Here is a 72,089-nt window from a genome sequence, read left to right as displayed (position 1 = left end):
GGGGATCTTCCTGACCCAAGGATCGAACTTGAGCTTTACCACCTGAGCCACCAGGGAAGCCCATATCCAGAGAAAACTATAATTCAAAAAGACACATAGTTCATCATAGTTCATAGTAGTTCATAATAGAACTATTCACAATAGCCAAGACATGGAAACAATCTAAATGCCCATCAACTGATGAATGGATAAAGAAGATGTGGTACATGTATACAGTGGAATATTATGCAGCCATAAAAAAGAATGAGACAAGGCCATTTGAAACAACATGTAACGGGTCTAGAGATTTATCATACTAAATGAAGTAAGTCAGAAAGACAAATACCATATAATACCACTTATATGTGGAATCCATAATAAAATGTGACACAAATGAACTTATCTAAAAAACAGAAACAGATTCACAGACATAGAGAATTTATGGTTGCCAAGGGTGGGAGTATGGGAGGGGAGGATTGGAAGTGTGGGATTAGCAAACTATTATATGTGTGTGCGCAGGCCAAGTCACTTCAGTCATGTCTGACTCTTTGTGACCCTATGGATTGTAGCCCACCAAGTGCCTCTCTCCATGGGATTCTCCAGGCAAGACTACAGAAGTGAGTTGCCGTGCCCTCCTCCAGGAGATCTTCCTGACCCAGGGATTGAACCTGTGTCTCCTGAGTCTCTTGCATTGGCAGGTGGGTTCTTTACCACTAGTGCCACCTGGAAACCCCAAGCTATTATATATAGGATGGATAAACAACAAGGTCCTACTGTATAGCACAGGGAACTATGTGCTATAGCCATAGCTATAGCTATGATAGCCATAATGGAAAAGAATACAATGAGGAACATATACATATGTATAACTGAATCACTTTGCTGTACAACAGAAACTAACACACTGTAAATCCACTACACTTCAATAAAATAAATTTAAAATTTTTTGAGCCTTTTCCCCATTGTTCCTTTCCCTCAATCCCTTCAGAGCACCTTCCCAACTCTCTGCTCCCACAGCATTAGCATGAGTATTGTGGCCATCACTGGGCTCAGAGGGTGAAGACTTGCTACAATCTCATGGGAGAAAAAGACAGTAAATACTCTGAGTTCAGAGTAAAGCAAAATTATATCTGGTTGAGAGATGGGAAGACTTTGTAAAAGCAGCACCTTAAATTTCATCAGTAAGAATTTGTTGACACCATGTTTGCATGCCCACTCTGCTGGGTGACATACCTCCCCTGAAATGAAAACAGGAGGGATGCAGACTTGGACCATTAGCCTCCAGATCAGAGGAGGTGACAGACTAGCAAACCTACAATCACAGAGTAGTATGAGAGGCTCTGGGAACCCAGAGGAGGGCCATTAAAGCTCCAGCCAGGCATTCCAGAAAGGCTTCCTGGAGGAGCTGGTGCTTGAGCTGATTTTTGAAGGACAGGTTTGAATTACTCATGTTGGAAAGAATGTGTGGATGTGTGACGGGAGGTATTGATGCCATTACAGCGTTTTCTAAGGTCCAAAGCCCTTATCCATCCATTATTTCATTTGGGGTTGACATGATGCTTTTTGAGAAATTCACAGATGAGAGTTTCTTTTGGACCTCCTAACCATTGAGGAGCTAGGATGGGAGGCTACCCTCATCATTAAAGTAGGAGAATCAGAGATCCTCAGTCGACAAATACAGTGGTTATGGAAGGAATCTTCTCTGGTGCTTGGACTTTGCCCACAGTTCCTCTCAGTCTCTCTAGTAACAAGTGAAATGGGTGGGATTTTCTCTATTGAGAAAGAAAACAAGGCATAGGGAGACTGACTTTTCCAACCATACTTGTGTACTTAACGGCTAAGCAAGGGTTCAACATCTTTAAAGACTTTCTGGATTAAGGTGAAGACTCCATTAATGAGTAGTCCTCCTAGAGCAGGGCTTTCTTTTACTGCATCCTCCTGCTGTGCACAGGAGGGATTATTATGATGCTGTTGATGGACCTCACCTACTCCCTGTTTAATCCTGTTGTTTGGCTATCATAACCCAGCAATATTAAAGACAATGAGATTATTTTAGTTTGGCTAGGGATGATTATAACCATGTCATCTTAGGAAGCTTCTCCTATGACTACTTAACTCGTGTCACCAGAGCTGATGCTGTCCAGGGCTTAAGCACACTGTGAACCTGATCTTTCTAGTTGTATTTCAAGCAATGACCCAGAGAGGGGAGTTCAGAACTTTGCCAGAGTCCCCTAAGCTTTCCAAGAAGTGCTAACTGATTCCAACGCACATAGTAGATCCCAGGTATAGGGGTCTATGTGTTAAAGATAATTTTTTACCAGTGAATCACAGTAAGTAAATTGTGAAGATTGCGAAGGACATGTTCTAGTTCAGAATATTGTTTTGATAATTAGTTTTTCAAAAATTAGGTAGTTTTAGAAATTTCCTTGTAACTAAAATAGATGTTGCTGTACTATGAAGAGAAAAAACAAAGACAAATTTTAGATGAAAGGGGAAACTAGTGTTTGATTCTGGTGAGGCAAAGGAGACTTTTTTTAAAAAAAAATTAAGATGTAATTTACGTACAGTGCAACACACCATTCTTATTAAACATTTCTCCAACTGTTGACAAATGTATGTATGTGTGTGTGTGTGTGTGTGCGTACACTCAATCATGTCCTACTCTTCACAGACCCATGGACTGTAGCCTGTCAATGGAATTTTCCAGGCAAGACTACTGAAGTGGGTTGCCACTTCCTACTGCAGGGCATGTTTCCAACCCAGGAACTGAACCTGGGTCTCTTGCATCTCCTGCACTGGCAGGCGGATTCTTTACCACTGAGCCTCCTGGGAAGCCCTGAAAAATGTATACAGCATGCAATCACCACCATAGTGCAGGCATAGAGCAGTTCCATCACCTCTCAGCTTTTCTACTGTCTCTTTAGAGCCAAGCTCCCACCATCTTTAGCCCCTGACCTGCTTTCTCTCCCTATAGTTTTGCCTTTTCTGTTATGCATAATAATGGAACCACACATATGTAGCTTTTGAGAGACTTTTCTCTTTTAAAATTAATTAATTTATTTTTAATTGGAGGATAAGTGCTTTACAATGTTGTGTTGTTTCTGCCATACAACACAAATCAGTCATAACTATAACTCTCTCTCTCTCTCTCTCTCTATATATATATATATATATACATATCTCCTCTCCCTCTTGAGAGTCCCTCCCACTCACTCCCATCCCATTCTTCCAGGTCATCACAGAGCACTAAGCTGAGTTCCCTGTTCTTTACAGCAAGTTCCCACTAGCTATCTATTTTACATGGTAGTGTATATATGTCAATGCTACTTTCTTAATTCGTCCTACCCTCTCCTTCCCCTATAGTGGCCATAAATCTGTTCTCTACATCTGCATCTCTATTCATGCCCTGCAAACAAGTTCATCAGTACAATTTTTATAGATTCTATATATGTGTGTGTTAATCAGCAAAATTTGTTTTTCTCTTTCTGGCTTACTTCACTCGGTATAACAGGCTCTAGGTTCATATACCTCAGTTCTACTGATTCACATTTGCTTCTTTTTATGGCTGAGTATAATATTCTATTGTATATATGTACCACACTTCTTTATCTAGTCATCTGTCCATGGTCATCTATGTTGCTTCCATGTACTGGCTATTGTAAATAGTGCTGCAATTAACATTGGGGTACATGTGTCTTTTTGAACTATTGTTTTCTTAGGATGTGTGCCCAGTAATGGAATTGCTAGGTTATATGATAGTTTTATTACTAGCTTTTTAAAAGGAATCTCCATACTGCTCTTTTCACTGCATGCTTTTTCATATCTCTTTAACTTTGTACCATGTATTCAAAAAACAGATATTATTTTTGGAAAATAAAAATCATACTTCCATGTTACATCCATATTAAAGAGGAAAGCCAGTGAAAATTATAAAATACTTAGAACTGAATAATATGAAAGTATTAATGAAGTAGCATTAAGGAAATGAGTTTTGATATTATTACATGCAGTGGAAGTAATGGAAACACATGGATGCAGCAAAAGTGATACTTGAAGGAAAACTCATAGCCTTAAGTGTATTTACCAGAAAACAACAGCAAAAAAAAATTTTTTTAAGACCCTAAACCTATTTAGAGCCAGAGAAAGTAAACAAGATAAATTCAAAGAAACTAGAAATAGAAACTAGTATAAAAATAAAGGTAATTATTGAATAATTAATGAATAAAGACAAAAAATAGATGGCAATGATAAAGATGCATATGATTTGTATAATGATGTATGAACCAACTTAGGGTGGTGGAGTGAACATTGAACTTAATACCTTTGAGCTTCAGTTTCCTCATCTCTCAGTTGGACACAGTAATGCTGGCCTCTGCCCAGCAGTAGGTAAGATTTCCCCTAGTAAGGATTTGGCCTTGATAACACTTCCTTTTCCGTGTGCATCAGCATAAAAGATCATTAGAGTGAGGATTATGGTGTGCGCTTAAGGAAGTTTCACATCAGGATATTACATCTGTGTCCCCTTACCTGAATTTTTCTTCTCTTCTTAAACCTCTCCTTTCCTCCTCTGCTGGTGCCTATTCTAGAGAGGCACTTCAGGAAAAGAACACTGGGGCTACCGAACCCTCAGTCAGGCCAGTGGGAGCTCACACCCTGGATTCTGGATGCCCTGAGATACAAACTAAAGACCTATATTCGGAGGCCAGGGTTTCCAACCACATTTACCACCTTCTAGCTGCGTGGCCATAATAAACAAACCTTTCAATCATTTTGACTTTTGTGTCTGTATCAAATGGGATCGTAATAACGCCTGTATTATAAGGCCATTATGAGAATCAAAAGGGATGATACATGAAAATATGTGATAAATTTGCAAAGTACTATAAAAACGTCAGTTATTATGGCAATTATTGTTATGAAAACTTATTCATCAAGAGTATACTCTAAAAATACTTCCTTGGTTCGAATATGACTTCTGTGCCTGTGGCAGTTGGAATTGGGATGGTTGTTCTTCTGGTTAGATGCCTGGCTTCCTGGGTTGGCTGGTCAGCCACCCAACAAGCTACCAATACTTCAGTGGATTTCCCAGCTTTCTAGGTATGTGGTTAAAGAGACTGCAAAGGAAACTTTAGGGAAAGGATTAAGGTAGAAAAAAGAAGGAGGAATCTTTTTGTTGTTCCCAAGAAAGTTAATTACCCTTACCTTTATTTCCTAGTTTCTCAGCTAGCCTGAAAAAGTGATTTTTGCTGAAGGTTAACAATTCATATATAATTCTTTTTGGTTAATTTTTAAAGCTTTTTTCTTTTTTGTACAACAAAGCGATTTGATATTCTTATGCATTATAACATAATCACCATGAAAGTCTAGTAGTTATCCTCTCTCACCATACAAAGTTATTACAATATTATTGGCTATATTCCCAATGTTGTACATTGTATCCCTTTGGCTTATTTTATAATTGGAAGGTTGTATCTCTTAATCTCTCACCTATTTTACTCATCTCCTGTAACCCCGCAATATATAATCCTTTTTCTAAAGCTTCTGTAATCTAGATTGCAATAGTGCCCAATAGATTTATAATGTAAGCCACAAAGGGAAGCCATACATAGAATTTGAAATTTTCTTGCCATATTAAGGAAGAAACAAATATGGTTGATTTTAACAGTATTTTATTTAACCCAGTATATCCAAACTATTATTGGTTGAACATTACTGATTGAACAATAGTTTTTAAAAAATTAGTAATATTTTACAGTTGTTTTTTTTTTCATACTAAACCTTCAAAATTTGAGGTTCATATATAGTCCATCTATTTGGACCTGCCACGTTTTAGCTTTTTGTAGAGCACAGTCAGGGTAGAAAAACATGCACCAGATTTGGGTTCCTTCAGTCACTCATTTATCAAGTATTTATTTATCCAGCACCTACCAGTGCTATGGTCTTGGCTCTGCAGCCAGTTTACTCAATGAATGTGGGCAAGTTATTTCTCTTCTTAGGGCTCCAGGTTCCCTGTTCCACCTTTGAGAAAATTAAGATATCCATGTAGGAAAGAGAGAAATCTAGCTGGAGGAAAATGCATCTGAAAATCATTAGCTTACTTGGTGGAGTTTTGAAAGACCATTGGCACCAATCACTTTCATTGATAGTTGGATGGCACTCTCACAATCCTTTTATTGTTAACGTCAAAACTTGATTGACCCCACAGGAATTTACTGGAGGAATTAATCACACAAGTCTTATCCATGGAAATGGTAAATTGTCATGTTGATGGTGTTACCCAGGACGCAGATTTCTTTACCAATGTCTTATGGACCATACTTTTAGGGACTTCTAAGGAAGAACTAATAAAAACAAGTCATAAATTCCTTTGTGCTTTAGAAATGTTAAGTAATCCTTCCCGTCTATCAGTAGGTCTAACTGTGGGAAGTTGTCTGGGAGGTGTTGCAAGGAGTGGTGCACTATCTCAGTACTGTCATCAGGCTTGGAAATAAAGTCATATTCATTAACCTGTAGGTGGCCATGACTTAGAATGACTGCAGCTTAAACAGGAAAAGGAAATAGAGCTATACTTCCTGGTAACAGGTGGCATTAGCCAGACAGCTAGGCTATCAGATGAAATCAGTTTTTAACTTCTGTATTGGGAGAATGATTCTCACAGGTATTTAGAAAGAGAGAGAATGACACTTAGAAAATAGAAGTGTTGGAAACTTATTTAGTAGATACTGATCAGAATATCAAATATCACTTGTGGTTGCAGCCCAAGCCAGTATTGGTAATTGAGAGGCATGGAGACAGACAGGCATCACAAGGCCTAACTCAAGTTCAGGTGGTAAGCATATAAAAATAGTACCTCCTCTTTAACTTTGCAAAGATCTTTCATAACATTGTCTCACTGGAGCTTCACAACAGCTCTTCATGGTAAGATAAGGAGACAGAGGACCACAGTGAATGACAAAGATGTCTCTAAAAGTGATGCAGCTTGTTGTGTTTTTATCGTCACTACCTCTTGATGCCTTCCTAAGCTTCCCCACAACAGAAAAGTGGCCTTGATGCCTTATACAATTTGGGGCGTGTGAAGAGCTTCTTAGAAGACTCTATGTCTAGAGAGACCCCAGCTAATTGCTGAAAGAGAACTCAAGCATAGAAGTAGGTTGGCCTTGGTTCTCTCATATGTGTTGACTTTTCACTTTGGACAGGATGGAAGAAAGGGCGATTTTTCCAGTGATGTCAGCCACAGAAGATGTAGGATTGTTGCTAAGAAACAGTTCCCTAGAACTGGACATAATGGACTTTATTAGAAAGGAAAAAAAAAATCCTAGATCCCATCTTATATATAATAACCCATTCCTTCCCAAAGCACTTTATAATTTATAAAACTTTTTCAGACATATCTCAACCAGTTCATATGTGTAGCAACCTCACAAGTAGAGAAAGTTATTACTTCTTGCATACAATGCTCTGTTGAGTTGAGTAAATGAATAAATGAATCTCCATGTTATGGATGAGAAAACTGAGGTCCAAAAAGTGGGGAGACACAAGACTGAATCCCTTATTTTCTGAATTCAAGTCTGATCATGATCCTATATGAGTTCTCCCTTAAGATATGGTTTCTGAACCTGCACCATGGGATATCACTGGGGGAAACAGTCAGACTTTCCATGATGTGAGGATCTGGGGTTATCTCAGGTCTCTTCTGTCATTCCTGATCATTTCTATAAATTAAATCATTATTCACTCTCTCTGAAAGAGCAATAAGAAGATCAAATTGGCATTCTGCTTCCTAAATAGCCCAAGGCAGAGTGAAGATGGCAGTGAACAGTAGCCAAATTTCTAATCATCTCATCAAGAATCCAGAGCAGAGGAATTAATCCAAGAGCCATCAATCACAGGTGTAAAATAATGCCAACTTGGCAAAGAAAGTGGGGGAAATACACACACACAAACATGCGCACACGCACACACACACACACACACACACACACGTAAAATCCCCCAGCAGCACCTGGTACTGAAATCCCAGTTTATAGGACAGATACCTTAACCAGGAAGATACTGCTTATTTATTCTCCAGGAATTTCAAGGGTGAGGCGAGAAATGTTAAAAGAAGTTTAGAACTCCCGGTGTTTATAAGGAGGCCTCAAAGGAGGAATGATGGCCAATGATGAGAGAAAAGATGTAATTTTTTAAATAAATCCAGAGATGTTTGGATAGTGATTGCTTTCAGGAAGGTTTCAGACACTACTGGGCACCCAAAAGGGCAAGCATCTTCTATTAGGGATTTTCTAGAAATCAAATCTCCAAACTGAAAGGGCCCTTCCTGAGATTGACGTCTAGTGTAACCTGCTTGACCCTGATTTGTCCATCGACTGTTTCCAAAACGTTTCTGTCATGGTCCTCGAGCCTCCACTCGTTCCACAGAGGTGGACAAATCCACCATCCTTTGAAGTGTTGTTTCTCTTGATCTGAGTTCTGGAAAGTGTTGCCCTTATGTTGAGCCCAACCTGCCACCCTGATACTTCTACGCTGGAGCTCATTCCAAACAATCCCTCTTCAACGTGACAGCCTGTCAGCTGCTGAAGACATTAATTTTGATGCTTCTGTCTCATGCAGCCACACAGCTCTACACAAGTATCTCAGTCAGTGGGGACTCTCTGAAAACATTCCAAGAGGAATTAGGTTTCCAGGCCCATTGTCATCATGGCTGCCCTCCTGTCCAAATTTCAGAATGGAAGTTGGACTCCAAAGATAGTCTGAACTGCAGAGGGCACTTTCTCTAGATGAGTTCCTCGTCGCCTACCTCCGACCTCAGAAAAATGCCCACTGAGAGGGGAGGGAGTGCAGGATGGAAGGATGGTCTCTGAACTCAGGGAACTTTAGAGTGTTAGGAATGGCAGGGTCCATGACCTGGGACTGTTCTGGGTTGTCACAGCAACAGGCAGCACCGTATCAATGCCTCAATGCTCTAGCCATCAGAGCCTGGTGCTGGCCCCTGCTTATGGCTGTGGGCCCAACAGAGGGTGAGGGGCCATGGTCTCCAGAGGTTCCTTCAGGGCAGGCTAGCTCTCCTTCCTGCAGCTTCGGCAGTGGCCCCATCAGGCCTAGTCTCGCCCTGGCAGGTTAGTTGAAATTTAATTTATTCTCTGCCAACAGCATGGCCTGTCCAAACTGGGCCTTGAGTCTTCTGAACACAGGTTCTATAATTTCAAGAGAGAAAACATGCCCACTAAATGGCCAGGGAGTAAATGGATAAGGCTGTAGAACAGGGCAGTGAGAGGCAGAAGGGCATCAGCTATGCTTTGTCTTTGACATGAAACTCCCTTCCGTGGATCATTCACTGATAAACATCACAAACCCAACCTCTTTCTTCTTAGATATGACGAAACAGGCCCAGAGAGAGGGGAAGTGACCCCCACACCCCAACAAGGGCACACGATGCTGTGCAGGCAGAGGCTGAGAAGGGCTCATGTACACACCCCTGGAGTCCAAAGAAGTTAGTCTTGTTTTCCTAGGACCTACTGTGAAGGGCCACCCAAGATGGATGGGTAATAGTGGGGGATTCTGACAAAAAGTGGCCCACTGGAGAAGGGAATGGCAAACCACTTCAGTATTCTTGCCTTGAGAACCCCATGAAAGTATGAAAAGACAAAAGACTTGACACTAAAAGATGAACTCCCCAGGTCAGTACGTACCCAGTATGCTACTGGAGAAGAGCAGAGAAATAGTTCCAGAAAGAATGAAGAGACTGAGCCAAAGCAAAAACAGCACCCAGTTGTGAATGTGACTGGTGATGGAAGCAAAGTCCGATGCTCTAAAGGACAATATTGCATAGGAACCTCGAATGTTAGGTCCATGAATCAAGGTAAATTGAAAGTGGTCAAACAGGAGACGCCAAGAGTGAACATCGACACTCTATGAATCAGTGAGCTAAAATGGACCGGAATGGGTGAATTTAATTCAGATGACCATTATATCTACTACTGTGGGCAAGAATCCCTTAGAAGAAATGGAGTAGCCCTCATAGTCAACAAAAGAGTCCGAAATGCAGTACTCGTTTGCAATCTCAAAAATGAAAGAATCATCTCTGTTGCAGTTTCCAAGGCAAGCCATTCAGTATCACAGTAATACAAGTCTATGCCCCAACCACCAATATCAAAGAAGCTGAAGTTAAACAGTTCTGTGATGACCTACAAGACCTTCTAGGACTAACACCAAAAAAAAAAAAAAAGATGTCCTTTTCATCATAGGGGACTGGAATGCAAAAGGTAGGAAGTCAAACAATACCTGGAGTAATAGGTTAGTTTGGCCTTGGAGTACAAAATGAAGCAGGGTACAGGCTAACAGTTTTGCCAAGAGAATGCACTGATCTTAGCAAACACCCTCCTGAAACAACACAAGACACGACTCTACACATGGACATCACCAGATGGCCAATACCAAAACCAGATTGATTACATTCTTTGCAGCCGAAGATGGAGAAGCTCTTTACAGTCAGCAAAAATAAGACTGGGAGCTGACTGTGGCTCAGATCATGAACTCCTTATTGCAAAATTCAGACTTAAATTGAAGAAAGTAGGGAAAACCACTAGACCATTCAGGTATGGCCTAAATCAAATCCTTATAGTGGAAATGACAAACAGATTCAAGGGATTAGATCTGATAGATAGAGTACCTGAAGAACTATGGATGGAGGTTCTAATCTAGAGATCTCTTCAAGAAAATTAGAGATACCAAGGAAACATTTCATGCAAAGATGGGCACAATAAAGGAGAGAAACAGTATGGACCTAACAGAAGCAGAAGATATTAAGAAAAGCTGGCAAGAATACACAGAACTATACAAAAAAAGATCTTAATGACCGAGATAAACACAATGGTGTGATCACTCATCTAGAGCCAGACATCCTGGAGTGTGAAGTCAAATGGGCCTTAGGAAGCATCACTACAAACAAGCTAGTGGAGGTGATGGAATTCAGCTGAGCTATTTCAAATCCTAAAAGATAATGCATTGAAGTGCTGCACTTAATATGCCAGCAAATTCAGAAAATTTAGCAATAGCCACAGGACTGGAAAAGGTCAGTTTTCATTCCAATCCCAAAGAAAGACAATGCCAAAGAATGTTCAAACCACCACGCAGTTTAATTTATTTCACATGCTGGCAAAGTAATGCTCAAAATTCTCCAAGCTAGGCTTCAGCAGTACTTGAACTGAGAACTTCCAGATGTTCAAACTGGATTTAGAAAAACAGAGGAATCAGAGATCAAATTGCCAACATCTGTTGGATCACAGAAAAAGCTAGAGAATTCCAGAAAAGCATCTACTTCTGCTTCATTGATTATGCTACAGCCTTTGACTGTGTGGATCACAACAAACTGTGGGAAATACTTTAAGAGATGGGAATACCAGACCACCTGACCTGCCTCCTGAGAAATCTGTATGCAAGTCAAGAAGCAATGATTAGAACCAGACAAGGAACAACAGACTGGTTTCAAAATGGGGAGTACATCAAGGCTGTACATTGTCATCCTGCTTATTTAACTTATACACAGTATACATCATATGAAATGCCAGGCTAGATGAAACACAAGCTGTAATGAAGATTGCTGGGAGAAATATCAATAACCTCAGATATGCAGATTACACCACTCCTATGTCAGAAAGTGAAGAGGAACAAAAAAGCCTCATGATGAAAGTAAAAGAGGTGAGTGAAAAGCTGGTTTAAAACTCAAGATTCAAAAAATGAAGATCATGGCATCCGGTCCCATCACTTCATGGCAAATAGATGGTGAAACAATGGAAACAGTAACAGATTTTATTTTCCTGGGCTCCAAAATCACTACAGATGGTGACTGCAGCCATGAAATTAAAAGATGCTTGCTCCTTGGAAGAAAAGCTATCACCAACCTAGACAGCATATTAAAAAGCAGAGACATTACTTTGCTGACAAAGGTCCGTCTGGTCAAAGCTATGGTTTTTCCAGTAGTCATGTATGGATGTGAGAGTTGGACCATAAAGAAAGCTGAATGCTGAAGAATTTATGCCTTTGAACTGTGGTGTTGGAGAAGACTCTTGAGAGTCTCTTGGACTGCAAGGAGATCAAACCAGTCAATCCTACAGGAAATCAACCCTGAATATTCATTGGAAGAACTGAAGCTGAAGCTGAAACTCCAATACTTTGGCCACCTGATGCGAAGAGCCAACTCATTGGAAAAGATCCTGATGCTGGGAAAGATTGAAAGCAGGAGGAGAAGGGGACGATAGAGTTCGAGGTGGTTGGATGGCATCACCGACTCAATGGACATGAGTTTGAGCAAATTCTGGGAGTTGGTGATGGACAGGGAAGCCTGGCATGCTGCAGTTCATGGGGTTGCAAAGAGTTGGACAAGACTGAGTGATTGCACTGAATTAGGAAGGCTCCGTGGCGGGAGGCACTTGATACAGTTCCCCCTTTCTTCACCCAATCCCCACAGGCAGCCTCATAACCACCGAATTTTGATTTTCCACCTCGATAGCCTAAGTCTCACACTGCACATGAACTGTGGGCGGCGCCCACACTGGATCCCAGTGACGGGAGACCTCAGCCTCCAGGCCTCAGGCCCCCATGTAGCCTGGCCCAGATTAGTCACTGAGCTCTCTTTTCCAGCTCTGACTTTCCATGATCATTCTGTGGTCAGGCCAGGAATGTTTACTTGCATTGCAGAGGGATTTCAACCACTGTCAGTGAATTCTTAAGGAATCTCTGCCTCTGCCAATTGCTTCTTTCACTGTCATGGGAGAAGGAAGGGCTTTGTTGATGTGACTGGAGGTCCTAAGGCAGCTCTGCTGTTCCTGTTGTATGGGCCAAGGGCAGAGGCTCCAGCTTCCCATGGGCTGAGCTGGCACCTCACAGAAGCCAGTCCCTTGATCTTTTCAGTCTCCCAGGAAGCCTTCTTCAGGCCTTTGAGCCAGGTTCAAGGGAGGTCCACGTGCTGCCACAGCATCGCCAGTGCCATCATCATACTGCCATGTGGCTGCCTCTCCACAGTGCCATGTTAACCCCACACCTGGCCTATGCTGGGTATTTACCTTACTCATAACAACTAATGAAACGGGCAGAGCCTCTCCATGGAGACAGAAAGGCAGGACAGGAGTGAGGTCGTGGCGGTGCTTGGAATTACCCTGCTTCTGCTTGTTGTATTACTTGGGCAAGTCTCCTGCCTCCTGTTTAATACTTAAAGGAGTCTGATTAGATGAATATTTTCCAAAAAGGTCTAAGAACACAGGTCTTTCTGTATTTTTCAGCTTCCAAAATGCTCTAAAAACATGGGTTTCTTGGTATTTTTCAGGCAAAAAAAAAAAAAAAACAAAACACGTAATTTAGATGATGTGGCATACATACTACAGCTCCCTCTCAGAGACTTGTGTACACAGTAGGATTAAAGGCTCTGAGAAGTCCCAGAGAAAAGATGTCAATTTAATTTTATTTAAACCAACTTTATCCAAAATCTCCTGACCTCCTCCTCCTCCCTGAAGAACTGGTGTTTTGATGCACACAGCCTGGGGGATCTCAAACTAGATGATTTCCTAGTCCCCTTGTAATATACCCTAGCCAGAGACATGGTAGTCTGATGTAGGGAAAAGACCAGGGACTTTGGAAGCAGACAGAGCTGGGTTTGAATCCTGGCCCTGCTTTATGGTAGCTGTGCGGCCTTAAACAAGTTACTTAACTTTCCAGACTCGGATGTCCTCATCTGTAAGAAGAGTATGATAACACCTGCTTGTGAAGGTTGTAGGTTGTTGAGAGAATTCAGTGAAATAACAGCTATGGAACACCAAATACAATGTGTGACACATTGGAGGCCCATAATAAATATCAGTTCTTTTGCCCCATTACTCCTGACCCTCTTCTCTCATCTCTCACCCCCACACCCCCCAAACCTAGAGCCAGCCATTGGCAGGGCAGAGAATGTAGAAGGAGGTATGCTGAGTCTAAGTCCACACATGACCCTGACGGTGTCCTCTCAATTTCATGGAAGGACCACACCTCAGCAGGACCAAGGTGAAGGGGCCAAGGAGAGGCAGCAGAAGATCCTGCCCTTCTTTGCCAAGCAAGTGTGTTCTCTCTGTACTACGCAACCGGATGCTGTTGGTAAAAAGAAAAGATGAAGAATGCTGTGAAACTGTTCCAGAAGAAAAGCCTACTGTCATAAATCCACTACCTAAAATACCAAACTCTGCTCAAGTCCCAGCTCAAAGGCAAAGCCTTGGCCTGTTTGCCCAGACAAGAAGCTGAAACAAAAGCAGTGGTCTGAGTGATGGCATCAAAATAGAGCAGGGTTCAAGATGGCTTCTAGGAGCCTTAGCACCAGGACAGCTGTTTCAGGATCTGCCCTTGGAGCAGAGCCACCACTTGACGGACAAATCAAGCACCAGGTCTGTGCCAGGTGCAGGGCTTGATCATGATGAAGGGAACCAGTTCTCCAGGGAGGCAAGAATGGGCTGTGGGGCTTGGCTCTTTATAGGAACTGAGCAAGCTGGGTGGATTAATGTGTTAAACTCTACAGAAAGATCTTATTTTTGTATATCTCCTTTCTTCCTTCCTTCCCACTGTAGGGCAGTGTTAGGAGAAAGAGCACGGGCCTTAGAAATGTAATTGGCTTCAATTCTTACTCTGCCTCTGCTAGTTTCTTGATCTTGAGCAAGTTACAACCCCTCTCAACCTTGTGTAGGAGGAGGACCATCATCCCTACATCAGAGAGTGGTAGCCAAGACTGAACAAGTTAATCTAGATATATCCTGAAGTATGGCATGAGTAACTATGACATGGGGACAAATGATTTTTTAATTCTAGTAGCTATGTGTTGATTTAAATATGCACTAGAAAAATGACTAACCTACCAAGCCCTTCTATAGATGACATTGATTGGTAGAAGGCTAAAGAAGCTATACAAGTTAAAGGAAAAAAAGAGAAGAGAGCTGATTCAAAGAAAAACACTAAGTAGATGATGGCATAGCTGGTGTGTAGATATGGCAAAACCCGTGAATACGTTACATGAGTGACCAAGGGTGGGACACTGTCCAGAACCCAACACAGTGGCTGGCACATGGCAGGCCTTGAAGGGCTTTTTTCCTTCTTTCTCGTCTACTCCCAAGAGATGAAGAAGATCAAGGAAGGGAGGAAAGAGGGAGGAAGCAAACCGACTTACTCATGTACCTACTTGATTTGTAAGTCTACTTTAGCCCTACCCTAGTTGTTCCATAGTTTCCCTTTAAGTAGGAATTGCCTGCTTACCTCTGTTTCCTCTCAGATGCATCTCTTAGCTTTCCTACTAGAAAATGATTCTTGCCTAAGTCTTCTGATGTAATCAGGTATTGGAAATTCTAACAATACCTATATAATAAATTCTACCTATACTAAATCCTCATCTGCAGCACCATTCAACACTCCTTTGGAGCTTTGCAAGAGATAAACAGTTTTTTGTTTTTTTTTAATGTACTGTCATATTTAAGTACAAAGACTTTTCCAATCATGTCACATAGAGATCATTTTATCCACTGCTCTGTTTGGCTGCCAGTCTCTTGTCTCTCTCCTCAGCAATGGTAAGGTTAATACCCTTCCCACAGGGAAGAGAGATTCATGGTTTATTGCCTTTGCCAGTAACAAAAATGTTTGAGAGCCAAGTGGTAAAGCCATTGCTGTTGGTATCTTTCACATGAACTACATCAAAAGAACCTGGATGTCTCTCCAGATTGATGATCCCACCAATTCTTCCTTCCCGGGTTACCACCTCCAGTCACTAAGCACAGGTTACTAGTGTCAAATTTGGTGAAGTCAGTAATCTTGCCAGTCTCCAGGTTAATTTATAAGGTGTCAATGCACCTTGATGAGGGGATCGGGGTAGCAGATGTGCGAGCATCATGGGTCACCAGATGAGGGATTCTTTTTGTCCCCACAAAGATCTTTCTCACTTTGCACAACTTGTACTTGGCCTTCCCAAGTGTAATTCGATGAACAACAAAGCGACCCTTGGGGTCATAGATCAAACAAAAATTCTCTTGAGTCTCATTAATGCTGATGACATCCATAAAACCAGCAGGGTAGATTATATCAGTTTGGACCTTGCCATTAATCTTAATGAAATGTTGCATTCAAATCTTCTTTACTTCATCTTCTTAAGTCTGTCCCTTAGAACTTAACTCTGTTCCTCAGGAAAATAATTAGAGGGAGACATTCCCTCAGCTTGTGGGGACTGGTAGATGGATGAGGGGCAAACACACCAATTTATCCAGCATCCATTGCTTTGGAGCTGCTATGCAATTCAGGAGCTTCTTGGACCCTGAGGCTGTGCTAGGCACAAAGAGAGGGAGCTAAACATTTTAATGGATGTGAGAGAGAAAGAGACAGAGAGAGCATGTGTTACTTACAGGAGGAGAGGAAGCAGAATTTAGGAGGGGGACACTGGGGCTTCAGGCTCAGATCATGACTCTTGAGTCTTTGGGACTGGCCTGAGTTGTCTTCCTAGTTCCTAATTGTTTTGGGGTTTTGTTTGTTTTCTCTCTCAAGGAAGTAGAATTCAGAGAAAGGAAGTGATTTGCTCAAGAAAACAGCAACTTAAACCTGAATATCTCATTTCTTGGTTCTATTTCTTGCATTCTGTCATATTGGGGTACCTGGGCTTTCCAGTCCTAGGAGAACCAAAGCTGTTCTTAAGAATAACCTCAGATGACAAGAACAAGATGGCAGAAGAGTAAGACGTGGAGCTCATTTTCTCTGCACAAAGATACAAAAACTACATCTACATGCGGAACAACTCCCAGACATTATATAAAATATGTAATAAATATATATTTAAATGTATATATTTGAAGACCATACATGACCACTACATATCTATCAGAATGACCCACATCTAGGTCACTGACAGCACCAAATGCTGGCGAGGCTGTGGAGCAATGGAGACTCTCATTTATTGCTGATAGGAATGCAAGATGTCACAGCCACTTTGGAAGACAGTTTTGCAATTTCTTACAAAACTAAACATACTGTTACTGTAAGGAACTGAAAATTTATGTCCACACGAAAACCTGCACACAGAAGTTTATAGCAGCTTTCTTCATAATTACATCTTGGAATCAGCCAAAATGTCCCTCTGTGGGGACATGGATAAATAAACTGTTTTATGTGAGGAAAATGAGATATCATTCAGCACTAAAAAGAAATGAGCTATTGAGTCATGAAAAGACATGGAGATTTAAATGCATATTACTAATATAACCTAATTACTAATACAATCTGAAAAGGCTAAGCACTGTATGATTCCAACTGTATGGTACTCTGGAAAGGAGAAAGCTATGGAGACAATAAAAAGGTCAGTGGTTGCAGGGATTGAGGAAGGGAGGGAAGAATAGGCAGAGCACAGAGGAATATAGGGCAGTGAAGCTATTTTGTGTGATACTATAATGATGGGTACGTGTCATTATTCATTTATCCAAATCCACAGAATATATAACACCAAGAGTGAACCCTCATGTAAACTATGGACTTTCAGTAATTATGATATGCCAGTGTAGGTTCATCAGTTGTAGCAAATGTACCCTCTGGTGGGGGATGTTAATAGTCGGGGAGGCTACACATGTGTGGGGGCAGAGGTGTATGGGGAGTCTCTGCACCTCTCCCTTAATTTGGCTGTGAACTCAAAACTGCTGTAAAAGATAGTCTTAATTTCAAAAAGACAGCACATACACTGATAATCACAAAGCTCGTATCCATTCTCACTAACAGAATCCCAATATTGCATGATATGGCAATGTGTCCCAGCCTCCCTTCAGTCCAAAACGACAGAGCCACACAGGTTCTGAGCAATGAGAGGTAAGCAGAAGTAAGCTGAGGAGGGTTTCCAGTAAAGCTTTTTTAAGGGATCACAGTCAGCAAGCAATACTCTTTGCCCTTTCACCTTCCTGCCTGAAATACAGGGGTCATACTTGGAGCAGCTGTCTATGAACTTGAGGCCTGATGCCGGCCAGAACCTCAAGAGGGGGAAGAGAGAGTTGGGAGGATCCTGGGTCCTCGGTTTCAACTCTGGACAGCCTGGCCCAGAATTCTTATTTAGTAAGAATGCAAAAGATGTTTGCTTAAGTCATCATTTCTCAGGTCTCTTTTACATGCAACCAATTGACGTTCCTAACTTAATATGTATTCCGTAAACAAATCCAATGAGTATACAGTGAAACATCAATCTCTTTGTTTCTTTAACCACCAGACTCTCTGTCTCGTCCCTAGAGGACAATCACTGTTACTTACATCTTTTCAGTTATTGTTTAAGCACATACAAGTATGTGCAGGCATCACTGTGTGTGTCTCTTTTTCAGTGCTCTTTGGATGATCATTTAAATTTAGAATCCTTGTGAAGTAAGTAGCCTCCAACTAATTAAAAAAATTTTTTTTAATTTATGCCAGATGCATCTAGCAACCAGAAAATCTAGGTATATCTAGAAAAGTCTAAGTACATTTTGAGATGTCAGAGACTGAAGGCAAAAGATCCTTTGCATGAAATGCAGAAAACCACCATTGTTAGTTTGGGAAAATACCTCACTGGTAATGAAGTGGCTTAAGAATTTTCTTGGAGGGAATTCACTGCAGTCCAGTGGGTAGGACTCTGAGCTTCCACTGCAGTAGGCAGGGTTCCATCCCTGGTGGAAAACTAAGATACTACATGCACTACAGGGAGAAAAAAAATCTCTCAGAGGTAGAAACAGTCATTGAATATATTTGTCAAGGTGGGAGGTTGAAGGAATTGGAGAAGACAAGTTAAATCAGAGAGGCTAAGGGAAGCTGCGAAAGGGCCTAATAAGCCCTGGTAAGAACTTTAGTTCTGGTCTTATGCAGTTAACATGCTCAGAGCTGGAGTCATAGACTAGAGTTAAAGAGCTCAGAGTGGTGGAGAAGGTAGTAGCCAAGCTGATGAAGGTAGAAAGAATGGCAAGCTGTTACATTATTAGAAATCAAAATAATTGGGGCTGAATTTACTCTGAATTTTTTTTTTTGACTGCACAGCATGTGGGATCCTAGTTCCCCGACTAGGGATTGAACCGGAGGCCTGAGCCGCCTGCATTGGCAGCACAGAGTCTTAACCACTAGGCCGTCAAGGATGTCCCACTCTGGAGCTTTTGAAACTTTATTTTACAATATGTAACATGTACTTAAATTCATTATTCTGATTATATGTGCCAGTTAAGAACTTTGAAGAAACTGTGTTTAATCAGTGTTCCTGTAGCAACCGAGGTAACTTTGTGTCCTTATCACATTGGATTCTGGTACCAACTGAAGAGTTTTAATGATTCAAAAAGGTTTATCAGCATTCTGAAGGAGAGAAGACTATTAAAGTGAATACTTTGAATTAAAAAAAAAAAAAATCTAGAATCCTAAACCTAAAGACTAACAGGTGTGAAACATATGAAGATCATTTTGTTGAGATTCTCAGGGAAGCTCAGAGAAAGGACCACACATGTTGATAATCACTGTGCCCAAATAAGCATTTGAATGAGAGTGTGTAGAACATGTGATGGTGTGGGGGCTGAAGAGAAGCTTTGGCCCGCTGACTGACACCAAGCCCCTCATTTCCAAGGTCTCCAACTGAGTTAGTGACGGAATCAGGATTAGCACCGAAGTCTCCAGTCAATTTATCGCTCAAATGTCACCTAAATGTAATCATTAAAAACAGAGACTGTGAGCCAGAGGAAGTGCTCCCAGCTGCTTTGCTGGGAGCAAAGCTGAAGAGAGGCCAAGTGTTTGGGGCCTGCTGGAAGCAGGTAGTGCCTAGGAAAAGTTTTATGCCAGAGGGGTGCCAGGACAAGCCTGAGCCCTCCATAATTTATTGTTTTCTTTATAGATGCATGAAACTAAGATCTGAACCTGATGCATTAGGAAATCCCCACTTGTTCATGAGAACTGAAGGATCTTTAGTATCAGATGCAATTGGTGAAGATGAAAACTGCCAATTAAACCTGTTTGCCAAGAACCAATAATTCAAACTAAAATAATTCACTCATAAGTCACATAGTGTTGAATCCATATTTATTTCCCACATCCAGTATACAACAAGATCAAACCAGAATGGAAAGTGTACCCTTTGCACTCATTCAGAACTGCCTTGTTTGAAAAGGTGTGGATGAACTTGATGACTAAGCCTGCTGGTTGGGTGGGAAAGAAAGACTGAGAGCTGGTCATGTGTGATCAAGCCTATTCCAAGCCTTTTCCCTGCTGAGAATGCCCTTTCCTCCAATTTTTGTTTGTCCATACCTACCTTTTAAGGTGTGGCTCAAATGTGTCTTTTCCGTGAATCTTTCCTTGAGCGCCTTTCCACTGTGATTGTTCCCATCTTGCAGCAGATGAGCCGGCAGAATGCTGCTGTTGGTGTCATCCCATTTCTCTTTTTCTCTCCTCTGTTAGACCATCAACACTTTAGAGGCAGGGGCTCCAAAGAATACCTGCAATGCGGGAGACCTGGATTCAATCCCTGGGTCGGAAAGATCCCCGGGAGAAGGAAATGGCTACTCACTCAAGTATTTTTGCCTGGAGAATTCCATGGACAGAGGAGCCTGGCAGGTTACAGTCCATGGGGTCGCGAAGAGTCAGATACAACTGAGCGACTAACACTTTCACATTTCTTCTATTTTATTAATGTGTTTTTTAAAAAAAATAAAAACCTTCTTGTTACATAATTTTACTTGCCTGTTAATAATTTATGCACATTCATTCTAGACAGCAGACAATACAGCAAAGCAAAATCAGGGAATGCAAAGCATTTGCATTTTGTTGTACAACATTCGAGGCTTTTAAAATTCCTATATTTAATCACAAAAAAGAAGCAGACTCACAGATGTAGAGAATAAACTAGTGGATACCAGTGGGGAGAGGGAAAGGGGGGTAATATAGAAATAGGAGATTAAGAGATACAAACTATTAGGTATGAAATCAGCTGCAAAAATATATCATACAACACAGGGGATATAGCCAATGTTTTATAATAAGTATAAATGGAGTACAACCTGTAAAAATTGTGAGTTACTTTATTACTATATCACTATATTGTATACCTGTAACTTATATAATATTATACTTTGGCTATACATCAATTTTTAAAAATTCCTACATTTAAAATTTCTACCTTTATAGGTGTATCAAAATTGGATCCTTCTATACATAAAGTTTTAAATTTTTCTTTCATGTTATTGTGTATCAGTAACATCAGTGATAATATGGTAATTTTTAATTAATGGAAATATGTTGTTCTTCTGATTATAAAAATGTGATATGATTTATAAAAATTGAGAGAATAGAAAATTGCATACAGTGTCAAGATTATCTTTTAATCATACCACACAGATAGACCACTATTAACATTCTCGTATAAAGCCCTCTATATGCTAGAATACTAGATTTTCTTCTGAGAGCAAGTGTATGTATATGCATCATACTCATGTATACTTATTTAAAATATATTCATTCATATAAGATTTTTAACTTACTATGAACATCTTTCAGTGTCAAATTCTTAAGTATCTACATCATCCCTTTTTTTTTTTAACCAATGAATTAATTTATTTTTGGCTGCACTGGGTCTTTGTTACTGTGCTTAGGGCTTTCTCTGGTTGGAGCGAGCAGGGGCTACTTTCAAGTTGCAGTGTACCGGCTTCTCATTGCAGTGGCTTCTCTTGTTTCGGAACACAGGCTCTAGAGCAAGGGGACTTCAGTAGTTGTGGCCCTTGAGCTCAGTCGCTATGGCTCATGGGCCCTAGAGCACAGGCTAAATAGTCGTGGTGAACGGTCTTAGCTGGCCCTTGGCATGTGGAATCTTCCCGGACCAGGGATGGAAACTGCATCCCCTGCTCTGGCAGACAGACTCCCAACCACTGTACCACCAGGGAAGTTCTACATCGTCATAATGTGTGGGTCTGCCACAATCTAATATACTTCCTATTATTGAACACTGACATTTTTTCCCAAAATATTTCCTTTTATTATGGATCATTGTGTTAAATACATTTGTGTATGTGTACTTTTAAATGTTTTGGTACAAATTGCCCTCCATGAGATGTGTTCATCTTTGAATTTCCCGAAGGGTCTAAAGAGAGCCTTGCACATGGTGGACATAATAAGTGTGTGGTGGATAAATGAATGGAATATAGACAAATCTTTGCCTCTCCCTCTAATCTTTCTTCTTCTCTTTTGAAACCTCAGGGGAAGATCTGTTGATTCTTTGTGCACCATGGGAAGGGCCCACGTTAGAGGCAGGGCCTGTGCAAAGTAACTGCCTCAATTCTCTTAGCACTTTGGAGGCTGGGGAAATGGGCCCTGAGAGGGAGCATCTGGTTCTGAGCCAACCTATGGCTGAGCAGCAGAGCAAGTGTCAGAGAGGGCCCTGACTATCGACTCCTAACCCAGCCCTCCTTCCCCCTTCATACTCCCCTGGACAGCCCTTTACCTCTTCCCAAACCTGTAGATTCTTCATAAATCATATTTATATCAAGTAACTTATGTCAGGTGGCAAAAATAAAGTGAAACACTGTACATACAAGTTACTTACTACAAATCATCCAGCACGTGAGTGACCCTGAACATCTTTTTCCCATTCATTATTAGCACTTGACCTGAAGTGCAGAAGAAGGAGGACGAAATTTGGAGTCTAGAATTTTAAATTTGAATCTGGCCTCCATTCTCTCCCCCATAACATGGCAACTGTACTGAAATCTGCTTCCTAGGAACCAGGTAAGGATCGGGGAGATGGTGAATATAAAAGCAAATGTTGTGATAATTGTATAGTATTTAACAATGTTAGGGCTTCCCTGATAGTTCAGTTGGTAAAGAATCTGCCTGCAATGCAGGAGACCCTGGTTTGATTCCAGGGTCGGGAAGATCCACTAGAGAAGGGTTGGCTACCCACTCCAGTGTTGTTGGGCTTCCCTTGTGGTTCACTGGTAAAGAATCTGCCACCAATTTGGGAGACCTAGGTTTGACCCATGGGTTGGGAAGATCCCCTGGAGAAGGGAAAGGCTACCCACTACAGAATTCTGGCCTGGAGAATTCTATGGACTGTATAGTCCATGAGGTCCCAAAGAGTTGGACACTACTGAGCGACTTTCACTTCATTTTACTTCTTAACAATGTTAATATTTGCTGCTATTGATAAGATTGAAAAATATTTCCCTAATCTTGCAAACTCAACCCAGAAGCCTTTCTAAGGTGGGTTTCTTAACTGAAAGTTGGCAGCAGAAAGAGTGTGGTGAGCTGGGAAGCATGGGAAGCATGCATTCTAGTTCCAGGTGTCATGGCCTCAGTGCTCTCTTCGGAGGAAGGAAGTTCAGTTCAGTCCCTCAGTCGTGTCCGACTCTTTGCAATCCCATGGACTGCAGCATTCCAGGCTTCCCTGTCCATTACCAACTCCCAGAGTTTACCCAAACTCATGTCCATTGAGTCAGTGATGCCATCCAACCATCTCATCCTCTGTCATCCCCTTCTCCTCCCACCTTCAATCTTGCCCAGCATCAGGGTCTTTTCCAATGAGTTAGTTCTTTGCATTAGGTGGCCAAAGTTTTGGAGTTTCAGCTTATCATCAGTCTTTCCAATGAATATTCAGGGTTGATTTCCTTTAGGATTTACTGGTTGTATCTCCTTGCAGTCCAAGGGACTCTCAAGAGTCTTCTCCAATACCACAGTTCAAAAACATCAATTTTTAGGTGCTCAGCTTTCTTTGGAGTCCAACTCTCACATCCATACGTGACCACTGGAAAAACCATAACTTTGCCTAGACAGACCTTTGTTGGCAAAGTAATGTCTCTGTTTTTTAATGTGCTGTCTAGGTTGGTGAAGCTTTTCTTCCAAGGAGCAAGCATCTTTTAATTTCATGACTGCAGTCACCATCTGCAGTGATTTTGGAGCCCAAGAAAATAGTCTGTCACTTGTTTCCACTGTCTCCCCATCTATTTGCCATGAAGTGATGGGACTGGATGCCATGATCTTAGTTTTCTGAATGTTGAGTTTTAAGCCAGCTTTTTCACTCTCCTCTTTCACTTTCATCAAGAGGTTCTTTAGTTCTTCGATTTCTGACATAAGGGTGGTGTCATCTGCGTATCTGAGGTTATTGATATTTCTCCCAGCAATCTTGATTCCAGCTTGTGCTTCATCCAGCCTGGTATTTCACATGATGTACTCTGCATATAAAGAAGTTGGACAAATGACCTTTAACACTCTCCGAGTTCTGAGCCCAGGCCAGCTATTTCGTGACCTTAGGCAAATCATTTCTCTGAAGGCCTCAGTTCTCCCATCTGTGAAAGAAAGGGTTGGGCTGGATGACCTCTCTGGGTCACTTCTTTTCTGAGGATTGACTCAACCCTGGAGACCTGCCCTCTGTCTGTCTTGCTTCCTGGAGCCCTTCTGGTGCCCGTGCTCTTGGGCAAACCGCCAGCCTTCCGGGTGGTGGGCTGCAGCCTTCTCTCTTTCCTGGTTGGTTTTTCTGGCCCTGAGCTCAGAGGTGATTGAGTGACAGCTGGACAGATTGAACCACCCCTACTATTAAGAGATGACATGCGTGTGCTGAGCGGGGCTGCCCACCTGCGGTCCCTTCCTCATGCTCAGGATCTGTGTCCTCACCCTGTTCCGGGGCATGGCTAGCCTCCCCCACCCTCCCCCACTGTTCCCACGCTAGGTGCTCCCCATAACCTCATGTGCAGTCTTTTCCCAGAATGACCTGCTTGCTATCCTCTCTCTGACCTTTTCTCCCCTTTTCCTCAATAAGTCAGTCTTTTTTATCTCTGTAATTGGAGCCCATCACTCGTTCCGCACCTCTTTTCAGCTCCTATCAGTCTCTGAGTTTAAGAAAAGTTCAGCTTCTCCCTAAGCTGCTCTCTGACTTCCTTCCTGAAGGAAGCTCCCCGAGGGCTGGGTATCTACAGTGCTGACTACCTTCGAACCCCCTCAACAGGCATTGTAAGAAATCAGCGTTGACATGAGCTATGAAGGAGGACTTTTACACTTCTACTCTCCCTCCAGCATTTTGCTTTATTCATTTGTTTGGGTGAGAGTGGGAAATGCAGGGATAAACACATTAAAGTCGAGGCTTTCATATTAGTTCTGCAGGGACGCTTCCTTCTGTTCAGCCCTGAGTTACTGTCATCACCAGAATCAGTAACACTCTCCTGAATGCAAGATCCAGAGTCACTTCGGGTGTCATTGCACTGGAGGATTTGTCAGGGACGGGGCAGCATGGACAGGCCTCTGCTGTCCGGCAGACCTGGATTCACACCCTGTTTTGCTACTTGGTTAGCTCTGTACCCTTGTCAATTTCCTTAGCTTCGCTAAGCCTCTGGCTTCTTATTTATTAAAAGGGATTGCATTGAAAATATCTCCCTCGGGATTGCATTGAAAATATCCTCCTTTTAAGTGTTGTGACACTTAAGTCAGCTAATGTGAAACTCTTAGCACAGAGCCTGGTGTCAGGAAAAAGTGGCGAGCCATGCAGACCCACATGCTGCCCTCCTGAGTCAGATCATGTATCGTGAGGTGCCTGGTGAGTCACACAGGGCAAGTTCCAGAGGCCCGGGTGGAGAGAAGTCACTGTACCTTGTCACTTACATATGTCATCACAGGATTCCTCAGGATGCTGTGGAGGGTGAGTGGTGTTGGCATCACCAGACCCATTTTTCAGAGGAGAAAACTTAGGCTCAGAGAGGTTAAGTGATTTGCCTCAAGTCCGTGTGATTATAAAAATATGTGCTTGTGATAAGTTAGAAGGTGTCTGAGGCTTAAACTTCAGTTTGCTTCTTTTGTCACCAGCCCTCTTTCCTGGAACAGCACACTGGAATGAGCACGAGGAGGGAAGATCTTTGGCTTGGTAGTGAGAGACCTTGATGCAGAAGAAATAGAGAAGGTGTTCCAGGCAGGGGCATTTTACAAATGGGTGTAGAGGCAGGGAAAAATATGTGGGGTTCCAGGAAAAATGATTAGGTATGTTTTGCTGAATAGGACAGTTAATGTAAGAGTAGTAGAAAAGAAAAAACAGAATTAAGTTGGACATACACTGCAGGGCCCTGAATGCCAGAGTAAAGAACTTGAGCTGCGAGAGGCTCTGGGGAGCCACTGAAGGTTTCAGAAGAGGGGATGACCTGATCTCATCAAGGACATGAGAGGTCTCCAAACAGTGACTCACCAGGAATGGTTGGAGAAACTGATGCTTAATCTGAAGAAGAGACTTGTTGGGAGGGAAGGGATTTTTTTTTTGCCAGATTTGGGGGAGCATGTGATCTTTGTTGGGTGAAGAGGGGATAGGTGGGTTCGTGTGGGATCAGTGACGGATGGAAGAGAAGCAGCGAAGATCAATGGGCAGAAGCTCAAGTGAGATAGACTCTTTAGGAGGAACTTTCAGAGAGACAGACTTAGAGAAAGAACTTATGGTTGCAAGGGTAAGGATGAGGGGAAGGGATAGTTTGGGAGTTTGGGATGGATATGTACACACTGCTGTGTTTCAAATAGATAACCAACAAGGACCCACTGTGTAGCACAGGGAACTCTGCTCAGTGTTATGTGGCAGCCTGGATGGGAGGGGAGAATGGATCCATGTACATGTATGTGTATGTATATGTATGTATATGTACATATATGTATATGTATGACTGAGTCCCTTTGCTCTTCACCTGAAACTATCACAACATCATCAGTCAGCTAAACCAAAATACAAAATAAAAAGTTTTTTTTAAAAAAAGAAGAAATTTCTATTCCTCTCAATGCCCTTTAAACTCCAGTTACTGAGAAACCACCACATGCCCTGGGCATAGTGATACACTGAGGATGGAGCAGTGAAGCATCCAGCAAAGCCCCTGCCCTCACAGACTACCTGTGAAACAGGAAGGGGGAAGATGCACCTTAAACAGAATCATCCCTGACATGGATGTTACAGGCAGAGCTGCCTGGTTCATTTCATGTAGGGACTGCTCTGAGATGGTGCATTCCCTGTCACTGGAGTTTTCAAGAGAAATGTGTCAGGAAACAGGATTCTTACTACGGGAGAATGGCTGGGGGTTAGATGACTTCTTATAAGGTTCTGTACCTTTACATGTGTTGTGAAATTTTCAGCAACTCTAAATCTCTTAATTAGAGGGAGAAAAAAAGCAAATGATCAATTAGTGTCTCTCTCTTTTCTTTTAAAGTCCATATTTGCATGTTCCATTCTAACTGGAGTCTGAGGTGCGAAGGGGGTGGCCAAGCAGGAATTTCATCCTGCGTGTAGCTGGGTGACTCCACCTGTGAATTGAAAATCATTTAGCTGAAATTGTGACAGCATGCAAATTACGGCCCGCCTGCAGGCTGGGGCTGCGGCTGCGGCCATGGTGCAATCCTCCAGCTGCTAACAGGGAGTCGACTCAGGGTGAGGACACAAGGCCCTGCTGCTGGGCAGTTAGAAGCTGCAGGGAGCCCAGCGTGCAAGTGGCAGGCATGGGAGGAGGCAACCCGGCACCACCCGGAAACAGGATTCTTACTATGGGAGAATGGCTGGGGGTTAGATGACTGCTTATAAGGTTCTGTACCTTTACATGTGTAAAGGGTCTATAGGGGAGTGTCATATCTACGACTTCAGGGTTTGAAGCCTCATGACAGTGCTGAGAGGTGTCTGGGTAGGCTGGTGAGAAAACTGAGGCTCAGAGAAGGAAAAGGACTCTGCCAAACCACACAGTGGGCAAGCCCCAGAGCCCGGCTTTCAGTCGGGGTTTCTGAATCCAGCGTGGGCATCTTTCTGCCACACCACGTTGGGGTCAAGAGTGGTCAGCTACAGATCCTTCCAAGGGAAGGCCAAAGGGTCGGTGGGCAGGCACCTTTGTCCACACTGTGGGTCCCATCACAAAATCTATGACCCCTGGGGGTGCTTTAAGGACAATGAGAATACCGGTAATGTCAACACTAAGGGGCTACGCTGAGTGGTGCCAGAGGCGGTGCTGAGCACTTATGTTCATGCTCTGCTTTGACCCTCCCTGAGCTAGAATTCTAGCTCAGCTTTACCGATGAGGAAACCGGGACTCTCAGAGGAGGGCTATGTCAGAGCCAGAGTTTGGACCCAGATCTGTATGATCTCAGAGTTAAAGGCAGAGGTGACTGCCTGTCATCTGACAGGTTTCCCTGCCAGGTCACTGAAAAAGATGCCAAGGGTCCAATTCTTGGCTCTCAGGTCAACAACAACAGCAGTAATAAGCAACCCCCCCCCTCCATTTCTTTATCCCTCTCTTGAGGGTATGCACAGCCCTTTACATCCACTCATTCCCTTGGATTCATGCAGCTCTTGGGTTTCTGGCAGGACTGACTCAGCGCAGTGAGACCCTTGCCCAGAGCCTCAGCCAATCCCATGGCAGGGCCCAGGACCCACGCCACACACCCAGCTGCTGATCAGGGTCCAGCTCACTTTGCGGTCACCTCTCTATGTTCTGCTCTCTTGTGGGTCATCTGCCAGAGCCAACAGTGGCCACATTCCGTGGGGCCATAGATGCAGAGCGGCCAGAGACCCAGGAAAGGCTGACCTACCACCTCACTTAGGCAGCCAGCCTCCAGGTTAAGCGGACAGACCCTGGAGTTGCTCACACAGGGGTGGGAATCTCTCCCTCCTGTAAGACAGCAGAAGTAATGGTACCTATGCCACAGGACTGCTCTGAAGACAAGAAAAGGTGATACATGTGAAGTGTTTAGCCAATGCCTACCCAGGTTGGGTTCTACATTGATGGGAATTATTATTTCTGTCTTTACTTCGATTAATTGATCCACGCATTCAAAAATATGTGTGCTCCTGTCATGTGACAAGCCCATGTTTGGTTCTGAGAAGACGTGAGTAATACACAACCTGGACCTTTCGAGAGTGAGTGATGGGGATAGATGTAACCAGATTGTCCCAGTGCAGGGAGACACATATGGTAAGAGAGGTCCTAAAACGTGCCAAGTGCTGTGGGAGCCCAGATGACAGAGAGAGATGATGCGGATTTCCTTTTTCCCATCCACCTTATTCAGTGTCATCTTTCTCAGGGTCCAGCGTTCCCATCTTCTCCCTAAAGACCTAATTGTGTGATGGTGCTTCCTTCCCACTCCAAGTCTGGTGGAAGCCTTAAGAAGTTTCCTCTCTGCCACAAACACTTGGAGCATTATCATTATTTTTTAAAACTCCCTTGTCTATCACAGGAAAGCTTGGAACTTGTACATAGCCACCATAGGATCTTTAAAAATATATATATACATATATCCCCTTAAAACAACAAACAAGTAAAAAAAAAATGTAGAATGAGAATCTCCCTCCTCTTATTTTCTAAAAACTGGTAGAGAAGCTGGGCTCAGAGAAGGTCCATGACTTGCCCTCCAGTTTTACAGACAGTGTGTGGCAGAACCAGAATGAAATTGTGTCACAGTATAGCTTCACTGGCCGTCCCCACTGCCTCACTGAAAAGAATAATCCTCCCTCCCCCAACTCCCAGGAGACCCAGGTTCGATCCCAGGGTCAGGAAGATCCTGTGGAGAAGGGAATGGCAGCCCACTCCGGTATTCTTGCCTGGAGAATTCCATGGACAGAGGAGCCTAGCAGGCTACAGTCCAAGGGATGGCAAACAGTCAGACACAACTGAATGACTAACACTGCCCCCCACCCCACATCTGGAATTAAACTGACATCTGATTCCAGATGACAACTGGATTTAATCCATATGGTACACATCCATGCACTTTCCACTCACATCACTTCATTTGATTATTCCCCCAATTCTTGAGTTGAGAAGAGTGGGCGTGCCTCCCCTCAAGTCACAGACAAGGCCTCCAAGTCTTCAAGGTCCAGTGGTGGCCCAGGACCCAGCCAGCATTGGAACCGAGTGCTTCTAATCCCAAATCACATGCTACTTCTGGCACACGGCAACCTGTACAGTGAACTGTGATGAGTATCTCACGCTCCTTGTGTAAGTGGAGACCACCGGCGTGTGTGGACAGTGAGAAAGCATTAGGCAATTTTCTGCTCTAGGTTCTGCAGAGACATTTCTTTGACCCCAGGGGACTTCTCAGCATCAGCTCTGGACAAGCTACTTCAAGAAAAGCATTACCTCATTTCCTGAACCCTATGATCCAGGAAGTAGTTCATCTTGAAATAAATAATAAAATCAAACTCTGCGTTTTTTTTGTTTTTTTTTTTTCCTTATCTCCCCTTTTCTTCCCAAACTGGTCTTGCACAAGCAGGTATGACCTTCCATTGGGTGACAAGTATGTCGTAAGTGAAACGTTTACAGGCACTACAGGAATGACCTGGTGCCTCGCCTACCTCATTAGAATTCTAATTGGGGTGTGTAGGAGAGGCTTCTATAAATGGTAAGGCGATCCCAGCAAGGCAGTCAGTCTCCCCACACCATCCGTGCCATTCCCAGACGAGGCAGAGAGGAGGCAGAGGAAAGCGAAACATGTCCGGTGAGTGCATGGCATCTTCTCTGCCAGTCCCCACTGGACTCCCATGCTTCTCTTGGGCCGACTGAGAGGCCAGAGTGCCCAGCTCATGACAGCTGCCTTCGGGGCTCTGAAAGCTAGAGCCTGTTTTGTTTTTTTTTTAAGGTTCTCTTCAGAGGCAACTCTTTCTCCATGCCTGCCTAGGCCCTCTAGTGTGGTCTCAGGGTTAGAGCACGTTTGGGATGTAGTCCTGAGTAATGGGCAGGTTCTTCAGTGCAGCCAGAGGCATATCCCCTTAGATAGATGGACAAGCTTTGCCCTTTCAAGCCAGCTGGCACCTGCTTCCCGTGTTTCTCAGTGTCATTTTACCAGCTGTCAGTAATATAGGCAAAGAAAAGCACGTCTCAGAGCTACAAGGGAGGGAGGGAGGGCAGCATGTAAGTCGATTTAACAGAAACCATCAGCGGTGCTGGAATGCTCCTAAGCAAACTACACATCCAGAAGCACTGGCAGGCTCTTTGAAAGTGACTTGATGAGTGAAACCACCAGGAGCAGAAGGAGGAGCAGGTATGCCGAGCACAGTTCCTAAGAGCGGCACCAGGGAAAGGAGTGAAAAAGCGCTGCTGGGGAGCACGGGTTCTCTGACTCTGTGGTCACTGTGAGGACTGGGCTCTGCTTAGCCAGCGCCCCTGCTAAGCAGCAGGCTAATTATTGCCTGTCGTGGGTGCTCTGCCTAGTGGGTTGGCAGCGACGCCAAACCCAAACAAGGCATGAGTCCAACCACTAAAATATTGTGAATGGAGGTTAAGGCTGCAGGAAGGTTTGCCCAAGAAATCGCTGAGCACGATGCAAAAGGGGACTGACTGCTGGTTACTTCAGAGGTCACCAAGACCAGGACAGGGTGGCTGCAAAAATGAACTCTTCCTTTATCCGGGACTTCTTCCCATGAACAGGCAACAGTGCTGGTTTGCTAAGAAGGGGAACCTTGGATTCTGTAGACATTAGCAAGAGGGAATGCCAGCTGTCAGTCAGGGCATCTCCCTCCCTCCCTCCCTCCCTCCGTCCCTCCCACCAGAGGATGAGTTGGCCCTTACCTGGGTCCCACAGAAAGTTGGTAGCAGGGCCCAGACTAGGTTTCAGTAGCACCTTTTCTGCCACCAGTTTCAAGCTCATCCATGACCGCGGGTGAAATCTGTGACATGGAAAGCAATACTGAACCTGGTTTCTCATTTGAACTCTGTTACCAACTGCTACTGCTGAGGCTCCAGCTCCCGATTCAAGCTTGAAATGGGGGGACTTCCAGGTTCCTTTGTACTGACTGCTCTCTTGCATGAAAGGAAACAGGGGGCAGAAGGCGATGCCCTGCAGGCACCCCCAGGGGCCCAGGGTGTCCACGCCTGTGACTCCTGGGGACACTGCACTCTTAAGACTCAACTTCCGGGTCCACCAGATACCCGAAGGTCACAGAGGAATGTAGACAATGGTCAATTCAGAGAAAATCAATTTTTTAAAAAGAGAGACAAGGAAACATCTTCATTCCCTTGAAGCTGTCACACCTGTGGTTCCTGGCCCGTCCCAGTCATGCAGCCAGGCAGGGCTCAGTAATGAATTCCTGAGTTCCTGAATGAATGAGTTTGCTTACTGGACACCCAGGGAAGGAGCCACGAGGCGCAGCGGGAGCATAGAGATCGAGAGGTGCAATCTTTCCCCATGGTGGGTTCGCAGTGGACAGTCATTAGGTCGTGTTACACATCCAAGCACTTGCCAAGGGGCCAAGAGGAAGAAGGAATTAACCCTGGTGGCAGTTTAGGGTAGGAGAGACCCTAGGCCCTAGGTGGCACCTGGGGTGGACGCTGAGTTGGACTTGGTCAGAAGTAGTTTTGTGGGGTGAGGAGTGTTCTGGGAGGAGGAAACAGGAAAAGAAACATGGGTGGTTGGGCGCATGTGACCCAGGCGACTAGCAGGGTTGCAGCGTGCTGGTGCGAGAGGACTGTTTCTGGCTCCCAGGTTAAGGTTCTTGTTGGAATCTGTGGGGTGTGATTATTCTGCCTCCCAGTGGAGACGGCAGCCCTGGGCTGGGGTGGATGACATGGTGGAGGAAAGCCTGGCAGTCTTCTACACAAAGTGGTTGGCACCCTCTGCCTTCTACGCACCAAGGCCAGAGCCCCACGTGGGACAGAAATGCAGGTTGTGGACACAGACGCTGGGCCCAGTGTGAAGGGGTTCCCCATCCCTGAGGCCATGCAGAGGCCCTGAGGCACAGTCCTCGAGGGTCAAACATAGATGCAGACCTCTGCCTTCGGGAGCCCGGCACTTCTGTGTCGGGGATAGGCGTCCTGTCCCACTAGGCCGGTGAGTGTCCCCACCAGCAGCTTAGCTGGGCAGAGTGCTGGCTTCAGGCCCCAACCTACAGAGGACCTGAGCCATTCTGGGCTGTGGGTCTGCACGGAACTCCTTTCCTGGGAGCTGAGACGCCAGCAGCTCCTTCTCCATTTCCAGACCCCCATGCCTGTGTCCCTGCTATTCTGCTCACCTCAGATAACTTCCCAGCTCAGCCTCCACCCCGCTGGGCTGTGCTCCACAGATGGGGCAATCATTCTCATCCCCAGGGCCCGCATGCCGGCCTGGGTGTGAGCTGAAGAGAGGAAACGCTTTCCCCATTGCATGGGAGTCGAGGGAACTAGGCCCCTCATCTTGGTAAGGGCCGAGAGGGGCTCAGAAGGATCTTCAGTCCTCTGTCTCGGCCTGTTTTCCTCCTTTGTAAATAGGAGATAGTGATTGCCCCCCTGCCTCCCGCTCAGAGTGGCCACGTGGCTTGGGGGAGAGAATTCGTGGCAAGTAGCTTTGATTGCGTAGTGTAAACAGACACTGTGTAGGCTTAAGGTAGTGGTTCTCAACTCCAGCTCTGGTTCCATATTAGAATCACCAGTAGAGTTTAAGAAATTAGTGCTGTCCCTGTGGTGGGGCTCAGGCTAATATGAACTCTCCAGGTGCTCCTCATGAGCAGCGAGGGTCTAAGAAATTCTAAACTCTCTCTGGAAATGAAGGGGGCTAAGGAGTCCTTCCTTCCTCACTCATGCTGACTGTGTAATGTTGAGGCAAGGAGGAGGCTGTGGGTGTCCCCCTCTCCCTGGTGGTTTCCTGGACTGGTGCCCATTGCCACCACCACCACCTCGGCTAGATGCAGGGTGCAACCTGGAGTGGCACATGGTCAGGCTGCACCGGCTTCAGTGTGAGCTTGGGCCAGTCTCTGCCTGAGCGTGTGATGTTTGGCAAGTGATGACACTTGACTGGACTTTCAAATCCCTCATCTGTGAAATGGGAATGACAACATCAGAGGGGTTTGCAACTGTGAAAGGACATATGCAAGTAAAACACTCCGCACCTTGTCTGCCCATCTGAGGTCCTCCATGGCAGCCCAGAAAAAGCTCAAACCCTTCTCTCTCCTCTGTCACTGGTGCCATTGTGTGTGGGATCCTAAGACATCTGTACCACTGACAGGGGCCCAGGTGCCAGTGATGGGTGCATGTGGGGTCCCAACCAACTCCCTACAAGGGAGGATGTTCGTTTTTACTGTTCCCTTCTACAGAGAGGCTGAGACCTTGCTCAAGGTTGCTCGAACCACCAGTTCAGGGCTCGCTCAATTTTGTCCTGGGACCCTTGTTAGCCCCTTGCTCGGTGCCACCCAGAGAACCCCTATTTCCCCACCACCTGAGCACCAAAAGATTGTACCACCCATGCTGCCCAGGGACTGAAAATGTCTGAATGCAGAGGAAAGATGAAGGGAAGCAGCACAGTCTAGAGAGAGAAAGAAAGAGACTGGTGAGTGCTGGAGTGAGGGAGGACCTGGCCAGGAGCTGGAGACGTCCTGATGCCCAGAGGAGGGGGTGCATGTTGCAAATACCAGCCTCCCCGTGACCAGGATCTAAGACCTGGTTTCTGGGCCAAGCTCTGACTTTCAACTACCGGTGACCTCAGGAGACCTTCCAGGACCTCATTTGTTTTACCTGTCACATGGGAATATTGCACCATATCACTGCTTTTCAAGCTGTCAGTTTTTACCATTAGCAAGCTGTAAAATCAGTTTAGTGGATTGTGACCAGCAAACTGTTTTAAAAATGAAGTAGAAAATATCATTGTGCATAGTAGGGGTTCATACTGTTTTGTGAAACTTCACATCAGTTATAAACCCATATGTGTAAGCAATGTACAAAATGTCCTTCTTCACGCAGTCTCTAACAAAAAGCTTGAAGACATTTGGCTAGATGATTTTTAATATATCTGTCCTGTGAGTCACCTTTCACAGTCTAGAATCTGTTCTGTGCTTCTCTTTTTACCCCTGCCAAAAGTGGACCACAGAATAAGGCGGGAGGGCATTATACTATCAGTTACATACAACTAGGTTTGACTGTAAATGGCTGTGAATCCCAAATAACAATGGCTTAGAGAAAATGAATAAGACAGACATTTACTGGATGTAGGCAGTTCTGGTGAGTGGGGCAGCTGCACAATCCTGAAGGGCCTGGGTTCTTGCAAATCCCCACTCTGTCATCCCAAAGGCATGTGTGGTCTAGACCTGAGTCCACATCACACCCAGACCTGGGGCAGCAGGTGGAAGAAGATGGAAATAAGTAGGCTAAGGATCTTTGCCAACTATTTTGAAAAAGGGGTTTCCTCAGAACTGAAAACAGGTATTCAAACAAATGCTTGCAAAGGAACATTCATAGCAGCACTATTTATAAGAGTTAAAAGGTAGAAACAACCCAAATATCCATCAACTGATGAATGGATGAACAATATACAGTATATCAACATAGTGGACTATTATTCAGCCACAAAGAAGGAATTAACTACTGATATATGCTACCGCATGGACGAACCTCAAAAACATAATGCTAAGTGAAAAACCAGACTCAGAGACTATATACATGTGACTCCATTGATATGAAATGACCAGAGCAGACAAATCTATGGGAACAGAAATTAGATTAGTGGTTGCCAGGGGCTAGAGCTGGGGAGGTGGGAGGTGATTGCTAGTGGGTGGGGGATTTATCTTGGGGATGAAGAATAAGTTCTGAAACTAGATAGTGGTGATGGTTGCACAACATTGTGAATGTACTAAATGCCACCGAACTGTATGCTTTAAGTGGTTAAAATGGTGAATTTCACCTCACTTTTTACAGAAGAGGTTTCCTAGGAATTAACACATATAACTTGCGCCTATAAGTCATTAGCCAGAACTCATTCACATGACCTCCAGCTGCAGGGGAGCCTGGCCATTAACATGAGGGATTTTATAACCAAGAAAGAAGGAGTGAGTGTATACTGGGATAGACATTTAGCAGTCACCACCACATCAGTGGTGCTGGTGGCACTGATATTCTCAGGATAAAGAAAGTGGGGAAACTGCCCCTGGCCTGCTGGTGGAGTCAGGCAGTGAGTCAAAGACGCAGCATGGGATTGCGAGATGGGTCCTGGATGAGAGTCCAGAGACATCTCACTGTGGGCAAATCACTTCCCGGGCCTCCATGTCCTCACAGCCAGAATAATAGGGGAGATGCTCAGTCTCCAAGACGTTACTCCCTCTGATGTTTCTGAGAGTCTGTGTTGATGAGTCAATTGTAGGGGTGAAGCCGCTCTCCTTTCATCCCTGCCCTTCATCCAACAAGGCACAAAGAACAGCTCTGAAGCTCATAAACATCCATGAAGTTGTAAACTCAGGAAGAAACTTGGATGGTTGTGCATCTCCCCTATTCCCTGCCCTGTTGTTCACCCACCAAGGCGTGTCCGACTCTTTGTGACCCCATGGACTGCAGCACGTCAAGCCTCCCTGTCCCTCCCCACCTCCCGGAGTTTGCCCAAGTTCATGTCCATTGAATTGGTGATGCCATCCAACGAACTCATCCTTTGTCAACCTCTTAGCCTCTGCCTTCAATCCTTCCCTGTACCAGGGTCTTTTCAATGAGTCAGCCCTTTGCATCAGGTGGCCAAAGTACTGGAGCTTCAACTTCCATACCAGTCCTCCCAATGAGTATTCAGGGTTGATTTCTCTGAAACCAGGACTGACTGTTTTCATCTCCTTGATGTCCAAGGGACTCTTGAGAGTCTTCTCCAGCACCCGAGTTCGAAAGCATCATTTCTTCGGCACTCAGCCTTCTTCATAGTCCAACTCTTACGTCTGTACATGACTACTGGAAAGATCATAGCATTGACTATACGGACCTTTGTCAGCAAAGTGATGTCTTTGCTCTTTCATGCGCTGTCTGTACTTGTCAGAGCTTTCCTGCCAATAAGCAATCATCTTTTAATTTCACGGCTGCTGTCACCTCCACAGTGATTTTAGAGCCCAAGAAAAGGAAATCTGTCACTACTTCCACCTTTTCCCCTTCTATTTGCCATGAAGTGATGGGACCAGATGCCATGATCTTATTAGCTTTTTTTAATATTGAATTTTAAGCCAGCTTTTTCACTCTCCTTTCACTCACCCTCATTAGTGGCTGTTTAGTTCCTCTTTACTTTTTGCCATTAAGGTGATACCATCTGCATATCTGAGGTTATCCTCCCTTTCCTTTCTAGAACAAACTCAGGCTGAGATTAGTGCTACATGAAGGGGTGGCAGGTGGGAGAACAAAGGCCCCTGGATAATCCACAAACAGGATCATCAGATCCCTGATTTGGACTGGCAAGCTGATCCTAGGATTCAGAAGTGGGGTGACAACTGAAGGCAGCCAGCTGAAGGAGAAGGCTTTCAGGAACCACCTGGGAGCTTTGTGAGCATGCTCTCAACCTGACCATCCCACCTGGGGGTTCAGGGATGCTCCCCTTCTACTCTTGTCTCATGTAGAATGCCTTTGGGACACTTTGGCCTTCCAGTGACTCACTCTCTCCTCTGTATCAGGATACAAATGCCAGAAGGGAGGACAATGTGTAGTGAGGTTCCTTACCACCTGGGTGTATTCTGGACTGAAGGAACTGCTAGGGTTCCCCTCCCAGGTGGAGAACAGGAGACCATGGCAACAGGGAGGGTAAGACCTGTCAGTAACTAGGTACATGACCTCAAATAAGATGTTATCTCCTTCGGTTAAGGAGTTGGAGATCGACATGTGCACTCTGCTATATTTAAATTGGATAACCAGCAAGGTCTTACAGTAAAGAACAGGGAGCTCTGCTCAGTGTTATGTGGCAGCCTGGATAGGAGGGGAGTCTGGGGGAGAACAGATACATGTAAATGTATGGTAGAGCCCCTTTGCTGTCCACCTAAAACTATCACAACATTGTGAATTGGCTATACTGCAATGTAAAATTTAAAAAAATTTTTAAGATATTTATCTCTCTGAGTGTTAGTTTCCAGTTTCTTTTTTTCTTCAATTGAAGTATAGTTGATTTACAATGTTGTGTTAGTTTCAGATGTACAACAAAATGATTCAGTTATACATAAATATATATTCTTTTTCATATTCTTTTCCATTATAGGTTATTACAAGATATTGATATAGCTCCCTGTGCTCTACCCAGGGACCTTGTTGTTTATCTCTTTTATATATAACAGTGTGTATTTGCTAATCCCAAGCTCCTAGTTTATCCCCCCCCCCACCCAGTTTCTAGTTTCTATAAAGATTTCATCAATGGTGTGTGTAAGTTGCTCTGTGTACTGTTAACAGTTGACACACAGGACACTAATGACAAATGTGAGTCCTGTTTTTCCTCACCCTGCAGCTCAGAGAAGCCTTGCACATCCCACAAGCACTTCAGGGAGAAGCACGACTCTTTCATCCAGTGCTCACGGTAGGAGAGGCAGAGATGATCTTCTCTGTCAGCCGAGGACCCCACCTAGTGTGTGCAAAGGGCCCTTTGTCTCCTTTCAGTGTCTCTGCAGTCAAGGCACCCTGGAGCTCAGCCTTTTCTTCATCATTTTCCCTACAGACAAGCCACTGGGTTCTGGGATGAAAGAGACACACCTCTACTTTTTATTTTTTAATAATTAGAATTGTTTTATTTTTCAGGACTTAGGCAAACCTATGTGAACTGGCCATGTGTACTTTTGTGTGTTGATTCCCCCTTTATCTTGCAAATCTCTTTTTAAAAATTGAAGTGTAGCTGATTTACAATAGTATATTAATTTCATATATATAACATGGGATTTCAATTTTTATAGATTACATTCCATTTAAAGTTGCTATAAAATATTGGCTATATTTCCTGTGCTGTACAATCTATCCTTATATTCATTTTATACTTCATAGTTTGTAACTCTTATCCCCTACTTCTATCTTGCCCTCTCTTCCCACTGGTAACCAGTAGTTTGTTCTCTGTATCTATAAGTCTGTTCTGTTTTGTTGTATTCATTCATTTTTTTAGATTTCACATATAAGTGATAATATATAGTATTTGGCTTCCTGGGTAGTGCAGTGATAAGAAGTCTGCCTGCCAGTGCAGGAGATGCAAGAGAAGTAGGTTTGATCCTTGGGTTGGGAAGATTTCCTGGAGTAAGAAATGGCAACATGTTCCAGTATTCTTGCCTGGAAAGTTCCATGGACAGAGGAGCCTGGCAGGCTATAGTCCATGGGGTCACAAAGAGTCGGACACCACTGAGTGACTGAGGACACGCACACACACACACATACACATAGACACACACATACACACACAGTATTTGTCTTCCACTGTCTGACTTATTTCATAAGACCCTCCAGGTCCATCCATGTTGTTGCAAATGGCAAAACTTCATTCTTTTTTACGGTTGAGTAGTATTTTATTGTGTGTGTATACCACATCTTCTTTATTTATCTGTTAATGGACACTTAGATTGCTTCCATAGCTTGCTATTGTAAATAATGCTGCTATGAACATCGTATCTTTTTGAATCGGCATTTTTGTATTCTTTGGATAGATACCCAGGAGTGGAATTGCTGGGTCATATGATAGTCCTATTTTTAGTTTTTTAAGGACCGTCAATACCGTTTTCCATACTGGCTGTACCAATTTACATTCCCTCCAACAGTGTACAAGGATTCCCTTTTCTCCACACCCTCGTCAACATTAGTTATTTGTGGAGATGCCTCTGCTCTTGACACAGCTCTAGCAAACAGTGTTTAAGCCTTGGCAGAAACCAGCTACAGATGGGAATCCCTGCTGCCCCTCCCCCCGCCACAATCCTTAACCTGTGCTATCGGAGGGCTGTCCAGTGACATACTTTCTGTTCTCAACCCATGGTCAAGAATAGTGAGCTTCTCCTGGGGAGAAGACACACATCCTTTCGGGTTTGGGAGTGGGGAGGAATCTCTGGGGAGACTTGTGTGACCTCAGACCACTGTACCTAAGAATTCTTCTTTTTTCTAAAGCGAGACAGTGAGTAAATCTCTACCGACTCCCATGCACAGAAGATAGTAAGTGCAGTTGGTAAGAAGCAGGTGTTTAGAAGGTGGGGACTTTGCCCTAGAGGGTCCTAACTTTCAGCAAGCCAGAGACTACCCAAGATCTGAGCTCTCATCGTTCAACATTTATGTGCAGGAATGTTCATCTCCTTCTGTCCCACATTTCTCTCTGTGCCTTTCTCTTCAATCAGTAGATACTTGTTGGCTACATGGATGTTTTAGTTTTCCTGAGTTTAAGAAAAAAAGCTTTTTAATTTATTCTTTCAATAGTTATTTGCTCAACGTATAAATAAATGAGTGGACATGTGAATGAATGACTCTTTAGTACACTCAGCAGGTGGCACGATCACTGTCTAAGCCTGCTTCAGCAACAACCTTGGTTCATCACCCCAGATTCTGCATCCCACTTGAGTCGATGATGAGCCTGTGCCCACCCCTGGAGCTGCTTGGAGGGATCCCCATCCCCAGGCCTGCCCTGGAGCCATGCCCTCTGTGTCTCCCCTTTCTCTTCCAGATAAGACTTCTGCTCTAGCCAAAAATGCACCTGCTCTTCTGGGCCTTCGGTCTCTCTGCCTGTTGTCTGAAATGCGCTTGACAAATTTCTCTCTTCCTTCAAGGCCTGGCGTTGGCGATGAATTTTTTTTCTGATTCCTATAACTGAAAGTGATTCTTGCTTGTATCTCCTAGACATCTTTTTGGGTGGGGGGGAGGAGATTGGATTTCCCTCATCATTCATTCTGACACATTGTCTTATGCACTGCTGAAGCTCTTTGAGGGTTAAAACTAATTTTCATACATTTTCACACCCCAACATATGCCTTACATAGTGTCCTACAAATAACAGGTAATCTTTCTATGTTTATTAAATGAATACCCCATATACACCTTTCCTTATAGACTAAATTTGGAGCCCTAGTCATGAAGGTCATTGCATGACATTAGTTTTATGTTTGTTTGTTCATTTAGCCCCTCATTTGTTTATCTGATTGTCCTAATCTAGTCAAGCAATGTGTCAGGCATTAGAATATAAAGATAAAGAAGGCACATTCTAATGAACAGAGGCAGACATATATAAATAAGAGTTGTGTCATCACACTCCCATCATAGCTGTGACCACATTGTAAAGATAGAGACCAGTTTCATTTGCAGAAGTTTAGGTGTTGTTATGTCTCAAACATAACTCAAAGGGATTAAATATCTGAAAAGTTTTAAAAAGGTTGAACTCCTCATATCCCATGGAATCTCTCATAACCCTTCTCAGCTTAGCCCCCTCACCTACACGATCGTCTGAGAAGTTAGGGGTAGATTTTGAGGTGTTTGTCTTCAAGATCTCATCCGGGATCTCATGGCCTAAGACCACTCTTGCCAGTGAGCCTTTGAAAGGCCCTCCAGGCCAGTGGTTTCCCAATCTTCAGGCCTCGAGATGCTTCCCAGAATCACACGATCCTTCTCAGCCTCTGGGGCACAGGCCAACACCAAGGTGTTGCACATATAAAGTATAGATGACACAGGTAAACATTTGCTGGGTGTTGGCATGATAGAAGGCACTTGGTGTCCGGGAAGACACAAAGGGAAAAGCAAGGAAGCCAAACCAGGGTGGTAGATTCAAGAGAAGTAGCCTCCTCCCAGCCCTACGTGCACCACTGTCCACAACGGAAGGAGGATAACATGGACAGAATTGCTTACTCAGTTTCCTCGCTGGTTGGGGGAAGCTACTTCCTTGAGGGCTGAGTGATAGTCGGCCAGGTGGAAGGGGAGATGAGGTAGTGTGTGCAAAGCGTCAGCCACCTGAAAAGGCAGGTGGGAATAGGTTGTGAAGTGCTCGCCATCTTGCATTTTATTGTGATTTTTCCAAGAAGATTCTTCCCCAGCAAGTCCTGTCCAAAAGCTGTCTCTTCGGTAACTTACACCTTTTCCCATATGCCACCATCCCTTTTCTCCCAGTATCTCAAGTCCTCTCTTCTGTCTCATGGCTTTAGGACTCCAGAGTGTCAACTGGCAGACAGCCTCCAACCGGCAGGCACATCACACAGACAGGTTCTACAGCCAGGATCTCATCGTACGGAGAGGCCAACCCTTCCATGTGTCATTGACCTTATACCGAGGTCTCAGCTCTGGAGGAAGAGTGACATTCACAGCTTCCACAGGTACCTGCTCACTGCTCCCCGCCCCCTTCCCACATACACACCTTGAGGAGACCTTGGGGCTGTGCATCCAAGGGGTGGTGGTGGTGGCGGCCTCAGGCTCTAACCCAGATCTACCACTGACTTGGTAGAGTCAACTTTTACCTATCTCTGAGGGTCACAGTCTTAACCTCAAGAGGGATTTGGACCACGTGATCTCCAGCTGCTTCCAGCTGCTTCATTGTATAACGTCTGCTTCATTGTATAACGTCTGCTTCATTGTATAACGTCTCCCAAAGAATCCCTGCGGTTATATTGGGATCTGGTTTCTCCACAGTCAGCCAACACTACTTGGTTTCCATTGTCCTATGTCTTTTTTCCAGGGCCTTACCCCTCAGAGTCGGCCAAGACAAAGGCTGTGTTTCCGCTCTCCAGTGGGACAAGCAGCAGCGGCTGGGGTGCACAACTTGTGTCCAACAGGGACAATGTTCTGAACATCTCCATCCTTAGTCCTGCAAATGCGCCCATTGGAAGGTACACACTAGACATGCAGATCTCCTCCCAGGGCAGTGATTCCACGATGAAACTTGGGACATTCATACTGCTCTTTAACCCCTGGTTGCAAGGTAAGCATCCAACCACCCACACTTCCAGCCATCAGCTAAGGGATGCCCGTGGAAAAGAGATGGAGGGAATGATTTTCATGGGCTCAGGTTTGATTAGGGGAAGTTTGTGGAATAGGGAAAGAGCACAGAAGCTAGAAGTCAGAAGCCAGGGGTTTTAGTCCAGCTCTGATTCTGAACCCACTATGTGAGTCTGGCAGTCTCTCTACCCTTCTGAGCCTCAAATTCCTCACCATTAGATGGACAACTTGCTATTTCTGGGGCTATTGCAAGGATCTCATGAGTTTTTCAAAACTGTATAGTATGGTGTAATGACTACAGCACCTTTCTGCAGCATGGAGACAGCTTGTGCCTGAAGAAGCAAGTTTTTCATTCCCAGAGGTCTCATTTTCAGATTCTTAGGTCATCTCAGCTTCTCTTTCAAGTTTATAGTTCTCATGATATGACGTGGAAGCATTTTACCCCAAGGCTTCACTCCTCGTTGCAGCTGGGGGAAGGGTTGAAGGTATGGCTTGCTCCAGCCACCATGTGGGTACTCAGGACTGAGACAAGGACGAGTCTCTACAGTTCTCTGTAAGATTCTATCCCCTACTATCTGTTTTTTTCATGTCAAACAGCTGATGATGTCTTTATGAATAACCATGCTGAGAGAGAGGAATATGTTCAGGAAGATGCTGGTATCATCTTTGTGGGAAGCACAAATCGAATTGGCATGATTGGCTGGAACTATGGACAGGTAAAAGGATCATAGAGGCTGGCAGTAATGTCCCTATTCTACCCAAAGAAGCTCTGTGGCAGACCCCACAGATAGGTGGCAGTTCCCAAATCTGTCCATTTGCCTGCCTCTTATTTATTCATCCATTCAGAAGATGTTCATTGATGATCTACTATGTGCCAGGGGCCAAGGTGCACCTATGGATACAGGAGATGGATAAGACATATTTCATGTCTTTGAAGAGGTCACATTTTCAGGGGCAAAACAGACACATAACTAAATTGATGCAACAACATGTTGTTGGTACCATGATACATAAGGCCCAGTAGAGACTTGCACAACAGTAGTTTCTATTATTCATTCCGTGTCATAATGTGATGAAATTTCCTTGGTGTGAGCATTCGACCTCCCAAGGGTCCTAGAGTACTGTGACATCTGAGTCCACAGAATTCCTGAGTTTGCTCAGCTAGCCCCATCCAGGGATTCCCTCCATATTTTCTTCTTTCCAGCAGACAAATGAAGCATTACAATGAAGTCCCTTGGGTGGGGGCCTTGGATGTCCAGCAGAGGGTGGACAGGTGCACATTCTCCCGTGTCTAGTAGTCAACCAGGGCACATCTGCCATGTATTTTATCTTCAGTATAATGCCATATATTTTATATGTTGAGTTTTATATGTTGTGTTCTGTGTTAAGTTTCATAGAAAAGAAGAAAAAGGGGTGGGGTGGGTAAGGGCATAGGGTACATGGAGGGGTGGAAGGGAGGATATTTTTGATGGGATGATCTGGGAGAGCCTTGCTTAGAAAGGAACTTAGGATCAGAAACTTAATGGAGGCAAGGGAGCTGGATAAGTATCTTGGGGAAAAGCATTGGAGGAAGAAGGAACAGCATATATGAAGACTCTATGGCAAGAAAGAGATGGGCCTTCTCCATTTTGTGAAAATGGCTTCAAATTCCAATTTTAGTGAGACACTTTATAATCAGTTCCCAAAAGTCTAAGTGATATGCTCGAGATCAATGTCAGAACTAGATGGAAACTTTGAGATGTGCTCAGCCTGATCCCTTGTTATACAGATGGTGAAATTGAGGCCCAGACAGGTCAAGTGACTGCTCTCAAGTTCGTAACAGTGAGGGAGTCTCATTAAACTTGAGAGGCCTCACCACAAGGCCTTGCATACAGCAAGAGGTCTGGATGATTTTTCAGGGTTAAAGGCCAGGTGGGTGGTTGTTCCTCTGTCTCTCAGTTCTGGGGGCCGTGGTGGGGGCGGGGGAGATATGGGCAGTGCCCATGGCTCTTACCAGCATAACCTCCATGCCCTCAATTAGCCGATACTACTTGTAATTTCTTTCATTGTAACATATGGCCCCATTTTGAACAGTTTGAAGAAGGCATTCTGAACATTTGCCTGTCAGTCCTGGATAACAGTCTGAATTTTCGCCGTGACCCTGCTACGGATGTGGCCCGCAGAAACGACCCCAAATATATTGGCCGGGTGCTGAGTGCAATGGTGAGTTCTGAGAAAACCATAATAACTAGTTGTTCCCCTATATCAAACTCAGCTACGGGTTAGGCACAACCACTCATCTTGTTGGTTGATGTCTCACAAAATAAAGTTGGTGGTTATTATATCCCCATTTTGTACATACAGAGCATGACACGCCTCTAAATTAAAGGACTTGCCTGAGACATTTGGGAGTGAGCGGCAGAGGCAGAACCAGACTCAGGCTGCCGGCTCCCAAGCCCTTCCCACTGTATTGTGAGGCCTTCCTCAGGCGACAAGGACTTGATCTGCGGGGGTCTGCCAGGGCTGGGAGGACACAAGCTGAGACACTGCTCCGTCCCTGGGGCTCCTGGGGAAGGGGTTACGCTCCTTTGCTCTGACTTATCCCCTCCTCAGCACAGAGGGCGTGAGTGCCAGCGGGGAGGGCAGAGGCTGACATGGCCGTTTTCTAGCTGGGGAACCAGATGCCAGGGGGCTGAAGGGAATCACTCACAACCTAGCCCTCGAGTGAGTCCGGCCAGAATAAGGCCTCCAGCTGCCCACCTGGGGCCACCTTCAACTCACCCACTCCCTCCACGTGAGAAACCTACCCCATCTATCCAAACACACACACTAGCTAGATACATACACAAGCTGAATGCTGGAGGAGTGCTCTGTACTCAGTGGGTAGAAAACCTCTCCATCAGAAAAATGTCCAAACAAGGGATACCCTGCTCAAAAGTTATAAATTAGAAAGCCAAAAGTCAGAGAGTTCTTGAACTTTAACCCTCTGAACCTAAACAATTACTCAGAAGTGTCAACTTTTGTGTGTGTATGATTAATGGACTAGGCATTTCCAGTCTCTTTTGAGCTGGAGAATATCCAAGCTAATGAGCTAGTTACATGGTTAAGTGAACGACCTCCTGACTACATGATAGATATTGGGGGTCATCAGACAGGGCTTCTTAACTGGAACCTGGCAGGACAGGTGTGGGGAGGCCCAGAGAATGTGGAGGCCCTGAGGAGATGGTGGGAACCAGGGTGGCAGGAAGAGTCAGAGAGGGAGTGGGCCCAGGCTGAACCTTGAAAACCAAGTGGTCCTGGAAGGGTGGGATTAAAGCCCAGGCCAAGGTCTAGGAAAGCTGGTGTTTGGGCAACTTAGAAAGTTGAGCCTCCTCAGTTCAGGAGAGAGTGGGGGAGGCAGCTGGCTCCAGCGGCTGCTGACTCACTCCAGCCCTCGGGACAAAACACTTGATCTCAGAGCCAGGCTCCTCAGCTGCACCTCCCTGCTCTCTCTCTAGCCCTCCTGGTTGGGCTGGACCACGAGCTAATTATGGCCTGTGTGGGGCTTTGAAACACTGGGCTTTCAGTCAGAGATGAGCCTATGATTACCACACTGGAGGCTGGAGCACCTGTGACTCAAGAGATGGAGATGGGCCGTGCAATCTTTCATCTTGAAGAAGCCCCATGGCCCTGATCCTGCAATTCCAGCCTGGCCGTCCTGGAGGGGGTGCAGAGCTCACCCAGCACACAGAGGGGCCGTGAAGGCTGGGTCAGCTGGTCATGGGCAAGGATCCTTCTATTTCCAGACTGCTGGTTCTCACAGGCCTTGCCTTGTGACCCCCACAGAGAGAGGGAGCAGTTCTCATTGTGAGGTTGGGGTAAACGCTAATCAGTTTCATAAACTCTGAAGACCTGGCTGCCGGAAGACAGCTGAGGGCGTACTTGCTTCTTCCGTTCCCTTTGTAGGAAGGTGAGCTTGAATGAATCAGCTTGTCAGCAATCACCCAGCTGACAAGCAGCCAGATTGGGCTCGTGATTCAGTTTTCTCCTTCTTCTTTCTCTTTTAACTTTTTTTTTTTTTTTTTTTTTTTAATTTGGCTGCATTGGGTCTTAGTTGTGGCACACAATTGTGGATCTTTTGTTGCAGTGAACAGATTCTCTAGTTGTGGTGCCTGGGCCCAGTGCAACTCACAGGCTTAGTTGGTCTGTGACACATGGGATCTTAGTTCCCTGACCAAGGATCGAACCCACATCTCCTGCATTGCAAGGCAGATTATAACCACTGGGCAACCAGGGAAGTCCCTCTTTTAACTCCTTATTATAGAAAAGTTCAGACGTTCACAAAATTAGAGGAAAAAGTAAAATGAACTTCTATGTGCCTGTCACCAGCTTCATCAATTACCTACTCAAGGCCAGTCTTGTTTCATCTGTGTCCCCTTCTCCACGGATTATGTGATAAATTCCAGATATTGCATCATTTTGTCCCTAAATATTTCAATATGAGTCTCTAAAAGACTCAGACTAAGAAACTCAGATCTCTTGATTCCTAGTCTAGTGCTCTTCTCACGTGACTTATTCAAGAATCAAGGGCTTCCCAGGTGGCACAGTGGTAAAGAATCTGCTTGCCAATGCAAAAGAAGGAGACATGGGTTTGATCCCTGGGTCAGGAAGATACCCTGGAGAAGGGAATGACAACCCACTCCAGTCTTCTTGACTGGAAAATCCCATGGACAGAGGAGCTTGGCATGGAATTGCAAAGAGCCAGATGTGACTGAGCATGCACAAAAATACCCGTATACAAGAATCATGAGTTAAGCTGAGTGAATGAATGAATGGATGGATGAAAAGCAAAAGTCCATCTTTATTCTTTCCAAGAATAAGTTAGTGGCTAAAGTTTTAAAGTGATCTTTTTAGAAGACCAGGTCACCAAAAGAGAGCTTCAAACTATGGATTCCCAAGTCAGGCAGCAGCAGCCCGTGAGTTCTGGCCAGGAATCGACTGTGGGCTGATTTTCTACCCCTGCTTCATCACTGACAAGCCATGGAGGTTTGATTTTCTCTGTGAGCTGGGAATGACATGTGAATTAGGGGCAAACATGGCCTGTTAAGGAAAGCATTTTCAAATTCATAAACTTCTTGATACCCATTCTCACAATTATCGTCCAAATCGCCCAAAAGGACACAGAGACTTGAGGGAGTCTCCCTGGCTTCCTTCTTTAACTCCTTACCTTGCCCCCTGGACTCTGCCTGTCACTCTCTGTGCTGATTCCTTTGGGGTTTATTCCTGCCCAGGTCAATAGCAATGATGACAATGGCGTGCTTGCTGGGAACTGGAGTGGTAGCTACACTGGTGGCCGGGATCCTAGGAACTGGAATGGCAGCGTGGAGATCCTCAAGGAGTGGCAAAGATCTGGCTTCAGGCCTGTTCGATACGGCCAGTGCTGGGTCTTTGCTGGAACCCTCAACACAGGTATTCTGGATGAGGTGTGACTTTGCTGGATGGATGGGCAGCAGTGGGGTGCCCCCGGGTACTGTCTCCACTGCACCTCGCGTCCTCAGACTGCCCTTGACTTGCAGTGTTGCGATGTTTGGGAATTCCCTCCCGAGTGATCACCAACTTCAACTCAGCTCATGACACAGACCGAAACCTCAGCGTGGATGTCTACTACGACCCCTTGGGACGGCCCATAGACAAAGGCAGTGATAGTGTGTGGTGAGTACCGATCCCTTCTGAGCACCAAATCTGAGTAGCTCCTCCCTAGCTCTCCCCAGCTTCTGGGATCAGCTCCAAACAGGGGTCAGGAGGCAAGTACCATGTCAACACATGGTTTAGAATAGAAATGCTATTATATCTTAGCCTTTTGGCTAAGACCAAGTGTAGAATGGAAATGCCGAAGCTAGCAAGACCCAAAACTCTTCTCAGAGTTCTGCAAATGCTGATGATCCACTTTATCTTGCCATCAGATGAAGGCTCTGATACCAGTGAAAAATATGATTCCTGGGCTCTGTGAAACTGCCTTGAATTTATAGGGGCCCCTAGACCCTCTGATATTTTAGAAGAGAAACATTGAAACTATTGATTTTCTTGTAAGAAGAATAAACTTATGTCATTTCGGGCAACCCATATGACTTAACGGGCTTTCTTAAAGAAAAGCAACATATTTTCTCATATGTAAGAAATTTCCTTGTATCTTGATTGATAGAATAAAATGTTAGCTTATTCTGGATTTCAACTGAAAATAAGAAGCTTTATATGTAACTGGAAATATATATTTCTAAACTATAAATATGATGTGCATATGTGTGTGTAATATATAATACATGCCAACTGAAAGTAGGTTATCTAAAACTTACAAGAATATATCTATAACTTTGTATAGCTGCTTATATACATAAAATAGATATTGTTACAGCTATTTAAGGTTATACCATATGACAAGTTGTTACCAGATGGCAACTGAAAATAATTATGTCTATATGTGTATATACACATAGATGCCTATGTATATAAAGTACTACATGCATATGTCAATAATCCATTGTTTGAATCCATTTCAAAAGATAGACATATAATAATCATTCACATGCGTATACATGGCTAGATAACTTAATAACAGATGTCATCTTTTTTCCAGATGTTCAACTTTGAGATAGTCTGTATAAAAAATTCTTTATTGCTTATTATTCCCAGAATAAGTAGATGCAACTTTACTGAAATGTACTTAGGGTAACTAATAGAATAATGTGAAAGGATATTAAAATTAACAAAAAGAGATATTAAAACAAATAAACAACAGCCCGCACCAATAATGGCACTGAATACTGTAAGCATCCTCTCCCCTCTGAAGGGAGGGAAGCATATGTAATCCACCCAAGGTCACATGGATGCTAGGGTTTAATGGGGGAGAGAAAGTTTATTTCAGATGTTCTTCCTTAATCTACACACACGTAATATTCTCTCTAGTGATGCTGCTACTTACAGTGAGGTTTTGTTTTCCAGCTTCTCATAAGTGAATGTCTTTTCTTCTCCCTGTTTCTTCCTTTTGTTATTGTGTCCAAAATCCCATTGCAACATTTTCTGATCCTTGGGACAATGCCAATCCTGGCTTTGTCTTCCTTTAGAAAAAGAGATGCTTGTTCCAACAAGATGACTGATTTGGGGGAAAGGGTGGTCCCCTTTGGCATAACCCTTCTGTGATTAACCTGCACACTAGGAACTGCAGAGGGGTCAGAAAGCATAAGGCTCAGTCCTTCTGCTGAGAGCATTTCTGGTGCTGTTAGGGGACAAGAAGTGGGGAGGTCATTAGAGGCTATTTAGTGATGCGGTGTCCCAGCTGTGTGATTCAGACATTTAGTACTGTGGGAGCTCAGGGAGGGAGCCATCAAGGAAGACCTCCCGGGAACAGGAAGTTGGGGCCTTTAAGCTGAATTTGGAATTAGACCTGAGATCTCTTGGTTACTGGTTCATGTTACACATTATCTTCATAATTCATTCTAAATATAACCACCTTGGGGCAAGTCTGGACCCATGGAGACATTCTCTACTGTCATTTCTGTTGGTTTCATTGCAGAAAGTCAGGCCCTAAAAGTCTGATTTTTCCTGGGGGTCCCTCATCAGAACACCCCTCAGAAAGCAATGGGTGCTGAGCATTCTTCCTCCTCCCCTTTCCCTGCCAACTGTGGATGGGGAACCAGCCCTGGATGGTGTGTACACAGGGATTCCTGAGCCCCAGTTCCAGTCCCACTACCATCTAGCTCTAGAACTTGTATAAGCCACTCCATCTTTCTGGCCCCCAGTTTCCCCATCAGTGAAAAGTAACTGTTGGCTTGGAACTAGATGTTCGCTTAAGCCTCTTTAACTCTTTGATTCTGTGAACCTTCAGCTCACCCTACTTTTTGATTTACAGTTACACCTCCCAAGAGTCCCTTCAACATGGTTCCTGCCAGGGGTTGGAGGGAACTAGCTCACAAGTCATTTTCTGCCTGGAGTGAAATTACTAACCTATTTTTTTTTCCTTGCCTATTATTAAAAGGACAGTTTGAGTTTGGACAGAAATTCTTCGATCTGAATCTGTATGTTGCAAATGTTAAAAGGTTTTAGAAACTTGTTCAGATTTGTCTAAAGTAATAGAATGTAAGGATCAAGTGAGGTTATGCACCTGAAAGTGCTTAATAATAATAACAGCAGCAACTAATAATTTGCTGAGCAACTGTGCTCCAGGTCCCTTTCTGAATGCCTGCATGTACTCTTTAGAAACAATGAAGTAGGCACTATTGTGATCACCCCATTTTACAGCTGAGGAACCTGAGACATAGAGTCATTCATTGAAGGGCAGATAACTTGGAAACAGTGGAGCTTGGATTTGAACCCAGGCTACTTGGTAAACTATGAAGCCCCAGAGAGATGCCAAAGAATGTTATCACCATTCCTGACTGATGTTTGAGAAATCTGACTGCATAACTTGAGATTTTCCAGAATAGGGGTTGGGGCAGTGGCTGGACACCAACCAGCTGAAGAATATGTGTTCTTTGGTTCACACTTAGGTGGCAAATGAAAATTTTTATGACACTAGATGCTATCTCAGGGTTCAGTGGGGAGAAACGATTTGCCCAAAGTAAAACTGAAATAGTGTCCAAGCTAGAGGTAGACACAGGTGTCTATCAATAGGACTATTCCAAGTCAAAGAGAATTAAGATCTCTGAGGGATCTTAGAGAGGGACCTACTTATCTTATATTTGAGAAACCAGAGGCCCAGGGAGAGGCACTGGTAAACAACTGGAGACATTTGGGTGCTCTAAATAAGTGTCTAACTTTATGTAAGTTCCTTAACTTTCTGTACCTCAGTTTCCTGTCCGTAAAATGAAGGGATAGGTCAGGGGACCTTGGCAATTTCTTCTAGAGCTCTCTTTGAATCACATTACAGCATCCACTGGGGTCCGTTTTTCTTCTAAGTCATTCTGCTCATGCCAGTGGTTTGACTTAAAAGGCACAAGGCTCTGGAGTTTTCACTTCTTTGGAGTCAGGATACTCTGGGGAAAGCTTCTTTACTATGGCTCCCCTCTGTGCCACTGTAAAGGAGGTCTCTGAAGCCTGCAAACAAATGTTTTAGAAAAGTTTGGCCAAAGTTATCTTTATCTTGACATTTCTGGCTTGTCTTCTTGGTTCATTTGACTTGACCCCCCGGTTTCTCAAGTCACAGACTTGACTCTATTTGTAGCCTTTACAGAGCTCCGAGGTGGAAGGCAAATGGAGACTGCCCATTCCTGTGGTCAGGGTAATGGAGTCAGTCAGTACTGGAGAAGAACTGTCATAACCCACACCCCTACATGAGCCCTAACTCCTAAGGCATCTATCACTCCATGGCCACCAGCCTCTACTACTAGTTAGCCAGTCCCCAAAGTACCTGGAGCAGCTTGCTTAGACCCACAGCAAGGAAACCAAGGCAAGAGTGGCAGGGTTCCAGAACAATTCAATTCAAAGAGCGTCATGCATGAATTGTATGTCAGACCCTGCACTAGACACTGGGCACCAAGTGGAGTGATATACATGAACCTCACTAGAGGAGTTCCCAGCTGCACAGGAAGCTGGTGATTGTGGAACAGAAGTTAAATAACTGAATCATGCAAGATTCAGACATAGCATAGAGGTAGGGTTGGCACTCTGAGTATGTTCAGTTCAGTTCAGTTCAGTCGCTCAGTCGTGTCCAACTCTGCAGCACGCAAGGCCTCCCTGTCCATCACCAACTCCCCGAGTTTGCCCAAACTCACATCCATTGAGTCGGTGGTGTCATCCAACCATCTCATCGTCTGTTGTCCCCTTCTCCTCCTGACTAGACGGACCTTTATTGGCAAAGTAATGTCTCTGCTTTTTAATATGCTGTCTAGGTTGGTCATAACTTTCCTTCCAAGGAGTAAGCGTCTTTTAATTTCATGACTGCAGTCACCATCTGCAGGGATTTTGGAACCAAAAAAAAACAAAGTCAGACACTGTCTCCACGGTTTTCCCCTCTATTTGCCATGAGGTGATGGGACCAGATGCCATGATCCTAGTTTTCTGAGTGTTGAGCTTTAAGCCAACTTTTTCACTCTCCTCTTTCACTTTCATCAAGAGGCTCTTTAGTTCTTCTTCACTTTCTGCCATAAGGGTGGTGTCATCTGCATATCTGAGGTTATTGGTATTTCTCCCAGCAATCTTGATTCCAAGTTGTGCCATCTCCAGCCCAGCTGGATGTACATCTCATGAAGTTCTCTACATATAAATTAAATAAGCAGGATGACAATATACAGCCTTAACATACTCCTTTTCCTATTTGGAACCAGTCTGTTGTTCCATGTCCAATTCTAACTGTTGCTTCCTGACCTGCATATAGGTTTCTCAAGAGGTGGGTCAGGTGGTCTGGTATTCCCATCTCTTTCAGAATTTTCCACAGTTTGTGGTGATCCACACAGTCAAAGGCTTTGGCATAGTCAGTAAAGCAGAAATAGATGTTTTTCTGGAACTCTCTTGCTTTTTCAATGATCCAGCAGATTTGATCTCTGGTTCCTCTGCCTTTTCTAAAACCAGCTTGAATATCTGGAAGTTCATGGTTCACGTATTGCTGAAGCCTGGCTTGGAGAATTTTGAGCATTACTTTACTAGCATGTGAAATGAGTGCAATTGTGCGGTAGTTTGAACATTCTTTGGCATTGCCTTTCTTTGGGATTGGAATGAAAACTGACCTTTTCCAGTCCTGTAGCCACTGCTGAGTTTTCCAAATTTGCTGGCATATTGAGTGCAGCACTTTCACAGCATCATCTTTTAGGATTTGAAAGAGGTCAACTGGAATTCCATCACCTCCACTAGCTTTGTTCGTAGTTATGCTTCCTAAGGCCAACTTGAGCTCACATTCCAGGATGTCTGGCTCTAGGTGAGTGATCACACCATCGTGGTTATCTGGGTCATGAAGATCTTTTTTACAGTTCTTCTGTGTATTCTTGCCACCTCTTCTTAATATCTTCTGCTTCTTTTAGGTCCATACCATTTCTGTCCTTTATTGAGCCCATCTTTGCATGAAATGTTCCCTTGGTATCTCTAATAATCTTGAATATGTTAGTACAAGATTTTTTGAAGGAGTTAGTATCTGAACTGCATTTAGAAAGACAAATAAGCTTTTACCAGCATAAGGGGTGGGAATCTGGGTCACTTCTAGAGAAGGTCCCCTGACCCCATGAATTCAAAGGTCAGCATAACTCAATTGCTGTCTCTAGGGACAGTGGTTTAGAAACTTCAAAGGTCGAATTAGAATTGATTTGAATGGAGGAGCAAGGAGGGGCAGAGATCAGTTTCTTGTAAAATAAATACTTCAGTCTGTGCTTTTCTGAGCTCTTACTGGGGAAACCCTCAAGATAGGAGCAGAGCCCAAGGTTGGAAGGTGCGACAGAGTGTGGCACACGACCATAAACAAACCAGCACATCCTTGATGATGTACTTGAAAGGCACATACATCCAAGTAACTGTGAGCAAAGTGATGGCTTTCAAACAAGGGAGGAACAAGGATGTGCTTGTTATCTAGTTTGTCTTAAATTCTTGCCTTGCAAATAAATATTCAAACATAGCTACTAACCTGTATATGTTTACCAACTCACCCTTCTCCTAAGGTTCTCTGTCAGAAACAAAATGAATCTGAAATTTGGTGTCCTTACTGTTTTCTCTTCCTCTCTTGCCCTCTCACCCTTCTAAGATCATCTTCCCACACTCCTGCTTTCTCCTAGTTAAAATATAACCGATTTTAAGGACCCAAAATAGATTTTGTGGGTCTGCCTGGAGATAATTTCTGTGATGACTTTTTTCCCCTACAACTGTAGGAAATCTCACAAAACATATAAAGAAGTAAAAATCATCTATAATCCTATTGTTCACATACTTTAAATATTTGATAGTTTTCTATCCAATCTTTTATGAGTTGTTGTTTTTATAGAATTGGGATCATGCATTTTATAAGACTTGGGCACAAGACAGAGCATGTAATAGACACATCCTGCTTTTCCCCATACTTGGAAACCAACCACTTCATAGTTTTAAATCATGTGTTTTTGACTAAACAGGGTATTATGAACATTTTCCCAATGTCATTAATCTTCAAAAATAAGATTTTAAATGTATTATATTCCATTGAATGTTAAGCCATTATCTCTTTTCCCACTATAATAGTAAACTATTTCCTATTCCCTATGTTACCTATCTATTCCCCTTTTTTTCCTACTTTAAATAACACTATAACAAGCATTGTTATATGGAAATCTTGAGCACATCAGTGATTAGTCCCATGAGAAAGATTCCTAGAAATGGTATATCCTAGGTTAGAGAATGAACATTTTAAATGCTTATGACACCTATTGCTATTGCCTTCCAGAAATTTTGTAATGAGCTATGTTTCATTACAGTAGTGAGTAAGGGATTGCTTTCTTTCCACTCCTATCATTGGTTGATTTTTTTTCATTATCTCTTTATTCACTTCTCATGGCCTTATCCCTTCTGTCTTGTTTTGGAACTGACTTTTTAGCTCTTCCCCTTTCCCCTGAAGAATCTAGCAGGGTCATAGTGCACCTGATAAGTACTTAGGAAGCTCTTCTAACTCCTGACAACTGTATAGTGTAGAACTCTGGATCTGGTCCCCATGGAAAGGCTTGCAAGTTTCATTTTACAAAATGTAAAATGAAAACACTTTTTTCTGATTATAAAACAATAAAAAATAAATTAATGAGAGTCATAGTAATATAGCTACCCAAAGAAAAACACTAATAATATTATGAGTTAGAGCCTTCCAGACATTCATGCTGTTTATATTCACACACATTAGATGTATGTGTGTTGAGTAATAATTACCCAAATGGGACCAGACTAAATGGTCTGTTTTATAACATTTAATATCTTCCTTTATCAATAAATTAAAATTGAGAGAGACAATATCGTTTGGTAGTTAAAAGCATGGACATTGCAGCACTTCTGCCTGGGTTAAAATCCAATGCTGCCTATTTACTGACTTTGAGACTTTGAACAAGTCACTTCACTTCTCTATGCCTCAGTTTCCAGAATTGTTGAAAGAGGATAACACTTATTTCTATCTTCCCTTATAAGAACACTGTGAAGATTAAGACATAACACAGACACTTAGTATTATTCTGTGTTGATACTTAACTGTGTTAGCTATTAGTGTTTATATAATATACATATTTTAAAATATTCATTTATTTTGTAATTAGAGCTTCCCAGGTGGTGCTAGTGGTAAAGAACTGCCTGCCAATGCAGAAGACTTCAGAGATGTGGGTTCAATCCCTGGGTTGGAAAAATCCTCTGGAGGAGGGCATAGCAACACACTCCAGTATTCTTGCCTGGAAAATCCCATGGACAGAAGAGCCTGGCAGGCTAAACTCTATGGGGTCACACAGAGTCGGACACGACTGAAACAACTTAACACACATATTTTATAATTATAAAATTGTAGAAGTAATAAGTAATTTTCATTATAGAAAATGAAAACATTGCAGAAATAAATAATGTACAACTTAGTTCATATGCACCAAAATCTGTCCGTATGCACAATACTTACACCAAACCATTACTTAAACTGTGATTATCTAAGATAATGGAATTATAAGGGACTCCCACTACTTTTTTTATGATGACTTTTTTCACAATTGTAAGAAATCTCAAGAATATATATTTTCTAAATCAAAATAGGTTCATCATATCAGTATATATTTTTATAATCTTATGCATACACATACACACTCTTGTAATTTTTCTTACTTGGTGATATAATTTAGACATCTTTCTATGTAAATGCTAGATTGATTTTGCTCATTCTTTTGGACAGCTGCATGATATTCTGTTGGATGGTTGTGTCACAATTTGTTTAACCATCTCCTTATTGGTAAACTTTTCCTCCATTATTTTTGCTATTACAAACAACACTTTAGTGAACATTTTTCCGTGTGCATCTATGTGCATGAATGTGAGGGTTTTTATAGGAGAAATTTCTAGAAGTTGAATTACTGGTTCAGTGGGTATGTAGATTTTTAAAGGTTTTTCACACTGATGGCCAAATTGCCTTTCACAAATGTCATACACATTTAAACTCCCACCAGTAGTGTATGACAGTGCTTGTTTTCCTACACCACAATGGGCATCATCCTATGCTTTCATTCTTTGTCAGTCTAATAGGTGTGATGCTATCTCTTGGTCATTTTAATTTTTTATTGGAGGATAAATGCTCTACAATGTTATATTGTTTTCTGCCACACAATAACACAAATCAGCCTTAATTTTCTTTTAATTGTGGTGAAGTTAATACTATTTTCATATGTTCGGTGAACATTTTTATTGCTTATGAAAATTGCCTGCTCATTGTCCATCATTGGCATGCCTGACTTCTTTTGTGTCTTGTTGTTGTTTAGTTCCTAACTTTTCTGTAACACCAAGGACTGCAGCCAACCAGGTTAATCTGTTCATGGGATTTCCCAGGCAAGAATACTGGAGTGGGTAGCCATTTCCTTTTCCAGGGGATCTTCCTTACCCAGGGATCAAACCTGTGTCTCCTGCATTGCAGATAGGAGAATCTGGCTTTATCACTGAGCCACCTGGGAACAGGTTCTTTTGTGTCTTATTGATTTGTAAATACTTTATAATATTCATTATAGTAAGTCTCTGTCTAGTATACATGTTGTATGTATTTTCCCTATTTTAGTGATTTTTTTCAACCTTTTTTTCCTCCCTCTTTTTCAGACTGGATAATTTATACTGATCTGTCTTCAAGTTTACTCTTTCCTCTGTTATCTCTATTCTGCTAGTAAGTCATCCATTGAATTAATTTCAGATACTGGTCTTTTTTCCAGTTAAAATTTTCCACTTGGCTCTTTTTCTATATTTTCTATTTTTCTGCTAAAAGGTTCCCTCGTTTCATTTGTTGTGAGCATATTTTCCTTTATTCCATTGATCATAATTATCAAAACTACTTTAAAATCTTTACCCAATAATTCTAACATCCGGATTATCTAAGGGTTAATTTCTGTTGATTGTCTTTTGCCTTGAGGATAAGTGATATTCTTCTGGTTCTTTAGATGTTCATTAATTGGGGATTGTATCCTGATCATTGGCTATGTCTTGATTCTGCATTTTGTCTTAGGAGCCTACCTGGGGTAGGCTCAAACTGCAAACTCTGTCTCACCTGTGTTGGGCAGGAGCCCAAGTTTCAGTTCATTTTTAAAATTTTTATCTGGACTGTTTGTGGTTTGCCTTGTATATGCCTAGCTCAGGGGTCACCCAGAAGCTTAGGCAGAGTTAATATACAAATCTGGGTTCCGCTTTCTGACTTTCCTTTCCAAGACTTCTCCCACACTCTCTAGTGATTCTGGTTAATCCAGGGTGTGTTTGTTTAACTCCTCAGGTCAGAAAGATGTGGACTGTCTGTTGGAATTTTTATTGCTCTGCACTGTACATCTACTGCAGCTGTCCTTAGGAACAAGGTCACCAAAGCACAACTTGCTCCATGCTAGTCTCTTCCTCAAAGTTTTGACATCCTTCCAAAATCCTCCTACTTTGCTTACTCTCAGATAGTTATCTTTTGTCAGTTTGTTGTTTTTGCACAAGAGACTATCTATTATGAGCTTATTCCTCCATGCTGGAAACAGAACTATAGTCTCTTTGTTTACTTGGTATATGAAAGCTTAATATTTTTACCTAGTCATATGTATCATTCTGAAGTTGGTTCTCTGCTTAAAACTATCTTCTCCACCTCATGAATATAAAAAAATTTTTTTCAAGTTGAATAGAACTTGAATTTATGTCAGACTTACATTTTCTTCCAAGCTGGACCCAAAACTGCCAATGCTAATGTAGTTGTTGTGGGATTGGAGAGGAGGAGAATAGAGGGCAGAATAAAGAATGAAGAAAGCTTTGGATAACTGTTTACACCTGGTGAGGGAGGGGACCAATGACTGAGAACATGCAGATTGGGAGATGAGGGGCTCCACTGATGAAGAACATTTTAAGACTGGCATGTGCATTCTTCTATACAGACCTTAACCTCAGGGCTTTGTGGCTGTTAGCCAGACCTGTCACTCTTCTGCACCCCATTCATTTTCATCCCACATGAAATACAGTAGTGTACCCCAACAGGATGCACAAGAGAAAGCTGTGTGGGTTTGCTCGCTGGGTCTTGGCTCTAACCTAGATCCATTCTGCTCCTCAGAAAGGCAGTAGAACCTGGCGATTTTGGAGTTAGGCATAGCTGGGTCCACACTTTGACTTTGCATTGTTAGCTGCTTGACTTCTCTGAGCCTCAGTTTCCCCTTTTATGAGATGAGCATAAAAGGAGTACCCATTTAACCTTGCTGTGAGAATTTAAGGAGACAGTGCTCGCCAAGGTCTAGCACAATAACTGGCCCAGAGTAAACTCACTTGAGTAGGAGAGCGCTGCAGTGTCAGATCAGAGATGTGGGGCTTTGCCATTCCTGTACTGTGTGGCCTTGGCCAAGCTCCGCAGCGTGTGGTTCTGTCTGCAGGAACTTCCACGTCTGGAATGAAGCCTGGTTTGTGCGGCCTGACCTGGGCCCTTCGTACAGTGGATGGCAGGTTCTGGACGCCACCCCGCAAGAGAGAAGCCAAGGTAACCAATCTTCTGTCAGCCGGCTGGTGCCCCCCTTCTCTGGGTTTGGCTCTAAGTCATGACCTCTCAATCTTTACAATGGTGGAAAGCGGCACAGCAAAATCACCTAAATCTTCTCTGCCTTTGGAGGGCACAGAGAGGGATTAAAACAAAAATATTTCAAAGTAGATTTTCCTTTTAATTGGCTTGGTTCAGGCTGCTATTTAAATGAATGACATCCCTGCTCCCACACAACTGCTGCCAAGGCCCTGGCCCATGCCTGGCAATAGAGAAGGGAACGGTCCCCTGCTAACAGTGATTCTCCCACACAACCTCTATTAGCCCATCCCTCCCAGCACAGAAACCTTCCGTTTCCCTTCGCCTTGGGACTTAGCCCAGATTCCCTGGCTCAGCTCCAGGCCACTATGCTCACAGCCCCCAGCACCCCTCTCACCTTCCGGGTGTCCCCTGCCAGGCTGAGCTCTCCTTCTCTCAGGCTGGCCCTTCCCCGACCCTGTGTCCCCACCTGTTGCCACTCTCCCATCAGATCTTGGGCATCGGGCTCTCCAGGAACCTTTCCTCTTCCTTCCCTTGACCTCCAGAGCATTCTTGTCCTTTACCTTCATTTTCAGTTGTTTCTTTCAAACTTAGAAAAATTATAAAAGTCATATATGCACATGGTTAAAAAAAAAATTCAAATCATTTCAAAAGACTTACAATCAAAATGAAGTCTTACCCCCCTCCCTTGCTGCAACATCTCTACCAGAAGCAATGAGATTCAGGGAACTTGGGTGTGAGGAGGGTAACTTCCAGATATTTTCTAGGCCACTATTCAAACTTCTCACTGCAACTCATTCATTAGTGGTTATAAAATCAAGTTAATGGGTTGTGACCATTGTTTTAAGAAATGAAATAGAATAGCATGGAAAGGAGTGAGGAGAGGAAAGAAAAAGAAACTATCAGAGTGTATTGGATATTAAGAATAAGAATTGTCCTCTGGAATTTTTGTTTCAGGACCATATATGTGCCATGATATAAAATCTTATTTCTAGAGATCATGGTAAAAAAAAAAAAGAAGAAGCTGAAAGTCACTGTCACTGTTTCAGACTTATAGAAGTGTGTGTGTTTGTTTTATAAACACAAATGGAATAATATTCTTCTATTCTGCTGTAACTTGCTTTTTATCATCTGGGCATTTCACGAAGGAAACTGTATCTGTGTATCTATACCTGCATCTACATCTATGTCCTTCCATCCACCCATCCATCTATGAATCTATCTACCTATCTGTCCATCTCTCTATGTATCCACCCACCTACCTGCCTATCTGTCTGAGCTAGCTATGCTGAGTGCTCAAAAAGGGAGGTGATGGTCAGGGCCTGGGAGCCCAAAGAAGCAGGACATCTCTGTAGGCTGGGTTTGCAGAGAAGTCTTCCAAAACAGGAGGGTGAGATTTAGGAAGAATATTTGCGGAGTAGAAGAGAGGCAGCCCTGAGCTGCCTGACTGACTAGTCAGACTTTCCTCTTTAGGAAACAGACTGAGGGCAGGGGGATAGCACAAATTATGCACCTACAGAATGCGGGAGTGGGCCGTCTTCTGTGGAGCTGAAGTCTGAGCAGAGTGCTATTGCACAAGATAACAGTAGCCCCAGAGGGTCTTGCTGAGTGCCCAAAGAGGAGAGCAGACAGTCAGGGTTGAAGGAGTTTGGGGTAAAGGCAGGGGAGCTTGGCAGTGGGAAGGGCTCCCAGAGGAGCAGGCCATGAGCAGGCTGTTGCAGAGGGGCCTGGCTTTGGCATGCATCCAACCTCTGCACCCTGGCCCCCAGGGGTATTCCAGTGTGGCCCTGCTTCGGTGATCGCTATCCGAGAGGGTAACGTGAACTGGGACTTCGACATGCCCTTCATCTTTGCGGAGGTCAATGCCGACCGCATCACATGGATCTACGAGTCAAATGGTGCCTTGAAGAAGAATTCCTCAGACACTCACAGCGTTGGCAAATACATCAGTACCAAGGCGGTGGGCAGCAACTCTCGCATGGATGTCACCGAAAAGTACAAGTATCCAGAAGGTAGGAGGGGCTTGGATGGGCTGTGCCACCCAGGGCCTGACGGTGGGAAGACAGCCTTGAGGCGGGAGAAGGAAAACTTGCTCATGCTCCTCCTGCTTTCTCAGCCAGCTGTGCCTGAATGTTAGGACTGCTCCCTGGCATCTAATGCCCAGTTCCCCAGACTGTTTCCTGTGGGGACAAAACCATCACAGGCAGACACGGTGCCAGCGGAAGTGCGCTGAAGGACTCAGGCAGCTGTCAGTCTAGCTCATCTCCAGCTGTGTCCCTTTGCCAATTGCACCATTGGGATGACAGCCCCATGATTGAACAACACAGGGAGAAACATGGCCCCCACAGAAGACCCCCTAGGGGTCTCTGTCAGCCCACTCCCCTTGCCTCTGAGAAGCACAAACAGGAAACATCCTCTGAAAAAAGAAATGGACAGTCCCCAGAGACATGGGGACTGCTTTGTCCGCTTCAGTGGCCTCCCTGAAATCCAGATGAGGTGGAGACACCTCCTACACCACGAGGACAATGCCCAAGTCCCTAAGATCGTCAGCATCCACTTGAGTACTGATCCCCTTAAAGTCACCTAGAAGCCTAGTTGGTAGGAGGCCACCTTTAACACAAATTACATATGTTGCTGTTTCAGAAGTTGCTTTCAGTGTTAGCAAATTAATACCTCTGAGGAATCTCAATAGTGACAAAATTCTACATTTGAAGGTGATGTTCATTTTAGAAATAGGCCAAAGTGAATTAACGCTTGCTCTAGCAGGCCAGTCACTCCTTAATGGGATCGACGTGTCACTCTATACGCTTTGAAATAGTTGCTTTAGCAGGTCCTCACTGCCGATTCTGAGGTGTCAAGAAAAGTGTTCTCGAGAAGGTACCCACGTGCACCCTAAAGTAAACCCCACAACTTGATGCCCTGGATGGCTGCTGCTGCTGGCTGCCATATACAAAAGAGGGAAGCTGAGCAGTGGGGGTAGGCTCCAAGTCCAGAGGATGAGCTGCTGGGTGTGGGTCCTTTGCAGGCACCAGAATAATGAGATTGGTGCTTTCCGTTAGACCCCAGTGTACCTCTGCAGCCCATTCCTCCCACTGGGGTCATATGGCCTTTCTCTCAGTCAGCAAACATGTACTGAGACCTCCCTGAGTGCCCATTCATGCTCAACTCCAGGAGGCCAGGAAGCACCCTGCAGATGGGCGCCTCCCCCTCCAGAGCTCACAGGCCGGGGGTCAGGCATGAGTGTGACAAGCATTCTCAACAGTGTTCTGATGTAGAAACAAGGGTAGGGGCCAAGGAGCGGATAACCCCGGGCAAGAGGTGAACTCTGCCCTACCCCTTATAGCTGTGCAACCTCAAGCACAGTTCTTAGCATCTCTGATCCCTCACTTCCTCACCTGTAAAATGAGAAGAGCAAGGCCTCTCTTCAAGGGGATTTAAATGAGCTAGTATATAGATAGTATCAAGGGCAGTGCCTGGCCCATAGTGAGGACTTAATAAATAGTGATGGTTTTTATCAACTTGAACATCTGCAGCCTCATCAGAATGACCTCCCAAAGGGATTTTTGAAACACACTGCCTATACAGTTGTGTGATGCTGTGGGGCACCTTACCTGAGTGTCACACCTTAATTCCACTTCTTGGGGGCTCTGACTGTCCCAGCCAAACCTCCTGAGCAATGAGGAGGGACCACAGCCATGTGGAGGAATCCCTGCTGGACCCCTGGCAATGGCCCAGCCCCTGTGTGACAGCAGGACTGATCACCCCACCTGTTGTTGCCCAGCCTCCCTTACCTAATGATGCTAGCTTGTGTCTGATGGCCGCAGGGAGGAAAAGCCCATAAAATGGGTTGCTAAGCATTTGCGCAACAGCAACACCAAAGGAAAAAACAGTAGCAGGAAGCTTAGTCTTGAGTAAGCCTGGCAGGTGACCTATATAGGTGTCTAGGCTCTGAGACTCATTGTGCAAACACAACTGCTTCGAGGTTCTGGGCACAGAGGCTCAGCTCCCTGCTCAGCCGTCAGACCTGGGTGTGGATTTACAGCTCGGCTAGAGAATGGGAAGGCACCGAAAGGAACCCAGCCCACCAGGAGCTATCAACTTGGGTAATTTGGCTGCCTGTCTTCTTTTCAGCAGGATGTGTGGGAGGAACTACTAGACTTCAGGTCTAGACTTCTGGGGACTAGCCCTCTTTCCACCCCTAATTCTCAGATTACCAACTACTTGGACCAGACACTCCCCTTTAGGACCTTAACCCTAACGTGATGTGCTTAGATGTCTTTGGGGTCTCTGCCAGTTGTTACATGTAACTTATAGGAAAGATTTCACTAAATGATAAAGTGCTTCTAATAAGTCATCTTAAAATTTCACAGGTTTGTTGGGGAGGTTAGGGGCAGGAGCGTAAATGGTCTTTCTTCTTTGTGTTTCTCTGTCCATGTTACTGGAAGGTCAATATCTTCTCCTTGTTAGTGGATCTATCTTCTGGTCAAGGTAAGGAGACTTATGTGCACTGTGTGGTCTACCCTGACTCCAAGAGGCTTGGAGCTGGTTATCAGCACTTTGTGCCCCAAGAGCCGTGATTTTTTGGCCATGATCTTGGCCATTTTCTGGGGACTATTTATAGTATCACATTTAGCAGCACCCACAGCAAAGGCTGAACCCATCCTGCGGTTCAGCCTCTGTGTTTTTGAAACCTGAATTCTCTCAACAATTAAACTAGTCGTAACCTGGAACCATACCAACTGTGGGAAGTTCTTGTCAACTGACATAGACAAAAGTTCCACTCTCCAATTCCCAAAGCATCATTAGAAATAAAGCAGAATAACATAATAAAGTGGTTTGGAATTTTTTTCAGTGAGGTAATTCTAAATCATAGTTTTTTCACTTATGAACTCATTCTAACTTTTTTGAGCTCAGACTTGTTATTTTTTTAAATTATCAGTTTGTTCTTTGGGCTTCCCTGGTGGCTCAGATGGTAAAGAATCTGCCTGCAATGCAGGAGACCTGGGTTCAATCTCTAGGTCAGGAAGATCCTCTGGAGAAAGGAATGGCTACCCACTCCAGTATTCTTACCTGGAGAATTCCATAGACAGAGGAGCCTGGTGGGCTACAGTCCATGGTTGCAAAGAGTCAGACATAATGACTGAGCGATTAACACCCACTTTGTTCTTTAAGTCTCACAAAGGACTTTTTATTAAAAGAAAGAAAGGAGGGAAGGAGGAAGGAATGAAGGGAAGGAGAGATGGAGAGAGTGAAGGAAGGATGGGATCTAACCTAATTAACCTAAGCCAAATATCAAGCTAGGTATTTTATGCAACTTTCCCTACAGCTCGATGGAAATTTGAGCTGATTGGAAGAGTTGGGCTCTGAGTTAAGGAGAATGAAATGGAGACCTGGGGGAGGTCAGACACTTGCTTGGAGGTCAGACACATGTTAAGGAGGGTGAAATGGGGACCTGGAGGAGGTCAGACACTTGCTTGGATTAGAATCATTGTGCAAGCAGCAGAACCACTGTTAGTTCCAGGCCACCTTTCCAGGCAGGGCACTGTTCTTTGTTCACATTACCACCACATCTCTGAGATACTTCTCTGTTTTCCCACCACACAGGTTCCAGCCAGGAAAGACAAGTGTTTGAAAAGGCTTTGGGGAAGCTTAAACCCAGAGCGTCATTTAGCGCAACATCTGCAAGCAGCCTGGCAAGAGAGGAACGGGAGCCTAGCATATCTGGGAAGTTCAAGATCGCTGGTGTACTGGAAGTGGGCAAAGAAGTCAACCTGATCCTAATGCTCAAAAACCTAACAAGTGATACCAAGACAGTGACGGTGAATATGACAGCCTGGACCATCGTCTATAACGGCACACTTGTACACGAGGTGTGGAAGGACTCTGTCACTAAATCCCTGAATCCTGAAGAAGGTAATGCAACCTGTAGGCTGCTGGGATGCCACATATTCATGGTAGCTGGTATTCTCTTGGGGTTGGAGCATTCCTATTGGAACCAAATCAACTGATTAAGGAAGGAAACAGCACATCGTGAGCAGTACAAGTGGGGGTGGTGCCAACCAAAATACTTTCATGCCCTGGAGGAAAAAGGAGGAAGACATTGGCAGTTAATAGGCAAACCACAATATCCCTCACATACCATTTTGCCCAGTGTGCAGAGCGCTTCCTTATATGCTCTTATGTACTATCACATTTGACCTTCTACAAGGACAGATTTCAGCATTCCTTTTACAGAGCCAGAAACTGAGGCTTGGAGAGACTGTGATTCCCTTAAATGATTAAGTGTCATAGCTAGTAGGTGGCAATGCCAGATCCTGGTCCTAGACTTCCTAACACGAAATCCAGTGCCACCACCCATTTTCTAGGTTTTACTGCTGCGACCCCTTCCCCTTTCCAGCTCCCACCCTACCTTAGCCCCATCCCACAATGAATCACTTTCCGGGTTTGACCCTAGAAGGGTTGCAACATACCATGAGGGCTTGAATTCCCACCAGTGTTCCCCCACAGCTCCAGTGGGTGGGTGAAGTTTCTTGATTTCCAGAGACAGTGATGGGTTTTCTTGGAGGCCTGAGCCTCTGGGAGGAAGAGTGAGTTGGTTCTCCTGGGTAGCACAGATGGGAGGGGAACGAGGTGGAGCAGAGAGAGGCTCGGGCTGTGAAAGGATTAGAAGGCAGGTGTGCCCTGTAAAATCCTTCAAGCTGTCATGAAAAGCCTGGACTTAACAAAGCAGATTAATAAGGGTGGGGTGGCTATTTGCTTCACATAAGGAACTAATAAAAACTGATTACTTATACAGCCCATCTTGAAAAAATTTTGTCTACAGAGAGACTGAGAGGTATCACACCTGTCAGAAGGCAGCATCCCCTAGCAACCTGTCTTCTGGCAGAACTGAGCAGAAATCTTCCTTATAACAAAAGTACCCAGCTGGCTGTTATTTACCTTCAAAGCTCAAGGGAAGAGCTATTTTTGTAGGCCAAAAATAAGTTATGTGAGGGAAACGCTTTTTAAAAAGCTGTACTTCTACAAGAGGCAACAGAGTTAAATGGGAAGGCAGGAGGAGGCAGGCAAAATGGTCTTGGAGTCCTGACATCATCACCTACTCTCTGGATGACTGTTAAGTCTCCCTCCTTTCCTGAGCCTCAGGGTTCACTGGCCAAGGGAGCTGGACCAGTGGATGCCAGGGCCTGTTGTCTCCATATTTGGGGCAGGCTGGGTAAATCCCTCCAGTGCTAAAAGCTGAGACAGCTCCCTCATTTCAGCCTCACCTCAAGGAGTGTGTGACCTGTAGGTGCCGGGGACCCCCCCGACCACCTAGCATGACTGCATGAGGGAGGGGGAGAGCACCCAGAGGCAGGCGAGGCCCCCGGTTGCTTGCCCAGTGAGTCAGAGAGGGGTCTTGGGGCTTGGGGAGGAGCCAGAGAAACGGAGAAAAGCTGGGGAAGGCCCTTCCATCTGAGGGGAGCTTGTGACTCAGCGCACGGAAGTGGTAAGCACCTGTGGTGTCAAAAGGACAATGAGAAGTGTGGGAAGGAACAGTCTTTTGAGAAAGAGGTTGACACAGGACCATACTGAGGGGTCTGAACTTTATTCCTGAGGCAGTGAGGGACCACAGGAGATTTTTCAGGTGACACAGAAGAAGAGTGACATGATTTGGGGGAAAAGTGCTTCTAAAGCCCACCTGACTGGTGTGTGTGGGTGACTTGGAAGCAGGAGAGACCAGAAGTAGGGTGGTGGTTCAGATGCTGTTGCAATAGGATCCCAGGCTATACGGTCACCTGAGAGGACCGAGCTCCTATGTAGCCAGCCCCTGGCTTCCCTTGCTAGTTATTATCATGTTGTCATCATTACTGTTTTCCTTATTGGGCAATGAGTTAATACTCATATTCTTCCCTGCCCCTTAGATGGAAATTTGCCCTCTGATATTTACCAGGACAGGGAGGAAGCCTGAGGGAGGAAATCCTGAGGGAGGATTCCTCCTGGAATCCACCTAGCCAGCCAGCTTCTTGGTCTCAGGGCCCCCCCTCTGCAGCTGGTATGAAGCAGGCAGGTGTTCCCCCAGGGCCCGGCAGGGAGGACTCAGGCAAGCCTGGGCTCCAGGTGCTCCCGGCCAGCCCACACTGGCTCAGCTTGGCATCAGCTTTTAAGGTTTCAGAAGCCAACCCCACCCCCTCTCACCCTGCTCCCTGGTTTCTTCTTCCAGAAATAGAGCACCCTGTAAAGATCACATATGCTCAGTACGAGAAGTACCTGAAGGCGGACAACATGATCCGGACCACAGCCGTTTGCCAGGTCACCGACGAGCCTGAGGTGGTGGTGGAGAGGGATGTCATCCTGGACAACCCCACCCTGACCCTCGAGGTAAAGGGATGCTGAAGGGGCACTGCTCTGTGCTAGCCCAGCCCTCCCAGACCACAAGGAAAGCCCTCTCTGCTGACAGGCCAAGCACAGGGCCCACATTGGCTCCAGCCTCTGCCAAAAGATCAGCCAAGAGTTCTGCTCAGAGCAGTGTCCTTGGGAAATCCCAGTGGTCCAGTGGTTAGGACTCCATGCTGTCACTGCCAAGGGTGCAGGTTCAATCCCCAGTCAGGGAACTAAGATCCTGCCAGTGGCACAGCACAGCATGTCCTTGCTCCCTCTCTGGAAGGATCCATGGGCATGTTGCCCTGCGGCTTCTTTGGTTGCAGCTCTAGACCCACTGGGGATGCCAGTTGAGGAGCAGCTGGAGGGCTCTTCAGCTCACTTGCTCTGAACATCTGCTGTGTCCTGGGCTGTGCCAGGCTCAGGAATCACAGAAGATCTCAAGAGCTGGGTCCTGCTTTCAGGGAACCCACAGCCCAGCCCCCAGACACATTTGTAGAGCAAATCAGAAATGGGCATAACTCACATGCATCTCTTGACTCTAGACCCCAGAGTTACAGAATTGTAGACTCTTAGAAACCTGGTCTTAAGCTCTCATGCCCTTCCATTTCACACATGAGTAAACTGAGACCCAGAGAGAAAGGAATTGCCAAATACTGCCAGAGCAAGGGCTAGACCTCAGGCCCTTTCCAAGACATCTGGCCAATCCATACCCAGCAGCAGCATCTCCCCAGTAGTTGACAATGAGGATGCCTCATTTTTTTGGCTGCAGGCTCTGCTCCCAGGCTCCCTCTCAGGAACGCAGGCATACGGGCTCTCACAGGTCTGTGAGAGGCACTTGGGACCACTCTGTCCCTTCCTCAGCACTGGTGCTGGAAGTACGGGGCTGACTCCAAGCCTATCCCTACCCACACCAACCTCAGCCCAGGATGGAGGCAGCCAGAGCCAGACAGCCCAAATCTAGGGATGACGGGCTGGCAGGCAAGGATAGGCAGATGAATGGATAAGGAAGATGGGGTCTTCCCTGGGGACCCCAGAGAGCTTCATGGGTTAGACTCCTCACAAGTCTGCTGCACCATCTGCCCCAGAAGTCTAGACAGCAATTGCCTTTTTTGTTGTTGTTGTTCCATCACAATGTCACTAGAATCCCTAGCCCCAGATTTCTAGAGTAACTTGTGACTGCCTTCATTCCACCCTCCCTAAGCTACACCCCAGCTTCAGGGATTCCTGATGTCAGACAGATGACAGGGGGACCCAGGGCCTGCTCCTTGACACTAGCCTGAAATAGAGCTCTCTCATTGTCCTGGTTAGTCTGGACTGTGCTTCAGAATGGGGGCCAGAGTGATCTACCATCTCCAAGGTTAGGGAGAGGGAGCCACCCCCGTTCTAGGCCCATCATGGTGGTTGTGAAACAGAAAGAGGCCCCTCCACCAGCAGGACCAGAACAGAGCATCTGGGCTCCAGGCTTGCCTTCTGTCCCACCCACCTAGTTTTCATCCAGGATTGTAGAAGCCTCTCCGGTTTCCTAGGGTGTTTCCAAGAATCGTGCCCCACCCCTGTAGAATGACAGGGAGCAAGTGCCGTTTGCCATTTTTGAGGCTGTGAAATGAAACATTCAGGGTGAAAGTTATCAGTGTTTGATAAAGTTAGTTTCTCCCCCATTATATTTCCTTATCCAGTATCCTCAAACTTGCTTATAGCTTTCTCTTTTTTTCAAAAATTTGCTCTACATCTTTTAGATGTCCATATCAAATCAGCTTCATCTTTCAAGAGAACGTTAACATCTTTTAAAAGGAAATCAGAATACACACAGCCTGGGAATTATTTAATCCTTTTTTAAAATATCTGCTCTTTCTTCTTTCAGACATCTTTGTATGAATTTGCTCTTAGCACAACTTCTCCTTTACTTTACCTTCAGAGAATCAAGATGATCTAATCTTGACTGAATGAATTAATGCAGAGCTGACTCAGAGCAGGGCACGTGGGTGATCTGTATGAAAAGATAATAATTTGGGCAACACCCTATTGTCTTATTTATGATTGGGAGTAGGCATTGAGGACTTTAGAACCAGATCATACAATCTGAACTGTATTTCAAAGGCTGACATTCTTCACATTGGCCCATGACCTACTGACAATATCAGACACAGGTTTCTGGGGTGGCTCCTATCCTCTTCTTTGGGTGTATTTATAGATTTAGGTCAATAGGATAGAGTGCTAAGCAGTCATAAAGAAAGGAAAATAAATATAGGAAAATCTCAAATTGAATATCAGTGTGAAAAAATATGGCAACATTTATATATATTCTTGGGTCCCAATGGCATAAAATTATGCTTCACCCTTCAAATCATGTCATACACCTAATGAGTTCCATGGGAGAAATTGTGGTATAGACCATGGTCTCTAAAACATTTCAATTATGCACAAATTATTGGCAGGCATTGCAAAGTCTAGCAAGAAGAGAAAACGGCTCTGGAACCAGAAATCTCTGTTACTGGGTCAATCTGAACTGCAGGTTTATTACTATAAAAGGGTTGCAGGGAGAATTGGTGGCAAGAAAAAGGAAAGCCAGATGAACAAAAAGCAGCTACCTCTGCTGCTGCTGCTAAGTCACTTCAGTCGTGTCCGACTCTTGGCAACCCCATGTTCTGCAGCCCACCAGGCTCCTCCGTCCATGGGATTTTCCAGGCAAGAGTACTGGAGTGGGGTGCCATTGCCTTCTCTGCAGCTACCTCTAGGGATCCTCAAAAGAAAACTCTACCCGTCACCTAGTTTCAGTTTCTGTTTCCAAAACACATTCCTCTGCATCCATGATCTCATTTGTTCCTTTCTAGTCCAAGGAATGAGGAAGGGAGGGATAAGCCCTCTTTATCAGGGAGGGAGTCAAGGCCCAGGGAGGTGATGCATCTGCTCAGGCTTGGCTGCTTCTCAGCAAGAGTGCAAGCTTTCATCTTTGGGACCAAACAAATAGTCCAGGTTGCTTCTCTGACCAACCCCTGATAAAGGGCCCTGTGCAGACCACATGTCTGGGAAGCGGGGGCTGCCCTTCCCTAGATGAAATGAGAAAAGGCCTCCGAACCCAGCTGGGAACTTAAGTGCTTTCAGCTGCTGCAACCTGCCGCCTCTCCGTCTGGGCTTGGGTGTCCTGTCTGTAGCCTGGGGATGACAGCAATTTCTTAGGGACCCCCTGCATGGATGGCACTGGCACTTAGGAGGACTAAACCAAATGGTCCTCCCTTCCTTTGTCCCCAGCAATATCTTTCCCATGACCAAGTCTCAGGCACCACCCCATCGGCTTTCAAGGGCAGATGAGACAAGCAGTCTAGCCCTGACCCTGTCAAGCCCTGTCCCCGCAGGTGCTGGACGAGGCCCGGGTGCAAAAGCCCGTGAACGTGCAGATGCTGTTTTCCAACCCACTGGATGAGCCAGTGAAGGACTGCGTGCTGATGGTGGAGGGCAGCGGCCTGCTCCTGGGCAGCCTCAAGATCGAGTGAGTCCCACACTGAGGGGCTGGTAGGGGATGGTGGGAGGGGGTCAGAGGGACCTCCCCGGAACCCCAGGCAGGGTAGACAGAACTCTGCTAGCCTCTGAACTTGGGAATCTGCCCATAGGGATGCACACTTGCATTTGGTTTAGGGGTACACCAAACTTGAACTCAAAAGAAGTCCAGGCCTTCAGTGCTTGGAGCTGGTCCTTCTATCTGGGAGCTCATGGGACCCCTACCTTCCCTTGCTGAGGGGGTCCCAGGGCTGAAAGGGCTCAATGACCCAGGGAGGCAGCTAGAGGGAGTTGAAGGAGCAGTGACCTTGACCAGAGGACTTGAGGCCTCACACTGACTCCTACCCTTCTCCATCAGCGTGCCAGCCCTGCGCCCCAAAGAGCGGTCCCGCGTGCGTTTTGAAATCCTGCCCACCCGGAGTGGCACCAAACAGCTGCTTGCCAACTTCTCCTGCAACAAGTTCCCCGCAATCAAGGCCATGCTGTCCGTTGATGTGGCTGAGTGAAGGGCCCAGGTGGCCCCAGACAAACTTGGGAACACGGAGCAGGCAGGACTTGCCTGTGGAGTGAGCCCCTGCCATAATCATTATCAAGCCTGGGAAACACTCCATCCCCCAAGGCGGCCTGGATCCAGAACTCCAGCCTCCAGCACACACCCCTTCCCTCGCTCCCAGGCTGGGCTGGTTCCATCCTGGCCCATCACTTGATCACTTTTGCACGTTCCCTGAGCTTCTCCCCGATGCTGCCTGGTGTGTGAGCCCCATGGCCCTGCTCAGCCCTTATGCCCTCAATGTTGTGGGCACAGAGTGGCACCTGACCCAGCGACTCTCCAAATGGATCCTGGGGGAGAAGACGGTCTGGACTGTTTGCTGATCCCCAGCCTGCAGTTGGCACTTTCCTGCTCCTCCCCTGGGTCACTGTGGAGTTGGGGGGGATGATGGTTAGCCATCCATTGTGACACTCACAACTGCCCTCAAAATAAATGTTAAAAAGAGTGTGATCACACAGCACTGACTCTACAAGACTGCTGCTTCGCCTAAGGTGGTAGAGAAGGA

At 44.7% G+C, this 72,089-nt stretch overlaps 1 protein-coding gene and 1 pseudogene across 1 annotated transcript; one reads left to right on the top strand and one right to left on the bottom strand.

Moving 5' to 3' along the window:
• Positions 1-15,502: 15,502 nt before the first annotated feature.
• LOC133044273 (small ribosomal subunit protein eS4-like) lies at positions 15,503-24,618 on the bottom strand (annotated as a pseudogene).
• Positions 24,619-41,742: 17,124 nt separating this feature from the next.
• On the top strand, positions 41,743-71,866 carry TGM3 (transglutaminase 3). Its single transcript, XM_061125779.1, has 12 exons — positions 41,743-41,920; positions 42,280-42,522; positions 43,137-43,255; positions 44,613-44,741; positions 47,789-47,966; positions 48,074-48,209; positions 59,039-59,142; positions 60,948-61,190; positions 64,783-65,091; positions 67,379-67,536; positions 70,893-71,026; positions 71,393-71,866. The coding sequence occupies exons 1-12, from the start codon at positions 41,743-41,745 to the stop codon at positions 71,538-71,540; spliced, it is 2,079 nt and encodes a 692-aa protein (XP_060981762.1). The 3' UTR covers positions 71,541-71,866.
• Positions 71,867-72,089: the final 223 nt, after the last annotated feature.

The sequence above is a fragment of the Dama dama genome, chromosome 23, assembly GCF_033118175.1.
Source record: "Dama dama isolate Ldn47 chromosome 23, ASM3311817v1, whole genome shotgun sequence".
NCBI lineage: Eukaryota > Metazoa > Chordata > Mammalia > Artiodactyla > Cervidae > Dama > Dama dama.
The sequence above is the reverse complement of the archived record's forward strand: the minus strand, read 5'-3'. Positions and strand labels throughout refer to the sequence as shown.

Bases quoted from the DNA above. Each gene is read 5' to 3' on its own strand.
- TGM3 (XM_061125779.1), top strand. From the start codon at position 41,743: ATGGCTTTAGGACTCCAGAGTGTCAACTGGCAGACAGCCTCCAACCGG. The intron at 41,921-42,279 runs GTACCTGCTCAC...TCTTTTTTCCAG, and splicing joins GACATTCACAGCTTCCACAG to GGCCTTACCCCTCAGAGTCG. The intron at 67,537-70,892 runs GTAAAGGGATGC...CTGTCCCCGCAG, and splicing joins ACCCCACCCTGACCCTCGAG to GTGCTGGACGAGGCCCGGGT.